This window comes from Salvia splendens, chromosome 21 (genome assembly GCF_004379255.2).
Source record: "Salvia splendens isolate huo1 chromosome 21, SspV2, whole genome shotgun sequence".
Lineage (NCBI taxonomy): Eukaryota > Viridiplantae > Streptophyta > Magnoliopsida > Lamiales > Lamiaceae > Salvia > Salvia splendens.
The window spans coordinates 17487422-17559510 of record NC_056052.1 but is presented as its reverse complement, the minus strand read 5'-3'; the positions used below and the strand labels follow the sequence as shown (position 1 = coordinate 17559510).

At 40.8% G+C, this 72089-nt stretch overlaps 4 protein-coding genes, 2 long non-coding RNA genes and 2 pseudogenes across 9 annotated transcripts; 3 read left to right on the top strand and 5 right to left on the bottom strand.

Annotated features, from left to right (window-relative positions):
- Positions 1-6523: 6523 nt before the first annotated feature.
- On the bottom strand, positions 6524-9413 carry LOC121783520. Its single transcript, XR_006046585.1, has 3 exons — positions 8282-9413; positions 8048-8153; positions 6524-6908 (listed from the first exon to the last, which is right to left on the bottom strand). It is a non-coding gene; the product is annotated as an uncharacterized LOC121783520 (long non-coding RNA).
- Positions 9414-9910: 497 nt separating this feature from the next.
- On the top strand, positions 9911-10842 carry LOC121784309 (annotated as a pseudogene).
- A 28037-nt stretch (positions 10843-38879) lies between these two features.
- LOC121784307 lies at positions 38880-40175 on the top strand. Its single transcript, XM_042182471.1, has 2 exons — positions 38880-39333; positions 39459-40175. The coding sequence occupies exons 1-2, from the start codon at positions 38880-38882 to the stop codon at positions 40082-40084; spliced, it is 1080 nt and encodes a 359-aa protein (XP_042038405.1). The 3' UTR covers positions 40085-40175.
- Positions 40176-40358: 183 nt separating this feature from the next.
- LOC121783612 lies at positions 40359-42559 on the bottom strand. 2 transcript variants are annotated; one of them, XR_006046605.1, is made up of 3 exons: positions 42449-42559; positions 40919-42106; positions 40359-40778 (listed from the first exon to the last, which is right to left on the bottom strand). It is a non-coding gene; the product is annotated as an uncharacterized LOC121783612 (long non-coding RNA). The 2 variants fall into 2 exon arrangements; XR_006046604.1 differs by having other exon boundaries at positions 40359-42106.
- Positions 42560-44826: 2267 nt separating this feature from the next.
- Positions 44827-48297, bottom strand: LOC121784306 (annotated as a pseudogene).
- Positions 48298-49041: 744 nt separating this feature from the next.
- On the top strand, positions 49042-51775 carry LOC121784305 (protein FAR1-RELATED SEQUENCE 5-like). Its single transcript, XM_042182470.1, has 4 exons — positions 49042-49087; positions 49407-50077; positions 50322-50731; positions 50821-51775. The coding sequence occupies exons 1-4, from the start codon at positions 49042-49044 to the stop codon at positions 51773-51775; spliced, it is 2082 nt and encodes a 693-aa protein (XP_042038404.1).
- A 1135-nt stretch (positions 51776-52910) lies between these two features.
- Positions 52911-56238, bottom strand: LOC121783403. Of its 3 annotated transcripts, none has more exons than XM_042181459.1 (8): positions 55344-56238; positions 55138-55266; positions 54836-54976; positions 54600-54760; positions 53973-54153; positions 53766-53888; positions 53538-53681; positions 52911-53448 (listed from the first exon to the last, which is right to left on the bottom strand). In XM_042181459.1, exons 1-5 carry the CDS (start codon positions 55863-55865, stop codon positions 54051-54053), a joined length of 1056 nt encoding a protein of 351 aa, XP_042037393.1. In that variant the 5' UTR covers positions 55866-56238; the 3' UTR covers positions 52911-53448; positions 53538-53681; positions 53766-53888; positions 53973-54050. The 3 variants fall into 3 exon arrangements, with proteins under 3 accessions (XP_042037393.1, XP_042037392.1, XP_042037394.1); XM_042181458.1 differs by having other exon boundaries at positions 54833-54976; positions 55344-56236; XM_042181460.1 differs by having other exon boundaries at positions 54833-54976; positions 55377-56236.
- Positions 56239-57477: 1239 nt separating this feature from the next.
- LOC121785485 (60S ribosomal protein L23a-1-like) lies at positions 57478-59185 on the bottom strand. The gene is made up of 3 exons (XM_042183930.1): positions 59070-59185; positions 58006-58369; positions 57478-57695 (listed from the first exon to the last, which is right to left on the bottom strand). The coding sequence occupies exons 1-3, from the start codon at positions 59083-59085 to the stop codon at positions 57611-57613; spliced, it is 465 nt and encodes a 154-aa protein (XP_042039864.1). The 5' UTR covers positions 59086-59185; the 3' UTR covers positions 57478-57610.
- Positions 59186-72089: the final 12904 nt, after the last annotated feature.

The following is a 72089-nucleotide window of genomic DNA, read 5'->3' as shown; positions in this document are numbered from 1 at the left end:
GGCGAAGCCACAGAAGAGAAGGAGAAATATGTGAAGAAAATGGTCGAAAACACTTGACCACACAAAAAAGATAAGAAGGAATAAGGGTGGCGAAGCCACAAGATGCTACTGACCAGTTGGAGACCAATATCAGAAAATGTCCAGCCGAAGACTCAAATGCACACCGTTCTCCCACATCAAAATAAGTAGTAGTTTTGAGCCTTAGGAACATCCACCCCAAACACTACAAACCAATAGCCATGTTACAAGTCTTAAAGACCTTCAGGAGCTGCACGTGAAATCCGAGTCCAAAGCATCCGTGGTTTAGCGCTATGACAGAATACAGTCCTAACATCCCCGGTGAGGAATGAGTGACTGAGAGAATCTGGTGTTAGGCAGCGAGTTTGGGTGATCTTGACGAGCAGATGTACTGACTGAGAAGGAAAATGGGGGCAACGGAAGTTCAAGGCGGTCTAAGGCCGGATTGCACCTGATCCCAAGGGGAGGGATGGTTGAAAATATAGCCCGATTAATGTGTTTAAGTGTTTCTTTTGTCTTTTATGTGTGTTTGTCTTTGTTTATGTGTTTTTCTTTGCGTCATAGTTTAGGGTAATAGAGTCGGTCAGGGGTGTAACCAGGCTAGAATTCGACTTATTTCTTTTTGTTTGTTCTTCACGCTAGAGGACAAGCATGTGGTAAGTGTGAGCAGTTTGATAAGTCGTATTCTAGGCCTTGATTACTGGTCAGTATAACGTGCATAATTAGAATATATCTGCAAAACAGTTGCTAAAGTGTGCAAGGAAAGTGTTCTAGTCAGTATGGAAAGGCTCGGACAGCTCAGGTGAAAAGGGCATCAGAATGTTTCTATACTGACCAGTACGCATGCCAAAAAAAAGGCTCGAGATGGAGAAGAAGGATTGCTGGGAAGATCAGCCACAAGTAAGGGCAAAAGGGTCATTTCGCGAAGAGAGTCTACCCTAAAAAATCAAGGGCAGGCCTCCCTATAAAAGGAAGCCACTTGGAGAGAGAACGGAGGATCGATAACCTTCACACTTAGTTAGAATTCTCTCTCGGTAGATCAGTTCCTACAGCCTCGTCCTTCATATTCTCGTTCCTCGTCACAGCCATGGTCACCTGAGTTCCATCAGTCTGCCGGAGACCCACCGTCCTTCGTTCCAGCCAGTTTGTTGCGTAGTGATAGCAGTTCCATCGCCCGGAGTGGCAAAACAATCTTTATTTGCTTTCTTAGTTAATCACACTTTGTTTTCTTACGTTGGATCAGTTATATTTTTTATATTTGCTTACTTTGAAGTCTTAGTTGTGATCCAAACGTTTTTATGATATGAAGTCGTTTTCGTGCATCGGAACCTGTTTGATTCTGTTTCTTTCTGCCTAGGTAGCGTAGATCTAGTTGTTACGGTAATTCCCAAGTGTTGCGAGCATGTTTTCATTTCCGAATTGATAGATCTGAGTTCATGAGTTTAGATAGCTGTTAGATTTTAGATCTGAAATGGTTAAGTGTGAAAGCCTAGTTTACGTGATTTCTGCCACCTTGCATGTCACCCAGTAAGCGTAATTTCAGTTTCGTTAGTTTAGTCTTTTGATTTGGAGTTTAGATTGTAGATCTGTTCTCGTGGAGTTGTTAACCTGAAATTCTCGTTCATGGAATCTGAGTTGTTTGATTTGTGTTCATACTTGTTGGAGAAGACAATGTCCACATCCAAATTTGGGACCACTCTTACTTTTTAGTTACTTTTTGCTTTTGTCCTTTACTTTTCTCTACTTTTTCTGCTGGTACCCTACAGATCTGTCAGCCTAGTCACCTAACTACCACTTTTCTCTGATACGCCGTTTCGCCTTTTATAGTAACCCCGTACCTCCCACATAATTTCTGAAACATAATGTTCCCTACTCTCACGTACACAGCTGCTTATCAATCATCTCTCATACCTCCTAGTCAGTATAGTACCACTATAATTTCCAGTCTAGTTAGAATCTCCACCCAAAGCGTGGTAGCTAACCAACCCTTCCAGAATATCACCACAATTACCAAAACACATCATCTCTGTGGGATTCGACCCTTACCTCCACTATACTAATCAGTAGAAGTGGGTTGAGGAATTTCTTTGATAGCCAGGTTCAGGCTTTGCCGGGGTTTCCATCCTAATCAGTAGGATACATCCTTGCTTTAACGACACCTGCACAAACCTGCACCTATCAGAATACAAACGGAATATTCTCAATGTGCAAAATAAAAGACTTAAGCTATGTAATACGGATAATGCTACTTATCTTTGGCATTGTAGACTTGGTCATATCAATGAGAAAATGATAGCTAGATTGCGAAAGTTAGACTATCTAAATTCATTTGATTTTGAATCATATGGTGCTTGTGAATTCTATCTCAAAGGAAAGATGACTAATAAGCCACTTTCTGGGAAAGGGGTGCGTGCTAATGATGTGCTAGAGTTGATCTACACAGATGTGTGCGGACCGTTTCCAACTCAAGCAAAAGGTGGTTATTCGTACTTCATTACTTTCACTGATGATTTGACAAGGTATGGATATGTGTATCTTATGAAACACAAATCTGAGGCCTTTGAGAAATTTAAAGAGTTTAAGTGTGAGGTTGAGAAACAACTTGGGAAAAGTATCAAAACTCTTCGATCAGATCGAGGAGGGGAATACTTGAGCCGAGAATTTCTTGATTACTTGAAATCGCATGGAATTCAGTCAGACTGGACACCTACTGGTACACCACAAATGAATGGAGTATCTGAAAGAAGAAACCGAACATTATTAGATATGGTTCGATCCATGATGAGTTTAGCTAGTCTTCTTTTATTTCTCTGGGGTCATACTTTACTAACGGCTATTTACATTCTAAATAGGTTCTTTCTAAATCAGTCGAGAAAACACCATATGAGTTATGGTGTGGCAAGAAAGCAAGTCTTAACCATATCCGGACCTGGGGTTGTCCAGCTTTTGTTAAGAAAATGATGACTGATAAATTGGAAACTAAAAGTGAGAAATGTTATTTTGTGGGATATCCTAAAGAAACTAAAGGGTACGATTTCTACTGTCCTGAAAATCACAAGGTGATAACATCAAGGAATGTGACGTTCCTTGAAGGCAGTTATGTCTGCAAGGAACAAGGTCAAAATACAGTAGATCTTGAAGAAATTCAAGAACCACAAGTTAACAATGACAAATTTGAGATAAGAAAATTTTATTATATAATGATAATATTGAAAACTGTACATGAATATAGAAAAAAAATATGGATATAGTAAGTTTGAAAAATAAAATCAATGTACATTTCCATGTTTTTAATAAATATGACCACAAATTAAATTAAATTATTTTTATTTTATTCATATAATGTAATATGTGCATTTATCTTATAATGTACCATTAACTAAGTAGAAACTTAGTAGAACAATGTAAGAGATTGAGCCACAAAAGTTGCAAGTCAACCAACGTTTAGTTTACTTTTACTAAAATAAAACATGGAAATTCAATTTTCTTGTAACAACATTATTGATTATGCGTTTAATTATTTAAATACCAATAGCTATTTAAAATCTTTTCAATTCATCATCTCTTCTAAAACCTTTTCACTTCTCTTCGTTACTACACGAACCCAAAAAATCTTTTCACTTCCAAAACCTTTTCATTTCTACTTCCCCAAAGATTATAATAATAATAATAATAATTAATATTGTAGAGGTTTGATTAGTAGTGGAGTACTACTATTTAACTTCAAATTTTTAAATAGGTAATCAATATATCTTCAAAAAAAACTTTATACTTCCACCTCTCAGTTTAATTTATTTTCAAAAACCTTTTCATTTCTACTTCTCATAATTATCTCAAAACTAAATAAAACCTTATTATTATTATTATTATTATTATTATTATTATTTATTAGCATTGTGATAATCATCTAAAAATGCAAAAAATTATCCTATTTTCTTATATTATTGTAAAAATGTATGAAAGTATATATGTTGCAATCATTTCATCACATACATTACCAATCTGCATAATCTCATCAAATGGCTTGAAATTAAAAAAACATTTTAATTCTATGAAAATATTAATTAACCGTTGAATTATAATTGCAGGAGCAAGTTTACATTGCAATAATTTAAGATTGCAATGGTGAGACACTTCCTAGTCGAGCTTCATTTCATTGCAATATAGTGACCCTATACACTAAAAATCCAAACCTTAAAACCTAAATCCTAAACCCTTAACTTTAAAATATACTCATTATGACCAATAAATGAGCCAAATATCAATAAAATTCTCCCTCCGCCCCAATTCAATTTTACTTTATTGATCACTAATTATATTTTGGGGGTTTTAGATCTGTATTCGATATCTTACATTTGGGTCGGCTTACTTGATCATCCTTACTGATAGAAGAGGTTTTTTACCTGAATCTTGGTTGTAAATCTGTTTATATGCTCATATCAAGAAAATGCAATATTAATTAAAAAAACATGATGACATTCTATTTTTTTTTTCCTAAACGTCAATTTTATAAATTAAAAATGAATTGGCACTCATTAATATTATTAATTGTCAATCAATCAACGATTCACCTATTAATTTCATGCATCTAATTTTATAACAGTTTTTAAATATCATATTTATTTTAAACGACTAAACTAACTCCTTAATAATTCTTTCAAGCCCATGATATATATCCAACTACAACAACTTTATAAAATAAATAATTTAATACAATTTGTTTATTAATTGTATTTATATATTAAATATACTATAAATTGAATACAAATTTCAATAACTTTAAAATAAAATACATTAAATATATTATTAACATTTAAAATTACATAACATATACCATAATACTAATACTATTAAAATAGCGAACATTATTATATAGTTTTATTCATAACATATACCACAATACTAATACTATTAAAATAGTGAACATTATTATATAGTTTTATTGTTCTTCTAAGATCTTGGATAATCACGAAAAATTGAAGATAAAAGATATAAAAATTTAATCTTATTTTACAATAATGTAGATATTAGCTAAAATCAAATGTGTACAAATAATTATACCACTATTATTTCATAAATATCTCCCTTCTCGCTAGTAATTATTTAGCCCAAAATAATGATGTCCAATTTACAGTTAGAGATGAAATCCTAAATCTAAAAAAAAATCGTCGTTTACTTCTATGTTTCCTCGCAAAAATTTTCTGCGTACTCACTTCATCAAGATGAAAGGTTCTAGTCCAACCTTTATTCGTTTTCGAATTGAACCAGGTACAGTTATCATGCTCTATTCGAAAAATACTATCACAAGGAGGAAATGAATGCAATTTTCAAAATTTAAAAAAAAACAAAGAGGACATGAATGCAATTTTCAAAATTTAAAAAGGAGTTTTGCGTTCTTTCTCCGCTGGTGCATTCTCATTTTAATGGTGCATTCCACCTGGTGGACCGCCGTCCCTCTTTGTCCGCCCTCCACGATTCCAGGATCTTCGGCACCACCCGGGGATTCTACCTATCAAAACGCACAATCTATTCCCTCCAATCACCGCTTCCCGATCAATTCGGCGATAGTGCGCCTTTTAAGCTGCTCGATCGATCTCATTTCAAGTCCTTCCATGCACCTTCCCAAAGCTCTACAGTTTCTTAGACATTGGAGGAAAAGAATTGGGGAAGGAATACAATATATGCAGATGATTTATATAGAACCAAAGCAATTTGGATTGGTGCAAATGAAAAGTTGTAGTGGCTTTAATAACTGAAATAATAATGCATGAGTTTCATTTGGCTCATCCTATAATTTGGTTCATTATGATTTTGCAATTGCTTATGGAGAGTGCCAAATCCTCCAATTATTATAGTTTATGGGATCGTTGTGTCTTTTGGCTTTCCATTTCTTTGTAACCCTATTAGCTATAACTTAATTGTGATTAAAAGTTATAATATGCATTTAAATTAACCACAATGGCATTTTTGTTAAGTAACGCCTCAACTTTTCTTAATTGCATTTACATCCCTTGTATAAAATTATTATTCAAAACATCCACTACTAGAAAAATGGTATTTTGTGGCACTTGAAAGTGTCAAGAGAAAATAATTATCATGGCACGTTGTCTTTAATGGCACTTTATGCAAGTGTCACCGTGGGTACACGTAGCAATAGGTTGTGTGTAAGGATAGACTCTTTGTTAATGCACGTAAAAGTGCCATGATGATGACGTCTTCTGGCACTTTAAAATGCGGTAAAATGCTATCTTAGACTACACTAATTTAGTTGATTAGAAATTTACAAAATACCGCCCATAAATAATTTTTATTACAATTCCACTCTATATTTCATATAATTTACATTTTACCCTACAAATTTTTATAATTTATATTTTCATCTTTGAATATTTAAAAATTACACTACTTTAATATATACTTTAAATTCTTTATATTAAATTTTTATATTCATATATATGTAATTACATTTTCACTTTCAACACAAAAAAAAACATATTAAACTATATAAATCATCAAACAAAATTTCATAAAGAACTCATGTCAAATTTGAATTAACATAAATCCAAACAAAATTTCATAAACTACTCATCCTAATAAAATGTCAATTTTGAATAACAGAAATCCCAAATACCTAATGGTCTTCCGACAAAACCTATGTGAACGCGCATACTCAACAATAATGTGTTGGCCATCTTCTACTCAAACAATATCGGCACTAAAAATTGTGAAGCCCCAATCTATCCAAAAGTGCATAGCACATTTGCAGACACATTGCTTGTTCTTCAAAATGACAACACATTCCTTGCTTAGCTGAGGTGGGATCATTGCACAGTACTTGTCCTTGTCCAACACTAATGCTAAAGGACCGTTGCTATCTCCAATACTCAAAGCTGCAATAATATTAACAAAATGAATTAATACATATATAACTCAATTGGCTACAGAGAGACGTACGATATAATTGATTATATAAGCCTATTTACCCAAGGACCTGCTGGCATTATTCAACACAATCTGCCACATACAAGTTAGCAAGACAGTACAATAACACATGCAAAGAATAAGTTAAATAAAATAATTAAGTAAAACAACAAATTATTATATACAGAAAAAATTTGTTGCATACTTTCTAATAAAATATATAACCAATTAATATGTGAACGGGTAATGTTCAAACAATACTATTCTAACTGCATTCTTCTCTATTACTATCCTGCACTGCCCTCGTTTATCAAGATACTAAGAATATGCACAATGGAAGCCCCAATCTCACATGGCTTCCATACACTAGAAAGTAATGTTACTAATTTAGCACAGAATAATAATTTAAGCAAAGAATAAATACATTAAGGTGGTGTTCAGTTTTCTAGATAGAATAATACTAGGATACAATTTATGATTCAGTTGGGAGATTATTTTAGTCATAGGGGGTTAGCTATGACTAATTATCTCATGATTATTCATCTATGATTGAATTGTGGGATTGAATCTCATGAACCAAACACACTGCAAATTTAATCCAGGATACAATCTTGCAAACCGAACAATCTCTAACTGTTTAGAAGTTATTCCTACACGACTATGTCCTATTTTATGGTTCATTGAGCTATTACATGGTCTCTCTGATCTAGTTATGATTCTTGACCCACATGGCCACACCAAATAGAGACCAATATTATTTGTAGATTTTCTTTACATTTTCCATGTTGTTAAATGATTAGCTCCAGATTATGCTAAATTACTACTAATTGATAAACTTATCAGAACTTAATAATGAGCCACTTATTAATCAAACACAAACCTTTCATGAAGGGTAAGAGTATTCAAATAGTCATTATTCAAATTAACTAGGAGTTCTCGTACATAATTAAAATTAATAACATAACATGAACATAGTCATAGTCAACAATGAGAAAACAATATGAAAGAATATTTCAACCACAGTCAGATTAATCAAACATAAAATAAGAATTCAAAACCACCCTGTCACCATAATACCTAAAAGAGTTCCTAAACAAAACTTACTAACCTTAGTTTGAAAATCATCTCAACATGAAGAGGTCTATCATCCTTGATAGGGTCTTTAAAATTTAGTTTCCTTCTTGACATTTCTCCTGAGTATGCAAAGTAATTAACTGCATATACATAGAGTAATTAAATATTTAGTCATTAAAAGCTTAAAGTTTGCCAACAAATGAAGGATATCAATTACGATAATCACTATTGTAAATGAAAATGATTTCCATCAAGAATAGGTGTTAACCTCAATATTGCAACCGCACCCTATTCCAAAAGAAATGAAAGCCTAATCAACACTAGTCTTCCATGTAGAACACAGTCAGCTATAGAAGCAATACAACTTCACTTGAACTAGGGAGTGGGTCAACAAAGAATTTTGCTTTGAAGATTCTCACTTGTTTTACCTACTATTAATAAAGTTCAATACAAATTTAGTCCAGCTTCAATAGATATAAACTAGAAGCTAGTAAATTCAGGCTAAGTGCGTGAGATAAACTATATACAATTAAAAGAGTAAAAAATCAAAGTACAAACCAAAAAGGCATCTTCGAGGGTAAGTTCTACAAACCTGGAGCACCATTAATATGTAAGCACAACCATGAAGAGTTCACCATCTACGGTATGCTAAACAAACTTCTAAAATTTCGGCAGAAATAATAGAAATAAGTAAAAGTAGATAATGTTAAAATTGAAAATAAAATGTAATTAGTTAGGTTGATTTGTTGGATTTTGCTCTTTTACTTAGCCTATATATAAGGCTCCTTATTGTAATTTGCTTGAATAACTTTCCAAAAATGTAGTCCATTAATGAAAACTCTCCCCTGTCGTTCTCTCTCTTCCTCAGGCATTTTCATCTTCATTTTTCCTTCATTCTCCTTCAATGGAGATTTATTCATCATCTTCTTCACTATTTTTCACAGATAACACCCATGTCCATCTAAGACTCACTGATATTGAAGAATTTAATTAAATTTAATAGATATCAATAAACTCCCACTCAAATTATGCGTGAATTTTCCCCTGCATTCTTAGATCTGGACAAAATTAATCAATGAATCCTAATTAAAAATGAAATTTCCTGCAACCACTTAACCGAGAAAATGCATAAACAAAGACGAACGGTAATTTTAAAAAATATATCCTCCGTAAATGAGATAATTCCTGAATCACATCACAAACACAGAACCTGGAATTTACCCGGAAGCCGCGAATTCTGAGAATTGTATTCTCCGTATTTCTCTGCAATTCTAATTTTAAATGAGAAATGAAACTATCGATGGACTTGGTAGTTTAATGGAAAGGAAATTATGATTGGGGGAGGTTTTGAAACCTATGAGGAATTTGAAGGTGAATCGTGAGGGAGGGAAATTGAAATATTGAAATAGTTTAAACCCACTATTGGTAGCACTTTTATTTTTTCTCGACACACTTACGATTTTAATATTTTTTATTTAAATATTATACAATTATTTTTTGTATTAGCTACCAAAGGAAGTGTCACTAAACATGTCTCATTATCGCACTTATTTTGAAATGCAGTTTTAGCGAATGCTACAAGTGTGGTAAAAAGCTAATGTATGGATATAGACTAAAGTCTCAATTTGGTCCTTTACATATTGCGTTTTTTTTTATTTTGGTCCAAAATATTATCTTTTGAATTATTTGGTTCCTCACATTTGAAATCGGATCACATTTGGTCCGTTTTGGACGGTTCCGTCAAATTTTGACGGTTTTAATTATCGGGTCACAAATCCGTCACTAATCCGTCACTAATTGGGAGAAACTGACTCGTCACTAATTCGTCACAAAACACACACACTCTCCCAAAAATCCCTCTCCATTTCTCCTCCCAAAAGAAAAATAAAAAGAAAAAATGGAAACCGTCGCATCTCCTACCTCCCTCAAACAAACCCACACTCCCAATTCCTCCCCAAAACCCGCCAAGAAGAGCTTCGTCGCCTCTCTCCGCTCCCCCTCCTTCAAAGAAGACACCTACTTCATCTCCCACCTCAAAAACTCCGAGCGCAAAGCCCTCAAAGAGCTCAAGGACAAGCTCACGGCCACCCACGGCGCCAATTCCATGTGGGGCATTCCCCTCCTAGGCACTGCCGACGACCGCGCCGACGTCATCCTCCTCAAATTCCTCCGCGCTAGGGATTTCAGGGTGCAGGACGCCCTCAACATGCTGGTGAAGTGCCTCAACTGGCGGAAGGAGTTCGGCGCTGACGCATTTTAGAGGAGGATTTGGGGCTCAAGGAGCTCGAAGGCTCCGTCGCGTATATGCACGGTTTCGACCGGTGCGGGCATCCTGTTTGTTATAATGCCTATGGGGTTTTCAAAGATAAGGAGATGTATGAGATAAGGAGAAATTGAAGAAGTTTTTGAGGTGGAGAGTCCAAATTCTCGAGCGATGGATTAAGCTTCTCCATTTCAAACTAGGCGGCGTGAATTCCATTATTCAAATCACAGATCTTAAAGATATGCCAAGAGAGAGCTCAGAGCTACTTCAAATCACATTCTCTCTCTATTTCAGGATAATTACCCCGAAATGGTTGTTAGAAAGGTGATGTGATGATTCATTCATTCTGATTCTTCAAACATAAAATGCACTCACCATACACAACATTCCCCTCCCCTTTCATCTTTTGTAATTGGAGTTCGAATTTGGTGGTGCAGATCTTTATAAACGTGTCGTGGTACTTCAGTTTGCTGTATTCAGTGATCAGTCTGTTTCTGACGCAACTAACCAAGAGCAAGTTCGTGATATCCAAGGAAGGAAATGCTGCTGAAACTCTTTACAAGTAAGAGTTTTTAATTTGTTTGTTTCTCTCTAGATTTGTGACGGATTAGTGACAGATTAATGACGGATTAGTGACAGATTTGTGACCCGGTAATTAAACCGTCAAAAATTTGACGGAGCCGTCCAAAATGGACCAAATGTGATCTGATTACAAATGTGAGGGACCGAATAATTCAAAAGATAATGTTTTGGACAAAAATAAAAAAAATGCAATATGTTAAAGACCAAATTGAGACTTTAGTCATGGATATATAATCTGTACTGACAGTTTTTAGAAAGTGCCATTAATTTAACGTAGTGAAAGGCTAATTTTATAATAGTGATCCCAAAACTCCACTTTTATATATGTATAGATTTCTTTCACAATATTTATAAATTGACGAAATTATCCCCTAACATTTTTTTACAATTTTAATATATTTTTACTCCAACAATATTTTCATCCAAATCACAGCAAAACACTACCGGTTGAAATTTGAAGTATTCCTCTCCTCTCATGCGCAGCCTTCTAATCTCTCCCTTTCTCCTTCGTATTGTTACTCCTCCTGTCGCCCCTTTTTTTTCTCTCGTTCTCTGTTCACGCAGTCATCGACGCGGCTGCTGCCTACCGTTAGCGACTGCCCACGGACCAGCCGGAGCATCCCGTCGCCAAGTTATCTTCTGGGCTCGATGCTGTTGCAGTTGCAGCCTTGCAGGTCTGAGACACCGTCCACCGCCGCCGTCTCCGGAGACTACTTAGCACCTCGGCACCCTAATTTCAAAAGCAATTGGTCACCTCCGTCTTCCCTCACTAGTCACTACATCTCCCATCCGCTCCTAAATTCAGAGAGCAAAAATCCGTCGCCTATCTCTTCTCACTCCCGATGCACAACCAAACGTTTCCACCGCTTGGTTCAGGCAACGTCATCGCCCCTCGCTGACAGCCGGTGTCGCCCTCTCGATGTTCAGTGTAATGCTATCAGATACGCGACTCAATCTTGTTATCACAACGAGATCGATTCCGGAACGAGAAGAACGAATACTTGATATGAAAATGAATAAGCAAAAAAACAATTCTTGGAGAGTCAATGGAAATCTTGTGTTTTATTTGTGTGGAAGATTACAAAACTCTTGGATGAAAAAATTCCCTTTCTTTTTCCACAGCTCGGCTCTATTTAACTAACACTTATCTAACAACTAGTTCAAACCTAACGGCTTTCATTTAAAGCTAGCTAACTAGTCGCATCCGACGACGTGCATCAGTTAATAACAACTGTCAACTCCGAACTCGTTTAAGTTCGGCCAACACCGAGCACCAACACCGAGCACTGAGCACCGAGCTCAACACCGAACATTGAGCTCGGTTAATCCCTGAGCACGACTACAAACTCGACCAATCACCGAGCATGATTGCAGTTCGTCAGATCACTGAACAGCATATCGGTCCCTAATCGCCGAACAGTATATTGGTAACCGAACTGAACTGATTGTGCAGTTTTGCCCCAATCCTCATAACAAATCTCCACCTTGGGACATAACTGGACAATCCATAGATTTCATCCATCTTCCACAATCACTCCAGCTGAATCAGATTCACCAAATCCATGCAATACTTCAACTTAAGTCCGGGCAACACCTTTGTTAGCATATCAGCTGCATTGTGCTCAGTAGCTACCTTTTCAATCTTCACTGAGCCCATTTCAACTTCATCCCTCACAAAATGAAGCTTAACATCCACATGCTTGCTCCTCTCATGGAATGTCTGATGTTTTGACAAACATATGGCACTATTTGAATCACATAATACAGTCACAGCTCCTTGATCAACTCCAAAATCCGAGCAGATTCCTTTCAGCCACATGCTCTCCTTTACGGCCTCAGCCATGGAAATATATTCTGCCTCAGTTGTTGAGAGTGCCACCACAGATTGCAAACTCGACTTCCAACTTACAGCAGCTCCATACATGCAGAAAACATAGCCGGATTGGGACTTCCTTGTGTCAATGTTAGTAGCAAAATCAGAATCACAATATCCCAATAGAGGCTGTGCATCAAAATTCTTACTTCCATCAAACAGTATGCCATAATCCTGAGTACCATTCAGATACCTTAGTATCCATTTTAAAGCATGCCAATGCTCCATACCTGGATCTGCCATGTATCTGCTCACAACACTTATGGCTTGGCTGATGTCTGGCCTTGTACACACCATGGTGTACATGATGCTTCCCACTATGTTTGCATATGGGATTTTATCCATCTCTCTTCTCTGACTATCATCTTTAGGGCACTGATTTACACTGAGCTTAAACTGCTGGCTCAGGGGCACACTCACTGGTTTGCTTTTATCCATCTGAAATTTCTTGATCACATTCCTGATGTAATCTTTCTGAGTTAGCCATATCCTTTTCTTGTCTCTATCCCTTATGATCTCCATTCCAAGGATCTTCTTTGCATCTCCAAGATCCTTCATATCAAATTCAGATTTCAGATCACCTTTCACTAACTCCACCTCTTCCTTATGCTCTGCAGAGATCAGCATATCATCTACATACAATAGTAGATATGCCACAGCAACTCCACCTCTTCTCTTGATGAAGACACAATGATCATACAAAGACTTCTCAAAACCGATCTTATGCATGAACTCATTGAACCTGAGATACCACTGTCTTGAACTTTGTTTTAGACCATACAAGCTTCTTTTCAGCAAACACACCTTTCCTTCATTTCCTGGTTGGACAAAACCAGGAGGCTGCTCCATGTAAATTTTCTCTTCGAGCTCTCCATGAAGAAAGGCTGTTTTGACATCGAGTTGCTGCAATTCCCAATTTCTCTGAGCAACAATGGCAAGTAGAATCCTGATGGAGCTATGCTTTACCACAGGGGAGAATATTTCATTATAATCTACTCCCTCCTTTTGTGTAAAGCCTTTGGCCACCAACCTGGCTTTAAATCTGATTTGATTGTTGTTGAAGGCCTCAATTTTCTTCTTAAAAATCCATTTACAACCAACTGTTTTCTGATCAGTTGGCCTCAACACCAAAATCCATGTGTGATTTTTGTACAAGCTATCAATCTCCTCCTGCATGGCTAATAGCCACTGATCCTTCTCCGGACTCCTTATTGCTTCCTTATAATTTGAAGGCTCATGATAGTCCATCTCCTCAGCTATGGCCAGTGCATAGTGCATCATATCAAAATCCTGAAATCTGGAAGGGAGCTTGATCCTTCTTCTGGTTCTGTCTCTTGCAACCAGTCTCTGTGGAGTCTTGATGTTACTTTCATGTTCAGAGGATCCACCAACACTGGTTTCTTGTGAATTTCTCACAGTATCTGGTGGACTTCTTACAGCATCAGATGAGGATTCCCTCTGACCCTCCACCTCAAACTCAACAGTCTGAACTTGCTTCATGAAGAAAGGCATTTCAGATTCCCTGAAAATAACATCCCTACTGATGACAACCTTCTTATTCCCTTCCTCACAGCACCATAATCTGTAACCTTTAACTCCAACCTGATAGCCTATCATCACACATCTGAGAGCCCTTGGTTCCAGCTTTCCTTGTTTGATGTGAGCATATGCTCTACACCCAAATGGTCTTAATTTTGAATAGTCTCCATAAGATCCATACCATCTACTATCCGGAGTCTGATTTTCAATGGCAGCAGAGGGGCATTTGTTGATTAAAACAACAGCTGTGGAGGCTGCTTCTGCCCAAAATGGTTTTGACATTCCAGATGCTATCAACATGCATCTTACCCTTTCAAGAATGGTTCTATTTATTCTCTCGGCGACCCCATTTTGTTGTGGGTTGTGAGGCACCGTTCTATGCCTTTTAATTCCTTTTCTCTTGCAAAACTCATCAAACTCATGGGACAAAAATTCCAGCCCATTGTCAGTTCTTAGGCATCTCAAAGGCTTCCCCTTTTCTAGCTCAACTGCAGTACACCACTCCTGAAATTTCTTGAAGGTCTCTGACTTTTCTTTCATGATCATTATCCAAACCTTTCTTGAAAAATCATCAACAAATGATAAGAAATACCTGCCTCCTCCAATGCTATTTACTGGTGCAGGGCCCCATATGTCACTGTGAACATATTGGAGAGGTTGTGTTGAGTTATGTTTGCCCACTCCATATGGCAGCTTCTTGTTTTTGCCAAGAATGCATTCTTCACACGATCCAATGGCTCTTTGTATCTCTGAATCAGCCATCTGAATAATGCCTTGCTTTACCAGCTGCATCAGCCCAGTGTCCCCCACATGGCCCAGCCTAGCATGCCAATTGATGGTCTTTTGTGTGTTGTTAGCTGTTCCAGCAACTGCCTCAGCTTTCAGATAATAGAGCACATTGTTTCTGACAGCCTTCATGATCATTTGGCCATCCTTTTTGACAAGCATCTCTCCACCAAAGAGAGTCAATTCGTAGCCATTCTTCTCAAGAAGACCCAAGGATATAAGATTCCTTTTAATGGATGGGATGTATCTCACATCAGTGAGAGTTCTGAAAATTCCATTGTCCATCCTCAAACATATGCTCCCAACACCCCTTACATCACACACATGGTCATCTCCCAGCAACACCGAGCCTTCAGATTCCTTTAAATCTTGGAACCAGTCGAGATTGGAGGACATATGGAAACTGCAGCCTGAGTCCATGATCCATAGCCTTGATAATGGGCTATCCTCCACCACATTGAGAGCTCTTGCCTCTTCAATTTCCTCAGTGATAGCTGCTGTACCATCTCCTTTGTGATTTTCAGATTGCTTTTTCTTCCAAGCAAAACAATTTTGCTTGATGTGTCCTGGTTTCTTACACCAGAAGCAGCTTCTAGATTCCTTTTGATCTCCTTCCTTAGATGATCTTGGCTTCCACTTGTCAGATGGGGGTTTCTTGAATTTGAATTGTTTCTTTGAAGTTGCCTTCACATTGAGGCTTTCAGCAGCTTGATCGATTGGCTTGCTGACACATTTCTGCATTGCCTTCAGCTTTAATGCAGAAAATACCTCCTCCAAAGTCACTTTCGAATCCCTTCCAAGAAGTATTGAGTCTTTGAATTGCTCAAAACTCTGAGGCAGAGCATTCAATAACATCAAAGCTTTATCCTCATCTTTCATGGGATCATCCACACCCTCAAGATCATCTATATACTTTCGAAAATCTTCCAGCTGATCCGCCAGATTCTTGGAGTCAGAAAATCTAAAGTTGAACAATCTTTGCTTGAGATGCAACCTATTGGAGATTGACTTCTCCATATATATTTTCTCCAATTTCTCCCACACTCCCGCGGCATCATCCTCTTTCTGAACCTCCCTCAAGACTCTATCGCTGAGGCACAAGACAATCGAGCTATACGCCTTGTATTCCAGTTCTTGACATTTCGCCGCATCCATCCCTTGAATCTCTTTCTTGTCCGTCTTGGATTTCACATAATCCCAGACGCCTTGCTGCATCAGAACAGCTCTCATCTTCAATCTCCACAGGCCGAAATCATTTTCGCCGGTGAATTTCTCAACGTCGAACTTTGCGGTAGACATTGTTGAATTCGTCGTCCTTCTTCGATTCCCACAGACGGCGCCAATTTGTAATGCTATCAGATACGCGACTCAATCTTGTTATCACAACGAGATCGATTCCGGAACGAGAAGAACGAATACTTGATATGAAAATGAATAAGCAAAAAAACAATTCTTGGAGAGTCAATGGAAATCTTGTGTTTTATTTGTGTGGAAGATTACAAAACTCTTGGATGAAAAAATTCCCTTTCTTTTTCCACAGCTCGGCTCTATTTAACTAACACTTATCTAACAACTAGTTCAAACCTAACGGCTTTCATTTAAAGCTAACTAACTAGTCGCATCCGACGACGTGCATCAGTTAATAACAACTGTCAACTCCGAACTCGTTTAAGTTCGGCCAACACCGAGCACCAACACCGAGCACTGAGCACCGAGCTCAACACCGAACATTGAGCTCGGTTAATCCCTGAGCACGACTACAAACTCGACCAATCACCGAGCATGATTGCAGTTCGTCAGATCACTGAACAGCATATCGGTCCCTAATCGCCGAACAGTATATTGGTAACCGAACTGAACTGATTGTGCAGTTTTGCCCCAATCCTCATAACATTCAGCGCCGCCAGCCCCTCTCAAATTCGAGACGACACAGCATCGTCGCTGCTCAAACTCCCTCGCCAGCCACCGGGCTTCGTCGTCACAGCGTATCTTCTGCTGTCCGGAGCTCCTCAAGCCTGAAATCAGTCAGCTTAGGGTTCATGTTCTCGTCAAGTAGGACATTCTCGAGCTTCAGGATTCGTGGATTATGCGTTTGGAGGCGGCGGTGTTTCGCCGTGATTTGGGTGAAAACATAATAGGAGTATTATAATTGCGGTGAAAATATGAGGGCTAATTTCGTCAATTTGTAAATATTATGAAAGCAATAATAAATAAAAAGAAGATAAAATTGATAAATATTCAAAACCCCAATTTCAAAAAATTCGTATGCCGCGATCCCATATTTAAAAATGGTCAGCGAATTTAATCCTTAATTTCGAAAGGCCTGCGAATTGAGACCGAAATCTCTCGACTGAGCGACGGGTGAGCGCTTCTCTCGTTTTTCGAAAGAGATCACATCATCCATTATATAATACATTTCTTAGTACACCATTAAAAAGTTGACAAGTAGATCTCAATCCATAGAAAGAAAAGTTATTTCCAAAATCTCCCCAACCTAAGTAAAGAAATTAAAACTTTATACGAAATATAAAAATCGTTTAGTTAAATCAATTTCAGATAATTATACTCAAATTTAATAGAATAAAATAAATAATGTCAAATTTACTATCTTGGATTTTGTATTTTTATCCTAATACTATTTCAGTTAATTATGCTCAGTTTTAATAAAAAAAAATGGGGAAAGTTTAAAAATCACCCAAAATGCAAATATTCATGATCTAAATGCAGGACTTATGATTAACTTGCTTATTTATTTATTCACGTTTTTTAAACACTTCTCATTCTATACCATTGTAAAATATATATTTGCATATTAAAATATTTTATTAATACGTACTATAATTCAAACTTTAGTAATTATTTTCTTATTAATATATTTTAATTGATGTTTTCAACCATTTAGGAATTAGTGTGCAAATTTACTTTTCATTATTTTACGTAATCCTTGATTTATAAATGGAGTTCCTATTTTCATAATTGAATTATATAGTATTGTTGAATATTTTGCACACCTTTATATCCTTTTAGATACTTATAGTAGTACTAGTATTAGTATAAAATCCAATTATAAATATAAAAATTATATATATAAGTGAAATTACCTATAATAATTAATTATGGTCATTCTTCCTAAAAGAAAAGAATTAAGTAAAAATAATTATAATTAAATTATAAAAAGTCCAATTACACAAATTACAAATTTCTTTAATAATGTATTTTAGAATTTAAAAGAATATGGATTTAATAAGATGTAAATAAAGAAAAAAAAACCTTGCGTTTAGTTCATGAATTTTAGAAAAGGAGATGGTTGTGGTGTTTTTCAAGATACAATACAAAAAATATTTATACTTTTAAATTGATATAGAGCAATTTGAGAAGATAAATTTTAAAAGGAAAGAAGATTAGTGAATTAAATATATTGAAAATAACTTTTTTTTCTATAGAATGAGATTCACTTGTCAATTTTTTAATGGTGTATTAGAAAATATATTATATAATGGATGTGGTGATCCCTTACGTCAATCTATGATTTAAAATTTTAACTTTTGCCTGATTGAAAATACCCCACATTATCGATAAAAAAATGTCACTAAATTGTTCACATCCTACTAGTATGATTTAAGCCAGAATCCGTTTTTAAAATATTCCGTAATATATTAGGCAATAACAAAACAATATATAAATTATTATAGAAAATAACATGCTGCTGATAAGGAATTGGGTGACTGATGTTGAACGGCACGAAATGATATATTGGTGTTTGGAATGCAGCATTCAATTTAGTCATCATTTTTTTGCACGGCTCCGTAATTCTACTTTGTTTCATTGAGAAGGGGATATGGATCATTAGAATACGGAAACTCATAATTATTGTGTCTATTATATTTATATTTCTTCAAATTTTTACTACAAAGTTAAATGTTATACGTATTTTATTGTCAAATGAACATCTATGTCGTGTAAAAGCAAATGCGGTCCGTTTAAAACTATTAAATCTTGTCCCATATCGATTTAATGATGATCCTAGCTCATCTATATAAGTACGGATAACCATCTCCTTTATAATGCCTTTTAAGGGGTGAGTGACTCATTTCTAATACTAACATTTGTGGTAATCATATTTTGGAAAATAAAATTTTTTAACTTAATATCTCTATGCATAATACTTTTATTTTTATTTTCATGATTATATTTTACATTTTGATAAATACAATTGAATGCTATTTTGATTTTTGACATTTGAAGAGTGATAAAGTAATTAACGATAAAAGACAATCTCCCTCGAATTATGGAAATTGAATTTAACTTAATATCCCCATCCAAAAAAATTTACATATTTGATTCCACAATATTGATATATGGAACTATGATATATGGGATTTAAAAATATTTAACCATTTTGACTCTATTTTTCGGTAATTATTTTGGTTGATAACAATTAGTTAATCGACTTTGGTCCAAGATTCACACATATTCCCTCCATTCAACGCAACGATAGTTGGTCATGCGGATAGAAATCCATGTGTTCCATCTTAAAACTAACTGGTGATAAGAGAAGAGACACATGAGACTTATATAGTGGATTAAGCTCCTTGTGTACACAAATGTGGGATATTATTATATTCATTTTTATGTTTCAATTGTCAACCCCTTCAAGGTGAATCTTGGAGGGGTTGGACTTTTTTATGATCGATTGGACAATCGGCCCAATTTTTTTTGATCGGTTTGACCACTGGCCCAAATTTTCAGCCCAGTTATACTGCTGGGTCAGTCATTTTTTTCGGTTTCAGCCCAGATATGCTGTTGAGTCAGTTAAATATGACCCACAGTCGGCGACCCGCTCTGATACCATGATAAATGAGGACTTGGCTTAGGTTGATCCTCTCCCCCTGACTGGTTTCTCCCCTGGCTAGGCATAGGGTTTGGTAGCCAATTTAGTAGGTCACTAGTAGGACTGTTGTTCGGCTGAAGCCCCCCCTGACCACTAGATTGACTGTAGAAGTATTCCCCTTCGACAAAGTCACAATTCATAGTTGTGTGCATGCGATTTGTGGTTGGATCATAGCACCTATAGCACCTACACCCTTTCTAAATTTTCAGACCTTCTAGCCATACATTATCCATAACTGAATCATTTACCTCAGGAATCGAAGAAGGGGTTGATGGCTGAGCAATGTCACCTAACTCCACGTCCTGTTCTATGGGACTTAACTGCCCGGCGGTACCACTACTTTCCTCTGTTGCACTGACGTCTGTGACAGGACTTGGCTTAGGTTGATCCTCTCCCCCTGACTGGTTTCTTCCCTGGCTAGGCATAGGGTTTGGTAGCCAATTTAGTACGTCACTAGTGGGACTGTTGTCCAGCTGAAGCTCCCCCTGGCCACTAGATTGGCTGTAGAAGTATTCCCCTTCCACAAAGTCACAATTCATAGTTGTGCGCATGCGATTTGTGGTTGGATCATAGCACCTATACCCTTTCTGATTTTTCCCATATCCTAAGAAGACACATTTGAGGGCACACGGTGAAAACTTAGTACGTTCATGTTTAGGGATATGGACGAAGACCGAGCAGCCAAAGATTCTAGGTTCAAGAGAAAGAGATGATGGTAACTCAAAATGCTTGGAGAAAATGTCTAAGGGAGTTTTGAATTGGAGGATTCCAGTGGGTAGGCGGTTCATAAGGTAGATTGCGGTGGCTACGGCTTCAGGCCAGAAGGCTTTGGGTATTTTTGATTCGATTAAGAGGGCTCTGGTGATTTCAAGGATATATCTGTTTTTCCTTTCTGCTACCCCGTTATGTTCTGGGGTGTAGGCACATGATGTTTGGTGTACTATCCCAAATTCTCGAAAAAAGTCTTGCATTTTTCCATTCACAAATTCCCCCCCCCCTAATTATCTGACCTAAGGATTTGAATTTTTTGGTTGTACTGGGTTTGGATAAGAGTATAGAATTCTGTGAATTTTTCGAAAACTTCAAACTTATTTTTCAAAAAATATGCCCAAGTCATACGAGAGTAATCATCCACAAACAACACGAAATAACGAAAACCCTGTCCCCCAGTAACGGGTGCAGGACCCCACACATCAGAGTGAATCAAAGCAAACGGTTTTTTCATTCTAGTATTGTTCAACTTAAAGGAGTGTCTATGGCTTTTGGCCAGTAAACAAGTTTCACAATGAAAAGATTGCATAGTAGTAACTAACTTAGGATAAAGTAAATGAAGATATCCCATGGATGGATGTCCTAACCGACGATGCCAAAGCCAAGCCTGTCTGTCTGTCAGTCAATGAGTCAGCATCGCAGTACTCTGTTGGGCTATCTCATCCACATAGTACAGTCCGCTTCGTTCAGTGCCACGCCCAACTATCGTCCCCGTCTTGATATCATGTGGCAAATAAAATTTTGGTTGCATTAGTAATTTGCAGTTCAGTTCTTTAGTCACATGACTAATGGACAACAGTTTATGTGATCATGACGGAACATAAAGACAGTTGGACAGGCGTAAAGTAGGGAAATGTTAATCGTTCCCGCTCATCAGACGTGCGCTAGGTCTCCACTGGCGGTTTGGACATAGGATTTTTGGGATCTTGAAATGTTTAAGAAATTCGAGGCATCAAACGACATTGTGTCAGTGTCTCCGCAATCAAATATCCATTGGGTGTCTTTGGTATGTGTCTGGGAGGTAGAAGAACATGCTAGGGATTTAAAAGAGTTTCTGCAGGGAATGGGTGATTGAATTTTGGGTTGTTTTGGTAATTGGGGTGCAATTTGTAATGTTTTGGCTGTGTTGGGGTTATTTTGAGAGTTGAGAAATTTTCTGGGTGGATTTTGGGATTTATCAAAGTTCTGGGGTACATTCTGATATGTTTGGGGTAAATGGGGTTGTTTTCAGAATTTATGATTTTCTGTGGGTGGTATATGGGATTCTGAGAGGAGTTGGGGTGGTTTATGGAATATAGGGTTTTTTGGTGGGTGAAAGTTGGATTTCGGGGTTTGGGGGTGATTTGATATGGAACCCCTCTCCCCCTCGAAAACCCTAGCCGTTTGGAATTCACTCTCCCCCTCAGAAACCCTAGCCGCCTGGGAGACCCTCGCGCCGCCTGCCTCCCTTCCGATTTGCATCTCGGCTTCCACCGTCTGACCGAGCATACCTTCCAACCGATACCGATGCCCTCGCCCCTGTTTCGTCGGTGCTTCCCTTGGCTCTGTCCCCTTCGATTTTGGTTGACGGAGGCGCGATGCTGCCCGCCGGAGGAGTTTCGGTGTAGGTAGCCTGCTCTCCGACAGCCACGGATGCCCGGCCTGAGTTTCCTCCTCGGTTTGCATTCCTGTTAGCCCTTGACTTCTTCATCTCCTCCCACCACTCCGGATACTCGTGTATCAAGAAACAGGTATCCTTGGTGTGTTTCTTTCCCCTGCAATGTGTGCATACGAGTTTACTTTTGTCGCCATCCCTCCGGTTGGCTTGAAATTTGGGAGGGAGGGTGTTGTTGCTTCTGTTTCTGTCGAACGAGGGTGCGCTAAGGCCTATTCCAATTCCGGAATCCTTGGCCTCGGTCTTGGATGACCGGATGCCGGCGTTGACCGCCTCTCTCCTGACCATTCCGTATGCGGTTCTTACTGACGGGAGGGGTTCTTTGTTCAAGATTTCCCTCTTGACGGTGTCATACCGATCGTCGAGAGCCCATAAAAATTGGTAAACTCTATGCCTCTGGACGATTTGATTGTATCTCTCTATGCTTGAGGGGGTGTCGAATGGGTTTGGGTCACGACTGTCTATGGACAGCCATAGATCCTGGAATCTCCGCCATAATACCTCTAATGTCATTCCTCCATGTTTCATTCCATACGCTTGTCTGTGCAGGTTCGATACTTGGAACGGATCTGCGCCGCTTCCGTAGTAGTGGCCAGACTGTCCCATAGATCTCTGGTCGTCTTGTACTGTGAAACTTCATTCACGAGACTAGCCTCGATGTTGTTTATGATCCAATTAAAACAACAATGATCTCGTTGCTGCCAAGTTGGGTAAGTTGGATCGGTGATCGACGGAGGGTCTGAAACTCCAGTAATGTGAGACGCCAAACCCTTCCCGCCGATTGCTCGCTCCATCAGATTCACCCAGAGGGGGTAGTTGTCCCCGTCCAGTTTGGTTTTCAGGCTGATATCGCCTAATGACTCCGCATCATCCGCATCAGTTCTGCGAATTGTGTGGCTGACAGATTTATGGGGCTATTATTGACGGTAGTCATGGTGGTTTCGGTTGGGTCAGATTCTGACATTGTTGGTTTCGGTTTTTGCAGGTCTATAAAGGTCGGGAAAGGTATTTTCCGAGACAATGATGATATTTTTCTGAGTCCCAAGCAAGAACAACCTGTTCTGATACCATCTTAACGATGGTAATTGAAAGAGCAGGTTTGTGTCAGGTGTCGTGTCGAGCACAGGATGTATCCTACTGATCAGGATGGAACCCAAGCTATGCCTGAACCTGGTATCAATAATTCCTCAACCCACTTCAACTGACCAGTATAGTGGACGTAAGGGTCGAATCCCACAGAGATGAATGCTCTTTGGGAATTGTGGTGAAATTCTGGAAAGATTTGGTTAGCTACCACGCTTTGGGTTGAGACTTTATCTAGGCTGGAATTTAAGATGTTACTCTACTGACTAGGAGGCGGGGAGAAAGATGGTTGACATGTGGCTGTGTACGTGGAAAGTGGGGAGCATAGGTTTCAGGAAATATATGGAATGTACGAGTTTACTATAAAAGGATAAACGGAATATCAGAGGAAGAGAGGTAGTTAGGTGACTAGGCCTACAGATCTGAAAAGTGACAGCTGAAAAGTAAAGGACAAAAGTAAAAAGTGGTTAAAAAGCAAAACTGGTCCAAAAGTTGGATGGAGATGTTATCTTCTTCAACATGAATCAAATCAGATCAGTGAATCCAGAATTATCACCATAGAAACACAGATTAACAACTTTATGAACACAGATCTACAATTAAAATCTCAAATCAAAAGATCAAATACCGAAACTGCAACTAAACTTACTGGGTGACATGCAAGGTGGAAGAAACTTCGTAAACTAGGCTTTCACATTTATCAATTTCAGATCTAAAATCTACCAGCAAACTGAACTCGAGAACTCAGATCTATCAATTCGAAAATGGAAACATGCTCGCAACAACTAGAAATTACCGTAACTACTGGATTTAAGCTATCTAGGCAGAAAAGAACGAGATCAAACAAGAACCGATGCACAAAAACAACTTCATATCATAGAAACGTTTGGATCACAACTAAGACTGCAAAGTAAGCAAATATTGAAAGTGCAACAAATCCAACGTAAGAAAACAAAGTGCAATTAACTAAGAAAGCAAATAAAGATTGTTTGCCACTCCGGGCGATGAAACTATTAACACTACGAAACACGCTGACTGGAACGAAAGGATGTGGAACTCCGGCGAACTGATGAGCTTCAGGTGACCATGGCTGTCGGCGAGGAACGAGAATATGAAGGATAATGGTGAAGGATTGATCTACCGAAGAGAGATTGCTAACTAAGCATAGGAGTTGATGAACTAGTCGATGATGATTCTCTCTCCAAGTGGCTTCCTTTTATAGGGAGGCCTCCCTTGATTTTTAGGGTAGACTTCAAACATGAAATGACTCTTTTTCCCCCTTGCTTGCGGCTGATCTTCCCAGCTATCCTTCTTCTCCATCTCGAGCCTTTTTGGCATGCATACTGGTCAGGATAGCAACATCCTGACGCCCTTCTCACCTGAATTCTCCTAACATTCCCATACTAGCTAGAACACTTCCCTGCACACTTTAGCAACTGTTTTGCAGATATATTCCAATTATGCATATTATACTGACCAGTAACCAAGCCTAGAATACGACTTATCAAACTGCTCACACTTACCACATGCTTGTCCTCAAGCGTGAAGTACAACAAAAGAAGTAAGTCGAATTCTAGCTTGGTTACTCCCCTGACCGACTCTATCCTAACATAGACCCTAAACTATGGCGCAAAGAAAAAACACATAAGCACGGACACATACACATAAACAGAACTAAAGACACTTAAATACATTAACACAACTCAATTGGGCTATATTTTCAACCATCTCTCCCCTTGGGCTCAGGTGCAATCCGGCCTTAGACAGCCTTGAATTTCCGCCGCCCCCCCTTTTTCTTCCCAGTCAGTACATCCACTTGTCAAGATCATCCCACACTCGCGGCTTAACACTAGATTCTCTCAGTCACTCACTCCTCACTGGGGATGTTAGGGCTGTATTCTCTCATAGCGCTGAACCACAGATGCTTCGGACTTAGATCTCACGTGCGGCTATTGAAGGTCTTTTAGGCTTGTAACGGGGCTATTGGGTTATAGTGTTTGGGGTGGTTGTTCCTAAGGCTCTAAGGTTCAAAAACCATTACTTTATTCTGATGCGGGGGAACTGTGTGCGCTCAGGCTTTCGGCTGCCACTTCTGTTTGGCTGGACTTTTTCCAAAGTTGCTTCCCAACTGGTCAGTAGCGTCTTGTGGCTTCGTCTTGCGGGGAAGAGTGATGTGCATGTGGTCAAGTGTTTTCGACCATTTTCTTCACATTTTTCTTCTTTACTTCTTATTATTTTTGGTCCTGGAATGACTTCCTGGTTGATTTTCTCCATGCTTCTCAATTCTTTTCGCTCCAGTTGGTTTCTTTATTGTATGTCCTTCTAGCCAATTGCCTCCTTGTCTTATGCCTTGCACACACACAATTCCAGGGGCTAGGGGTTATATCTGGGTATATATGGCTAGAAAGTGGTGTTCTAAGGGTTGGAAAATGTATATATATATATATATATATATATATATATATATATATATATATATATATATATATATATATATATATATATTTGGGGGAGTGTTCCTACTGCCTTCAGTGTTGCTACACGCGGTCACTTTACCCTAGGCACCTTGTGGCAGCCACTCTTTTCTTTTCTGAATTAGTGGAAAGTGGTTCCACTTTAGGCTTTTGACTCAAATTTTAAGAGGGCTTTTGTGTTTTGGCTCTAAGTGTGGGCTTTTCTCTCATATTCGCATCATCTATACTGACTAAGAGATACTAAGGGGGGGTGGTTTCCATTTTCCAGCATGTCCTATCTCCCTCAATTCCCCTCACCGTCAGTTCGAGACATTTGAGTTTTAATCCCAATCAAATAAAAAAAATATACCTAGACACTACACAAACACTTAAATACAAATAACACATATGTACAGATGTCATACTGGCCAGTGCATTCCCCCCTCCCACTTCACACGTGTCTGCCCTCAGATGAGGCTGTGAAGTGGAAAAAGGTAATGGCCAGTATGGCTGACACACAGACATACCAAAACACAACAAGGCATACTTATACTAAAAACTTCTCACACTTAGACTATATAATAGGCTAAGTGGGAGAGTTTAAAATCTAAACAGAAACCATCAAACCTAAACATATATATACAACAAACTCCTCACACTTAGACTATATAATAGGCTAAATGTGAGTTGACATGCATATGAAAAAGAAAACAGATAAGACAAACACATGCGCCAAAAATGGCAAACCCTTTACTTCTCACACTTAGACTATTGCGTAGACTAAGTGTTATGAAAAGGGTTTGCTCACATACTACACAGATTATACTACCTGAAAACACAGCAAAACACAATTAAAATACGAAAAACTAAAAACTGAAAATAAAAAGAAAACTAACTGGTCAGTATGGTTGGTCACTTGTTCGTCCTGCTCCTTCGCGGGGCAAGATGTGGTACAGGGGGTTCTTTCGGTTGTTCCTCCTCATTCTCGGACTGCTTGTTCCCAGATTCTGCCGACTCTTCGGCATCTCCTTCCTCTTATTTCTTTTCTTCTGTCTCGGTCCCCATGGGTTCATCATCCTGGCCTCCATGGCCACTCGGTCCAGCTTCACGGACCAACTTCCCGGTCGCCAGTTCTTTCAGGATTCCTTCCATCACAGTTGCCAAAAGGCTTAACTCCGCTCTTGCTTTCCTATTATCATCGGCTAACTCTGCCACTGCTTTTTCCAACCTCTCCTGCCTCTGCTCCTGCGCTGGTGTTCCCTGGGCTGCCGTCGCTCTCCCGGCTGGTATAGCTTCTTCCCCCATCGCGTAGAAACGAGGTATGCCCTGCCTCATGTAAACGGTGTTCGTTCGGACGAACAAAGGTGTATCAAAGAGGCCAGGAGGGTCGACCATCGTCAAGGGGGATAAGTCCTCTCCCTCCGAGATAGCTATGTTGTTCCTGACAAATACTCCCAATATATGGCAGAGGGAGAGGTTCCTCGCTAGGTGGGTGGCGATGAGGTGACACTGGTACGCGGTCCAGAAGCCCAGGTGCACTGTCCTTCCGCGCTTAGCGCTCCAGAGAAGGTACAGTTCGGTCATTGAAGTTCGGACGGTGGAATTTGATTGCCCCAACAAATTAAAATCCAGGTAAAGCTGTACAAGACGCAGAATCGTGTTGTTGAAATAGACGGAGCGGGAGATAGTGGACTGGAACTGCCCTGCATCAGGGTGAGTAAGTTCCTCCCAGGCTTCCTGGGGCTCAAATTCCACATGTCTGCGGGGAATTCCCCGCTCCCTAATTCTCCACTCAGGCCCTATGGCCTCCTCCAAACTGCACATTCCCAGACGCACGGTCCACTCAATCAAGCTCATCCGTATCTCTCCGCCAAACAGCCTAAAACTGATACATTCCTCATATAGATCAGTGGTGACCTTAAACCTAAAGGTCGTGAAAAACTCCTTCGCTAATCTAACCGGGACACTCGGATCTCCATTCTCCAACAACCACTCAAAACCCAACGCACGCAAATAGGCCAGAAACGACTCACGAGCATCCAACTCATCCAAGGAAGGGAAATGGAGTACCTTTCCACATTTAACCTGTTTGCTCTTGTCATCCTTGGTGCCGAAAGCATCTTGGAGCTTTTTGGAGTCGAAAAGTTTCATCTCCTCCACTAACTCGTCCGTGAGTTCCACTGCCCATCTTCTGAATCGGAGTATCTCCGCAGGAGGATGTAATAGCTCCCGATGATCGCCTGGGAGTTGTTGCTCCTTGTACTCCTCATCCTCCATGGATGTATCGCTATTTGATTCGGATTCATCGCTGGCAGTGTAATCGTTATCGCTCGACTCTCTGCGGTTTGGTGGGATTCTCTGAGTGGCTTCAGTTATGACTACGCCAGTATTGAATGTGCGCTGCCTCTTGCCTCGGTGTTGGAGAGACCGCTTCGGTTTCTATTGCAGTATCCTCTAGGTCAGTAGCAGGTAAAGACTCATCCCCAGGTTTTGTAGAAGTGGTCCTCTCCTCTTCTCTCAAGATCTCCACGGGATCTGCCTCCGTGTTTGGCTTTGCCTTACTAGCTGCCCACTTTCCTAAGCATCGTTGAGATACCCTTTGCGGCTTTGGCCGACTAGCCTCAGGTTCGCCCTTTAACACCAACTTCCTCTTGACGGCCTTCGGTTTCGTCACCTGAGGTGCCACTGGGTTGGGTACTTCTGGTCTTTCTTCTGTTTCTTCTGCTTCCACATGCACATCACTCTTCCCCGCCTCTGTCTGGGGGTTCACTGACTCTGGCTCTCTCTCTCCTGCCCTGCCTTCTTCATCTTCTCCTACTTCCCTAGATGTGAGGTTCAGATCCTCAACCATCATGGCAGTATCATCTTCCCTCTGGTTTACTCCATCCAAAATCGCCTGAAATTCGTCATCCGTCATTAGGTCTTGTTTCTTGGCCGTTTCATTTAAATCTATCTCTTCCCTCGCCGTTCCTTGAGAAACGGTTCCCGCCACCGACGTTTTCTCTGGTTCATCGTCTCCCTGTAGGCTCCCATGTTCCCTGCTTTTTCTCGCTTCACGTTCATCTAAGTCGGAATCGTAATGGGCAGATATGGGGTCAACCTCCATCGAATCACTTTGTTGTGGAGTTTGGGAGGGTTCCGAAGATTCTGGCGGTACGGTTACTGATGGAGATTTTCTTTCTGGTGGAATTTTGGCGGAAATCGGAATGGAAACAGTTGGTTGTGCCATGGATTGCACATTCAGTTCAGATGGGGCTCCTCCGGTCATACTCCTTTTTCCCCCCATTTGACTAAAACCGGCCAGCGCCGCCGCCCAATCTCTGTTAGGGTCCTGCAGTCGAAGGAATTCCGCCATTGCATCCAAGGAAACCGTTGTTGGCGCCTGAGGAGTCGGTTCCAGTGGTTGTGGGCTTGGCGGCCGTTCATCCCGCGGCGGTGGTGATTTTGGAGTTTCTTCCCTGCGGGTTGAAGTGGGTTTGATTTTTGTTGCCCATGCTTTCTTTCCCATGGCTTAGACCTGTGATTTCTTGGGTGAATGTGGGTGGTGGTTTTTGTGGAGTGATGGTAGAAAATTGCAGAGAGAAATGGAAAAATTGAGGGTTTGTGAAATGAAAAATGGGAGAGACGGTTCAGTTATGGGGTGGAAAAAGGGTAGTTGGGGTTTGTAACCGGTGATAGGCGGTTCTAGGTTGGCTTTGGTTAGTGTGAGGGACGGTTTAGCTAGCGGTCTCCTGATTGGATGTCGCCCGTCCTTTCACTGCACCAGGCGCCTCTTTTCAGTCGCTGCCCGCCTGCAAAGCTGCAACAAGCCCCAAATTCAAATTCTGCCCTATAATGATTTCCCCCTATATTTTCCTAGAGTAGAAACAAAGTAAAAAGGACACTTAAATAAATTGGGGAGTTTCACCAAAATGGTATTCTGATGGTCAGTACGTACTCCCAATTAACATTTGAGGTCCAAAAAAAATATTTTTGGGTTTTCTTAAATTAACTAGCATGCAAAGGTTCGAATTAATTAACTACCACATATGTACCATATTTACATCTTCCTTAGGAAAATTGGAATTCTACTTTGCCAGCATATGTACATTACGCTAAAGGAGTTAGCTCAGTAGAATCCCAATCCCTATCCTACCGGTTAGTATGATACCTGAGTATGTGGTTGCAGTGGGATCTCATCCACTACAGCCACATCACTGTTGTCCCTAAATACCTTCAGCCTATGCCCATTCACAATAAAAGGTTTAGAGTTAGGAAGACTCCCTGAAATCTCCACTGCTCCATTAGAACGGAGTGCGGTGATGACATAAGGCCCTGTCCATTTCGACTTGAGTTTTCCAGGCATGAACTTTAACCTCGACTAGAAGAGTAGTACTTTCTGCCCAACATGAAGATCCTTGGTCCTCAGATTCCTGTCATGCCACAATTTGGTTCGCTCTTTGTACCACATGGCTGAATCAAACGACTCCAATCTGAGTTCCTCTAACTCCTGCAGCTGCAGCTTCCTTTCCTCTTCACAGGCTGTAGCATCCATATTCACTTGATGTACTGCCCAGTATGCTCGGTGCTCAATTCCCACTGGTAAGTGGCACATCACGATTCGGTACGGGGACATTCCTATGGGGGGTTTGTAGGCTGTGCGATATGCCCATAGAGCATCCTCTAACCTCATACTCCAGTCCTTCCTGGAAGGATTGACGGTCTTCTCCAGAATCTTCTTTATCTCTCGGTTAGATATCTCTGTCTGCCCGTTCGCTTGCGGGTGGTAGGGGCTTGATAGTCTGTGATGCATACCGTACTTCTTCATCAAGGCTTCGATGGTGCGGTTACAGAAGTGGGTGCCTTGATCAGATATTATGGCCCTTGGTACTCCGAATCGACTGAAAATGTTACTTTTGAGGAATTTGGCTACCTCCCTTGCTTCACACGTGCTCGTCGCCTTGGCCTCTACCCATTTGGAGACGTAGTCAACTGCAACTAAGATATATAAGTTCCCATACGACGAGGGAAAAGGCCCCATGCAATCCGTCCCCCATACGTCGAACAACTCACAAACAATGATTGGGACTTGCGGCATTTCGTCTCGCGCGGATATTCCACCGGTCAGTTGACAACGCTCACAACTTCTACAAAACTCGTAGACATCTTTGTTGAGGGTTGGCCAATAAAATCCGCTATACAGAATCTTTCTCGCCGTCTTCTTGGGACCGAAATGTCCTCCACATGCCAGAGAGTGGCAATGCATCAATACGTCCCTCTGCTCCCAGTCAGGAACGCATCTTCTTATCACTTGATCGGCTCCTGCCCTCCAAAGATACGGGTCGTCCCAAAAGTAGTATTTCGACTCACTCTTGATCTTCATTCTTTGAGCTTTGGTGACGTTCGGCACTTCTGGAAGCTCCCCTGAAACGAGTTAGTTGGCTAGGTCCGCATACCATGGCTCCTCACCTACTCTTTCCTTTCCTCTTTCTGTCACATCCTGGCCAGTAAGCTTCATCACTTCTTCCTAGTCAATTTTTCTGGCGGCGAAAATAACTTCACACAAGTGTTCTTCCGGGAATCGATCTCTCACCTCCTCGCTATTTCCATCCTGCACTATCCTGCTCAAATGATCCACAACCTTATTCTCAACCCCTTTCTTGTCTTCCACCTTCCAATCGAACTCTTGTAACAAGAGTACCCATCGGATTAAGCGGGGTTTGGATTCCTTCTTGGTAACCAGGTACTTAATAGCTGCATGGTCAGTATAAACGATGACCCTTGACCCCAACAAGTACTGCCGAAACTTCTCGAATGAATAAACCACGGCTAGCATCTCCTTCTCCGTGGTATCATAATTCCTTTGAGCTTGATTCAATGTCTTAGATGCATAAAAGATCACATACCTTTTTCCCTCGATCTTCTGACCCAGAACCGCTCCTACTACATAATCGCTGGCATCACACATCACTTTGAACGGATGATCCCAGTCAGGAGCCCGGATAATCGGTGCGGATATCAGCTTTTCCTTGAGCAAGTTGAAAGCAGCCTTGCATTGATCATCAAAATTGAATTCTACTTCGTTTTGGAGAAGTCTGGTGAGGGGTTGGGCAATTTTGGCGAAGTCTTTAATGAATCGGCGATAAAATCCCGCATGCCCCAGAAAACCCCTTATTTCCTTCTAGTCAGTAGGAAAAGGTAGTTTGGAAATGATGTCCACTTTGGCTTGATCCACCTGGATATCCCTCTCTGACACCACATGCCCTAGGACGATGCCCTCTGTGACCATGAAATGACATTTCTCAAAATTCAAGACTAGGCTCTTCGCTCGACACCTCTCCAAGACTACATCCAAATGACGAAGGCATGAGTCGAAAGAGTCTCCGTAGACTGTGAAGTCATCCATGAATATTTCTATACACTCCTCAATTAGATCAGAAAATATGCTCATCATGCATCGCTGAAATGTTCCCGGAGCGTTGCAAAGTCCGAACGGCATGCGTCTGTACGCATAGGTTCCAAACGGGCAGGTGAAGGTAGTTTTATCCTGGTCTTCAGGATTCACGTAAATCTGAAAATACCCGTTGTACCCATCCAAAAAACAAAAGTACTTCTTCCCAGTCAGTCGCTCCAACATCTGATCGATGAACGGTAGGGGAAAGTGGTCTTTTCTGGTCGCGGCGTTCAGCTTGCGGTAGTCTATGCACATCCGCCAACCAGTGACTAGCCTTGTCGGTATCAGCTCATTCCTCTCATTTTGAACCACTTGAATCCCGGACTTCCGCACAGGGCTGACCCACTCGCTATCGGGCACCGAATAGATAATCCCTAATGACAACAACTTCAAGATTTCCTTCAATATTTCCTCCCGCATGTTGGGATTCACCTTTCTCTGCGAGTCTCGATGTGCCTTCGCCCCTTCTTCTAGCCTAATATGATGCATGCAGACGTTAGGGCTTATTCCCACCAATTCTGTAAGGCTCCATCCAATTTCTTTCATGTTCCTGCCTAGAACAGTCAGTAACCTTGCTTCTTGCTCCTTTGTCAGGCTACTGCTTATTATCACCGGATATAAGTTTTCCTCCCCAAGAAAGGCATACTTCAGGGTTGCTGGCAACTTCTTCAATTCAACTTATGGGGGAAGTGTGTTTGCTGGGAGAGGGTTTCTTGCAGCATCCCCTTCCTTTTCGAATTTTCCCTCTGAGAGTTCATCTGTACTGACTGGTAGCTTAGCCCCTGCTGCTCCAATAAATTCTAATTTCTAGCAGAAGTCCTTAATAGCACCTTCTATCTCTTCATCAGTTAACCCTTGGCTACTGATCAGGTCACACCATGCAGCTGCCTCTACATCAGTCTGCCCATATACATCCAATGCTTGTAGCTTTTCCTGCAATAATTCAGTCTCAAGAAAATCTTAGACTAGATGGTCAATTACATCCATATAGCATAGATTTTCAGAATCGATAGGCTTTTCCATGGCCTCATTGATATCAAAGGTAAACTTTTTCTCCATGAAAATCAATACAAATTGTTCCCTCAGCCATATCTACAATCGTCTTTGCTGTCCTAAGAAATGGTCTTCCTAACAAAATAACGCTAGACTCCCTAGCTTCAGACTCACCCATCTTGATCACTTAAAAGTCAGCAGGATAAGTAAAATCATGTATTCTCACCAACACATTCTCTAACACTCCCTCAGGACTTATACACGACCTATCAGCCAGTTGGATTAATACCCTAGTGCTAGATAACTTTACTCCCTTCAGCCGATTATAAACTGACAATGGCATAACATTTATAGAAGCTCCCAGATCACACATTGCATGCTCGATTTTTACATCTCCTATAGTTATAGGCAGAGTGAACATACCTGGGTCTGCTCTCTTGGGTGGTAGCTTTTCTTGCACAATTGCTGACGCTATCCCTTCCACCACGATCTTCCCATCCTTCTGGGCTTTCCCGGCTATAAATTCTTTGATAAATTTTCCAAGCGGGGGTAGCTTCACGGCTTGGAGGAATGGTATGGTGACATCCAGCTTCCCAAAAATTGACATGTAATCCATTGGGTTTTCCTTCTTCCTCTTGGTCACGAAACGATAAGGGAATGGCTTTTTCCCTTACTCTTCTTCGACCAGCTCCCCGACAGCCTTCCCGGAGTCTTTCTCGGGCACATTCTGGGCTGGAGTTTCCTTCGTCAGTTCTTTTTCCTTAGATGAGTCCACCTTGGGCTGCCTGCTTCAGGTTTCACTGTTCCTCGACGGTTATTCACTCAAGAAAAATGGATCTTGCATTTGGGGTAGAGGTTTGTGTAGCTCCTCTTCCGAGACAACGTCTCTCAGTAATGTTGCTCCACTTGATTCCCCACTGGACTTCTTTGGTTTGGGCCCCTCATAGGAGGTACCGGACCGCAATGTCACCTTGCTCATGTTTGCTTTCTCAGGCACATGGACTGTAGACGGGAGTTTCCCTGAATTCCCCTTTAACTCACCCATCGAACTTGCCAGCTGGGCCAACTGCCTATTCATCATATCAATGTTCGCTTTATACTCCTTCTGGGCATTCTGTATCCCCTGCACTACTTCATTATTGGACTGCAACTCACCCTTGATGCCGTGCTGCGAAGCAAGAAATTCTCCCATCATGTCCTCCATAGATCTCCTCGACCTGTTAGGATATTGGGACTGATTTGGTCCTTGGTGATGGTTATACTGGGGGTTTTGGTTGGGTTGGTAATTTTGGAAGTTTTGCTAGTTCTGGTTAGATGGGTAGTGGTTATACTGGCCAGGAGGGTTGTCTTGGTCTTGGTGATATTGGTTCTGGTTTTGGTTTTGGAACTGGTTTTGGTTCTGCTGATGTTGTGGACCCTGATTAGGCTGATTCTGGTAAATTTGAAAGTTTCTCTGGTGGGGTGGTATATAAACAGGGTTCAGGTTCTGGTTTTGTTAGTTCTGGTTATGGGTTTGTTGGTTCCTTCCTGACCAGTTGGCTTGGTGGTCAGGATTTGCTGGGCCACGGTTGGGATTCTGGTTCGGGTGGGGGTTGTATTGGTTCTGACCTTGACCTTGGCTCTGATTTTGGTTCTCGTCTCCCCATCGAAAGTTCGGATGGTCCCTCCATGGTGCGTCCCGCTGCCTTCCCTGGATCCAATTCCCATTAGAATTATAGTACCCCGCAGCATTGACTTGCTCCATATTGACAAAATCATTAGGCTGATCATAGCCTGGTCCTTGATTTCCCTGCTCTGTACCCTTGTAGTTCCTAGTTGGGGAAGTGGGTGGTGCGTTCTTCTCGATCGCGCTAAGGAGTGTCTTCTTCAATTCGCCCATTTTCAAATCCATCTTCTGCTCTAACTTGTGCTCCTGGTCATTAGACAAGGCACTAGCAATCCTTTCTCTGCTGTAACCATCTCTTGAATTGTCGTACTCCTTCTTTGCACTCAATAACTTCCCTAGGACTCTTTTAGCTTCACTGACCCTTAACTGCGTGAAACTTCCTCCTGACGAGGAGTTTGCTAGGTCCTTTGTTTCCTTGTTCATCCCCTCATAAAAGGTATGATGTATTTCTATATCGGCCATACGATGATTCGGGCATGCATCCAAGAGGCTCATATATTTCGCCCAATAGTCACTCAAGGGTTTATCGTACCCTTGTTTCACACTAGTGATCTCTCTCTTCAGCGCGCTCGTCTTTGATGACGGCAAGAATTCCCCTAAGAATGCCGACTTGAAATCTGCCCAACTCTCAATGGAATTGGGGGGCAGTCGCATGAACCAGGTGTTAGCCTCCCCTTTTAGAACGAACGGCAAAGCCTTCAATCTATAGTCATCCTCGGTCGCCCCTGCTGGCCTTCTCTGTGCCCTACAATTCTTACAGAACTCATGGAGGAATTCGTAAGGGCCTTCATAGCTCTTTCCTCAGTACGTGAGCAGGATTGCTATAACATGGGGCTTCACATCACAGGCTGTCTGCCCCGGGGTGACTACTATAGCTTGCGGTGGTTCTCCTTCGGTATGCGCATTCAGCGTTCCGATCTCTGGATCGTCATCATCGTGGTCAGCCATTCTCCTTGGATTGCCTTCCAACTGTAGCCTTGGATTGTCTGGTATTCCTCCTTCTATGGTGTCTTGTTCTTCGTCACTACTCGAACCTAAATCAGAAAAAGCTGTCGACAGGCCGGATCGAGTGGTTACGAGTATAGATCCTCGCTGAAGTATCTTCGGTCTCCACTGGTCAGGAGCCGAACTGCTTCTCATAAACTGAAATAAAAAGAAATAGAAAAATTATCCACAATATGTACGCCAAAGTCTCACACACAACAACAGTTAATAACGCCATTCAACCCCGGCAACGGCGCCATTTGAAAGAGCAGGTTTGTGTCAGGTGTCGTGTCGAGCACAGGATGTATCCTACTGATCAGGATGGAACCCCAGCTATGCCTGAACCTGGTATCAATAATTCCTCAACCCACTTCAACTGACTAGTATAGTGGACGTAAGGGTCGAATCCCACAGAGATGAATGTGCTTTGGGAATTGTGGTGAAATTCTGGAAAGGTTTGGTTAGCTACCACGCTTTGGGTTGAGACTTTATCTAGGCTGGAATTTAAGATGTTACTCTACTGACTAGGAGGCGGGGAGAAAGATGGTTGACATGTGGCTGTGTACGTGGAAAGTGGGGAGCATAGGTTTCAGGAAATATATGGAAAGTACGAGTTTACTATAAAAGGCTACACGGAATATCAGAGGAAGAGAGATAGTTAGGTGACTAGGCCTACAGATCTGAAAAGTGACAGCTGAAAAGTAAAGGACAAAAGTAAAAAAGTGGTTAAAAAGCAAAAGTGGTCCAAAAGTTGGATGAAGATGTTATCTTCTTCAACATGAATCAAATCAGATCAGCGAATCCAGAATTATCACCATAGAAACACAGATTAACAATTTCATGAACACAGATCTACAATTAAAACCTCAAATCAAAAGATCAAATACCGAAACTGCAACTAAACTTACTGGGTGACATGCAAGGTGGCAGAAACTACGTAAACTAGGCTTTCACATTTATCCATTTCAGATCTAAAATCTACCAGCAAACTGAACTCAAGAACTCAGATCTATCAATTCGGAAATGGAAACATGCTCGCAACAACTAGAAATTACCGTAACTACTGGATTTAAGCTATCTAGGCAGAAAAGAACGAGATCAAACAAGAACCGATGCACAAAAACAACTCCATATCATAGAAACGTTTGGATCACAACTAAGACTGCAAAATAAGCAAATATTGAAAGTGCAACAAATCCAACGTAAGAAAACAAAGTGCGATTAACTAAGAAAGCAAATAAAGATTGTTTGCCACTCCGGGCGATGAAACTGTTAACACTACGAAACACGCTGACTGGAACGAAAGGATGTGGAACTCCGGCGAACTGATAAGCTTCAGGTGACCATGGCTGTCGGCGAGGAACGAGAATATGAAGGATAATGCTGAAGGATTGATCTACCGAAGAGAGATTGCTAACTAAGCATAGGAGTTGATGAACTAGTCGATGATGATTCTCTCTCCAAGTGGCTTCCTTTTATAGGGAGGCCTCCCTTGATTTTTAGGGTAGACTTCAAACATGAAATGACTCTTTTGCCCCCTTGCTTGCGGCTGATCTTCCCAGCTATCCTTCTTCTCCATCTCGAGCCTTTTTGGCATGCATACTGGTCAGGATAGCAACATCCTGACGTCTTTCTCACCTGAATTCTCCTAACATTCCCATACTGGCTAGAACACTTCCCTGCACACTTTAGCAACTGTTTTGCAGATATATTCCAATTATGCACATTATACTGACCAGTAACCAAGGCCTAGAACACAACTTATCAGTAATCAAGAGAGGCGGAACTCGTATTGATCGACATTGGGAATACAGATAATTGGGAGTAGAAGGTGTCGTATATTGCTTGATTGTACAATGATTTACAGCCCCAATTATATAGGGAGAATTATTAGCTATCTATGGAAAATATATCAGTCTATTCTAGGCAATAATATTCATTATTATTCTTTACATAATTCCAATTATTCGCTCAATCTTTCCTCCTTGTTATAGGAGTTGATTTATAATTTCCTCCTTCATATATTTTCATATATATGATATAAATATATGAAGTTAATTTTTAAAAAAAAAATCCCACAAACTGTTTGACGATGAGGGGCCAATTGCAATATTAATGCTACCTAGGGATGTCAATGTAGCCCGTAACCCGTGGGCTGGCCCGAATAGCCCGCCAAATTTATAGGGTTAGGGTTGGAAATTTCTAGCCCGATAAAATCAAAACCCGATTAGCCCGCACCCGATTAACCCGCAACCCATTAGGGCCGGACCCGAAAACCCGATGGGCTGGCCCGAAAACCCGATAAAGTTTCTATTATTCTATTTTTTTTACTCCTAATTCGACATTTTATTGATTAATTTTAACTAAAAAATAACTTTCAATTTTATATTATATATACAAATTATATATTGAATTTTTATTAATATAATAATTGATAAATAAATTAAAAACTTCAAATTCACAAGAAAAATATTTAAATTTCTAAAACATGCATTAAAATTCTACGAAATATCTGAAATATTAGTATTTGATCATGTTTATGATTGAGTTTAAGCATATATCTCAAATATATCATAATTAAATGTTTTACATTGCATGAATATTAGTAATTTTAATAATTATTTATTGGGTTGATCGCATGTTAATATTATCGGTAGCAACCCGATTAACCCGCTGGGCTAGCCCGAAACCCGAGCTTTTAGGGTTAGGGCTGAGCTTTTATAACCCGAAATAAATCACAACCCGATTAGCCCGCACCCGATTGACCCGCAACCCGAGTAGGGTTGGCCCGAAACCCGACGGGCCAGCCCGATTGACATCCCTAATGCTACCCTTCTTGTCTTCACATCAACCACTTTTATTTAGATTAAATTCAACTGATCATTACAAAAATTTATGTCGGAGAAGAAGAAAGATAGCATGCCAAGAGCTTGGTTCTCGTTGAACAGCTGCAAATCCAACTCCTCCGACGTCCACGATCCGGACACGAAGAAGAAGCCGTGGTCGATCCTCCCCAAGAGAAGCAGGCGCTCCGGCTGCTCGAGGTCCATCGCGAACCTCAAAGACGTGATCCACGGCAGCAAGAGGCATCCCGAGCCGCCTCCCCCCGCTTGCAGCCCTCGCTCTATCGGCAGCAGCGAGTTCCTCAACCCGATAACCCACCATGTCGTCTTCTCCACTTCCAAACACGACCTTAAATTCTCCGGTTTCTCTCAAGACACCCGTAATAATAGAATCACATCGCAAACACGAAACGACGAAGCTGCTGGCACTGCAACCTGCCACAAATGCGACCAACAATTCCTCGAGTGGGAGTCTCTCGAATCCCACCACCTCTCCACCCATGCTGGTACAATTATTTATCAGCCCTTTATCGCTTTAATTCGTTATTTTTTAAAAAATATCATGGTCTCAATCATTAACCATTTTTTCCTGCCAGACCAATTTTCTGACAGTTTCGTTTTGCGAATGCAGTGACGGAGCTAGTGGAAGGCAACTCCTCACGAAAGGTAGTCGAAATCATTTGCAGATCGACCAAATCTGAGCCGAGCCGCAGTGTTAGAATCCAGAGGGTTTTAAAAGTCCACAACATGCCAAAAACCTTATGCAGATTTGAGGACTACAGAGAGATGGTAAAGATCAAAGCAAGCAGACTCCAAAAAAAACACCCTCGTTGCTTGGCGGACGGCAACGAGCTCCTCCGATTCTACGGAACCCACGCGGCCTGCGCCCTTGGCGTCGGCTCCTCGGCCCTCTGCGTCTCTGACAAATGCAGCGTGTGCCGCATCATCCGGCACGGCTTCTCCGCGAAAAGGGAGATGAGAAATGGAGTGGGCGTTTTCACAACTTCGACTAGCGGAAGGGCTTTTGAGTCGATAGAGGACGATGTGGACGATCCGTCCCTTAGGAAGGCGTTGATCGTGTGCAGGGTGATCGCCGGGAGGGTGCACCGCCCTCTCGACAACGTGCTAGACATTGTTGGGCAGACCGGGTTCGATTCGCTGGCCGGGAAGGTGGGCTTGTATTCCAATGTTGAGGAGCTTTACTTGCTTAACCCCAAAGCTCTGCTTCCTTGCTTTGTGGTCATTTGTAAAACTTGAGGGACTTTGGTCTGGTGTTTAGGTTAGTTTCTATATGATTAATTGTGTCACAATTTTAATGATGTTTTGTAGAATTCAATCCTTAGGAGCATTGCATTTTTGTTCAAACTAACAACATTAGCAACAAATAAACATCAATTAACTGTTCATCAACATATGGAAATTCTGAAATAGAAGATGGTACCAAATTGAAATTTGAAAACAAAACAGAGGATGCATTAGTAGCATTTTTGTGAACTAGAAGAAGAAAGAAGTAGTGATTGAAATGAATAAATGTGAAAGATGGAGGAATGTTTTGACTTGCTTAGTTTAAAATACGATCCAAATAAAAGTTGCTCTGCACAATAAATAAAGTGGGGGCTAGTTGACAGTAATGAATCATAGTGTAAGTTCAAAATGTAGAACAAGAATCGAGACAATAGCAGCTCATATTGTACTGGCAGTTTTATATTTGTCACGACATTTCCCATTTGATTTCTTGTGTTTGTGCAACTCACTTTTTTCTGATGCCCTCTTCTCCATGCCTCTAACTTTCATGCTGAGTTTTATTTTATCATTTGGAGCTATATCACAACTTTCTTTAAGGGGAACATGCTTTCTTACCCACCAAGTGTGTCACATGTTTCTTAGCTGTATATAGTAACACTGTAATTGTAGCCTGGTAAATTTCATTGGTTGAGGAGAATCAATTCTTCTGCAAAGCAATATTAAAACATGGGCTATAAATGGAGAGGTAGATCATAACTATGTATATTTGGTTAAGAAAATTTGAAATAAGCATATTTGAATGTGAATGGCATAAATGGTGATTTGGACTCTTCACAGGGTGTCAACCTGCTACACTTCTCTCTCAAGAAGTTTTTGTCTATTGAAAAATTCAACACCAAAAATTGACAGAAAAGCCTTCTTCTAATGGCCTTTGTCATCTGATGCACTCTGCAATCCAGGAAAAAAAAGAGAAGATGAATAATAATGACAGTTAATGGTTTAATCTGTTTGTGAAACTGGAGTTTGGGTAGACTAAATCAATCTGCAATATCTTGGACCTTATGACATGATTTTTAAGTGGCACAATGAAACAGTTACCAGCATCTACTGTAGGTAAATTTGTTCACGATGGGGTGAGACGAGCATGGTTCGTGAGCTGAGTGAGCTACTACAACCACGATGCAAGTCGTGGATCCCTGTTCATGTCATAGTTAGTCTATTCATGCTACTATCAAGTTACATATATTTATTAGAGCAGCCCCTGACTAAGCATCATCCACAAAACATTTCTGTTTTATAACTATGAGTTAATAGTTCTTTGAATAGGTACAAAATCTTAAAACATTTTTATAAGATTGAATTCCACTATGTGCATTTTTGTAAGAATTATACTACAAAACCTGCATAACACCTATATAAAATCTTGCTAGCTAAAAAGAAGCCAAATCTTCAATCATGCACCTAAGAGAAAAGAGAGTAGAAGAACACCTCCCAACAAACCTAGCTGAAAATCTCCAAATACTACACTGTGACTAGGCAGCAGCATACACCAATGCATATTTTTTTAAGGTAAATTAGTTCAATGATCATCTTAAACTGCTGCTTCTTATGCAAAACCTATGTTTAACCTTTTGTGACTTACTTAATTGACTAACAGCATCTTCACTGCATGATATTTGAGAAATTACTGAAAGAGATGTAGCCATTCACATCGAGAGGTTACCACACGCTAAAGAATCCCTCATATTAAAATTAGGAAAGGAGCAAAAAGTGTGTTCTTTGAATGTAAGTTAAAAGAATAAATTGAGGAGTACAAATTGTAGATCTAGATTGTTAGTTGTTACATAGCTGGGGATAGATCGAACGGATAATACAGAACCTGGTCTCCTAAGAGGCAGTAGCTAATTCTGTTGGTTTCTCCTTTTCTTTAGCCACTCTCTTCCACTGTCAATAATCTCTCCCGTCTTTATAAGGTAGCGTATGCGTTTACCATCATCAAGGGTTTTATGGCCTACCCTACTCCCATCGTTTAAGCTGTTTGTGAGATTTTTATGTAGTTAGCAAGGAACTTTAGTTGCAAATTTGCAGATACATTCAGATTTGGGGAATCCTCTGAGATGTGTCACACTGAAAAATGTCGAAACAGCAAGCAAGCGAATAGCAAACAACAAGATCATTTTTAAAACTAATCATGACACCAAAAAAGAACGAACGTAATACTTCAGGTTATGATAAATATGCAAGTAATGCACTGGGAGACTATAACAAACATATCTTACAATGGCACAGGAGAAAATTTATAGATACATTAGATTGACGAAGCTAAGTCAGGTACATTTCTTCCCTACTAGGAGCAACAAATGACGAGAAACGCACCTTGGCGATAATTGAACTCAGCTGCTCTGGTAGCATAACCTGCAATCAGAAGCACGAATTATTAAAAAAAATAAAGATGCACCGAGCTTTCACGGCTTCTGGAATATAAAAGGAAACCTCACACATTTCACCAAAAACAACTCCTCAAGTTTACAAATATATATATATTATATATATATATATATAGGGGAGTGATCAAGATATAACTAATCTTAAGTGTATAACTAGAGAACAAATCTCAGCCACACATCTTAATACTCCAAATTAATCTTATGGCTTACATAATCTTGCAGATTTTTATAAAAAATAATAGCCAAAGGGCATTTTCGGAATTCAACGCTGATCTCTCCCAAATTCAAAGCGCGATTTCTAACAAATTCTGTATTTCACGGCGAATCAGACAATTCTAGAGGCTTTCACCGCCGATCTCTTTCATGACTATTTTATTTATTGATTGAGCTGATTTTGAGTTTGTTTAATGGTTTTTAGGTTGGATTTTCATCTGGTGCAGCTATTCTTTGCTTGCTTGCCGTCGTTGGGTACCACGTTTATTCATCTAATCTAAATAGCATCTATTCGAATTGATCGGCGAACTCCGACATGGAGAGTCTGGCTGAGCCGCCAAGGTAGCGGTGTGTTGCTGCCACTGAAGTTAAGGAAATGAGAATCGATTAGAGAAGAAGACTTTGTAAATATAAGTGAATTTTGTTATGGTTTTTTTTTTCCTATAAATCTTTTGGTTAGATTCATTGTAAGATAAAGAAGAATAGATGTATATTAATATGAGCACAGTATGTGTTTGATGAAATGTCACAGTGAGTTCATTATTTGTTACTCAACATATCAATATTGCTATTTACTTCACTCTTGTTTACAAAACACATCACTCTTATTCTCATTTTACTTCACTCTTGTTCACAAAACACTTCACTCTTGTTCAGAAAACACTTCACTCTTGTTCACAAAACACATCACTCTTATTCTGATTTTACTTCACTCTTGTTCACAAAACACATCACTCTTCGCCACAAGAGTGATGTGTCATTTATTGGGTTAGATTGAGGCTGAAGCATGAATGGGCACTGCGATTGTAGTTTGGTGAACATTAGGATAATTTGTTTGCTAAGTTAGTAAATTTCTGGTTGTTCCTATGTATATATAAATATTAGTAAAAATATTCGAACTTATTGGCAGAATTCAGAATACATGTTTCTGGATGCAGTAGGTATTGTTCACAAATAGGTATATGGCTGGTGTAATTGTCAAATGCAGAAATTGTCAAATTGAAGTGGATTTTGAATACTTCACTCTTGTTTACAAAACACATCACTCTTGTTCACAAAACACATCACTCTTACTCAGATTTTACTTCACTCTTGTTCACAAAACACATCACTCTTACTCATATTTTACTTCACTCTTGTTCACAAAACACATCACTATTACTCAGATTTTACTTCACTCTTGTTCACAAAACACATCACTCTTACTCAGATTTTACTTCACTCTTGTTTACAAAACACATCACTCTTAGCATGATTTTACTTCATTCTTGTTCACAAAGCACATCACTCTTACTCAGATTTTACTTCACTCTTATTCACAAAACACATCACTCTTGTTTACAAAACACATCACTCTTAGCATAATTTTATTTCATTGTTGTTAACAAAACACATCACTCTTACTGTGATTTCACTTCACTCTTATTCACAAAACACATCACTCTTATTCTAATTTTACTTCACTCTTGTTCACAAAACACATCACTCTTATTATGATTTTACTTCAGTATTGTTCACAAAACACATCACTTTTACTGTGATTTTACTTCACTCTTGTTCACAAAATACATCACTCTTATTCTGATTTTACTTCACTCTTGTTCACAAAACACATCACTATTAGCATGATTTTACTTCACTCTTGTTTACAAAACACATCACTCTTATTATGATTTTACTTCACTTTTGTTTACAAAACACATCACTCTTATTATGATTTTACTTCACTTTTGTTTATAAAACACATCACTCTTAGCATGATTTTACTTCACTCTTGTTTACAAAATACATCACTAATAACAAAATAAATCTAAGAATTTGAATTTCGGATTTCATGTGGATTTTGTTCATAAACGAATTCTAGAATCTGACGTGGATTTTATTACTTGAATGTGAGACAATAGCGGTGGTAAAAAGAAGGAGTGATACAAAAAAGAAATGAATAGATAAAGAAAGATGATACTATCTTCAACCGTTAAACTAATAACAAAAACACTGTCTGCGTTCCCTCTCAAAACCAAAAACCAAATGATAACACTAAATCCAGCAACCTCAAATTTGCTCAATTTCAATCAATTTCACCAATTTTCACCACTAACCCTCAGGCATCTCCTTCCAATCCAATCTCGAACCGTAAATGCTGCGGTGCAGAGCAGCAGAGTTAGTAACATCTGCAGAATCGACTGCCGGAAATCCAGATACGGATCGTCCGATTCCTTCGTCCAACAGCATGCTCCCCTCCACCTCCTCCGGCGAGTGGCCGGAGATCTCCTCTGACCTTCATCCGGAGCTGAAACAAGTGAATTTCTATAATAGAGAAGAGGAGAAGAGAGAATGCTAGGTTGAAGACGCTCGTTTGCAATTGAATTCAATTTTTCGAACTACCCTGATTTTGGAGTTAATTCAATTGGTATGCAATGACCATAATACCCCTGCATTTTATTATAGAGTAAATTTGTGATTAAAGGAACCAATATCTCCTTAAATTCAAATCCCTTGATTTTTTTGATCTTGTGGCTATTATTTGTTCTCTAGTTATTTGGTTAAGAGGTGTTTGCCATAGATCACTACTCTATATATATATATATATATATATATATATATATATATATATAGGGTAGTGATCAAGATATAACTAATTTTAAGTGTATAACTAGAGAACAAATCTCAGCCACACATCTTAATGGAACAAATATTATTTATTTTAATAATATAAAATAGGCCAAGGGTATTTTTGGAAATTACATTATGAAATTCATTAGCTCATACGCGATTCGTTTTCTTCCAGATTGAGATTGTTGATGTTCTGCTCCAGAACAGAAAAAACGAGCTACTGAGATCGTTCTTTTTTATCTTCTCCGAGGCGCCGAAGTGGAGGCGTTTCACGACGGTGATCACGCTTTGGAGCCATTATTCTGTAGCTAATAAGGGAGGAATTAAATGAGCAAGGAATGAAAATGGATAGAAATTTTGCTGCGATGCAATGGAGGAGAAGATGAACTAGTTCATGATGTCCCACCAATCGCGTCACATTGACGATGCTGCGGCAGAGATTTGATACTTATTATAAACTAGAGATTTGATTTGATACTAATAGAAAACTAATTACAAACTCGCTCCTATGTGTTTTTTTGCTTCGGGCTTTGGCTGTGTTAAACTAAATACTTATAGGTTTATCTATTAAATTTTCATTATCTTCTTGGCTATTGTTATTGATTTGATGGTATAACTGAAAATAGATTACGATATTGTTGTATTAGGCTGCTGTAAAATTAAAAAATCAATATGTGAAATAATACACAAAATTTTGATGATTTTGCTTCACTGTTGTTAACAAAACACATCACTATTAGCATGATTTTACTTCACTCTTGTTAACAAAACACATCACTCTTACTGTGATTTTACTTCACTCTTGTTTACAAAACACATCACTCTTATTCTGATTTTACTTCATTCTTGTTCACAAAACACATCACTCTTATTTTGATTTCACTTCACTCTTGTTCACAAAACACATCACTCTTATTTTGATTTTACTTCACTCTTATTCTGATTTTACTTCACTCTTGTTCACAAAACACATCACTCTTACTCTGATTTTACTTCACTCTTGTTCACAAAACACATCACTCTTACTCTGATTTTACTTCACTCTTGTTCACAAAACACATCACTCTTATTCTGATTTTACTTCACTCTTATTCTAATTTTACTTCACTCTTGTTCACAAAACACATCACTCTTATTCTGATTTTACTTCACTCTTGTTCACAAAACACATCACTCTTACTCTGATTTTACTTCACTCTTGTTCACAAAACACATCACGCTTATTTTGATTTTACTGTTCACAAAAGAGTGAAGTAAAATCACATCCACAAGTACCCTTCCTTATTCATTCTGCAAATTACTTGCTTTTTACAGAGAGGATGAGCAACCAAAGATTTGAGCCTCAAAACATTATACAAGCAATATAAGCACTGCCAAACTTCACATTTTATCAATTCATCAACACAACTTAGCCACGTATGAGATAATCCCCTTCTTTCTGAAGCATTTACAGTACAGTACAACATCCTCGGTGGCCTTCTTCCTGATGGCGGCGGCGGAGAGGTCCTGGTGGCAGTACTCGGGGACGCAGTCGGGGAAGTTGAGGCGGGCGGTGGGGCCGCGGAGGAGGAGACGGCGGTGTCGTATGCGCGGGCGGTGGCGACGTGGGAGGAGTAGGAGCCCAGCCAGATTCTGGAGCGCTTGTTGGGCTCCCTGATCTCCGCCACCCATTCCCCCCACTTGCGCATCTGAATCCCGCGGTATGGCTTCTTCTCCGCCGCCTGCTTCCGCTTGCTCAGATTCTCGGAGCTCAACGAAGAATTCGTTCTCAAACGAATTGAATTTGTGAATTTGCCAATGACATTATTTTGGCTGCAATGACAATTATACCCCCGCCTTGTTATTGTGGAGTAAATTTGTGATTGAGGGAATTAATTTCTCCTTAAATTAGAAAATTACATGTATTAATACTAGCCCTTGATTTTCTTGATCTTGTGGCTATGATTTGTTCTCTAGTTATATGGTTAAGAGGTGTTTGCCATAGATCATGACCCTATATATATATATATATATATATATATATATATATATATATATATATATATATATATATATATATATATATATATATATATATATATATAGGATTGTGATCAAGATAGAACCATTCTTAAACGTAGAACAAATGTCAAACGGAGGTCGTTAGATCTTTTAATCCAATGGTGTTGATTTGCACAACAACTTCCCATTACAACCAAAACTATTATTAATGGGTGAATGCAGATAAGTGAAAAAATAAAGCATGCATGGACTCTTCTTCGTTTCATTCATTCTTGCATCAACATGTGAGTTTTTTCACATGTTGAGTCCGGAATGTCGTGAAAACATAGTCTAATATGTATGATTTTTAATCTTGACCGTCATTTTTTCCTCATCCAATGAATAAAATATGTAGAGTTCTAGGTTCTACACTTAAGAATGGTTCTATATATATATATATATATATATAGGGATGTATTCTTTTCCTTTTTCTATATTTCATCATTTTTCCTTCTTAATCTCTACCGTCAATTACATCCATCCGATGGATGCAAAATTTCGCTGATCGCATTAAATTATAATCAATTAAAAATCCAAAAAGGGCAGAATTGGTAAATACTTATTTGGCAGTTATGGAAATTCCATGATTCTCTCCTTGGAAGATATTGCCGTTTGTTGTTCTCATCTCACGTAGAAGAAGGAAGGGTTTTACTCAGGCGTATAGGTTTTTTTATTCCGATTATTAGCAGCAAGGTTTCAATTCTCACAATTCTCAATTTTGACGTTAATCAATCGTCGGTATTTCAAGCTTGTTTACTTGGTGTTGTAGCAACCGTTTTTGTTCTTAATAATGGAAGAAGGTAATTCCGAATTAGCCTTATTTTGTTTATGTTTCAGATGTTTCACTACCAGTTGTAGCAGTCTGATTATTTGATAGTTAATCAGCAAGTAATTCGTGTATTGTGTTGTCATGGTATAACATGATCGCTTGCTGTGATTTTTTAAGACTATATACGCGTAATATAGAAAAGCAATGTTCAGGATAGAGTAATTAATCAGCGACGAATTTGAAACCTTCCTTGAGGGTTTCGCTCTCGGCATATCTACGGTATTAGGGTAAAACGATGCATGTAATGCACATATTGATCACGCATAATGAATATTTCTGCCTATATAATGCATAATTCGTGAGCGGCAATGTATACAGTCTAAATTTTTGGTCTGTGTTTCGATGTTTGGCGCACGTTTCTTTTTTCCCCTATGGGGTTAGGGTATAGTACGTAAACATTAATAACAACGTTTAAGAGTAGTTTGTGTTTGACCTATAAATAAATCACGTAAGTTTCCAATGTACATAGTATACTGAATAAAGTTCGTACAAATAATGCACCAACTGAATATGCGTAATGGATTATATTGTTTGTATAATGCATAATATCTTATTTGCAATGTGTATGTTGTACGAATTAAGATAGGACCGCTAGTATGTCTCGTTTCTCTAGGGCCTAATTATCGGTTATTAGTTTTGTTTTGTGGCACACGTTTCTTGTTTTCCCTAAGGGTTTAATAATCCTAGGGGCTAGGGTATAGTACGTAAACATTAATAACGTTGAAAAATAGTTTGTGTTTGACCTATAAATAAATCACGTAAGTTTCCAATGTACATAGTATACTGAATAAATTTCGTACAAATAATGCACCAAATGAATATGCGTAATGGACTATATTGTCTGTATAATGCTTAATATCTTATTTGCAATGTGTATGTTGTACGAATTAATATAGGACCGTTATTATGTCTCGTTTCTCTAGGGCTTAAATATCGGTGATTAGTTTTGATTTTTGGCACACGTTTCTTGTTTCCCATAAGGGTTTAATAATCCTAGGGGCTAGGGTGTAGTACGTAAACATTAATAACAACGTTTGACAATAGTTTGTGTTTGACCTATAAATAAACCACGTAATTGTCCGATTTAAATATTTGACAGATTAAATTTATGAAAATCGTGCATTAATTATCAGCTTACTACATTGCAAAGTTGTACTTTTATGCTGACCCCCTTTTTCCAAATTCTGTACAGTGGTTGTTGTACCTGAATGTTCTCCCGAGCTGAAGCCTGTTCTAGGTCAGAAATTCCAATCCTTGGAATTCGCTTTCACTTTTTACGATGTATATGCCCGCACAGTTGGCTTTGAAACGCGCAAACAAGCTATGAGGAAGGTTGATGATGCCACGACCTGGTATCAAGTTGTATGCAATAGGGAAGGAAGGAAGAAGGGTGATGAAGATGACCAGTTGAATGTCCGTTCTGGTTTCACTATCAAGCGTAGGAAGTTATCTAAGCGGTGTGGTTGTACGACTAGTATATCGTTCAGGTGTTTCTCGGAAGATTGCTTGTCAGGTTGCATAATTCAGGAGTTCAACGAGATTTATAACCATCACATGGTTGAGACGGAACATCAGCAATTCATGTCAAGTAATCGCAAGTTGGATGATGTACATCATAAATTCATCCTCGACTGTTCCAGGGCTAATATAGGCCCCACGCTTACATTTAAGGTACTGAAGGAAATTCTTGGTGGGTTTGACCTAGTTGGTTGCACTGTTGGGGATATCAGGAATGCCTCACGGGACATCAAAGCATATGCACAAGGATTTAATGTACAAATGGTGTTGGATGATATGGCTAAGAAGATAGAGATGTCTGAGGTGTTCACCTATCACTATGAAGTTAACGAATCTGACCAGTTGGTTGCTCTGTTTTGGTGCGACGGTTTGATGACGAGGAATTACCACATGTTTGGTGATATTGTGTCCTTCGACTCCACATAAAACACAAACAGGTTGAAACTGACTAATGTGTTTTGTACGTTATAGTGCATTTATCTGTTCTATACTGCGTGCATTATTACTGTGTGTCAATGCATTACGCAATACCGTAGTTGCATTATGATCTGTTTACATTTCTGATGCCACGTTAACATGATGTATGCAGGTACTGCATGATCTCACTCCTTTCACTGGAAAGGATAATCATGGTAGTCCTGTGACATTTGCGGCCGGGTTGGTGTGCAGCGAGAAAACAGGGGCATTTGCTTGGTTGTTCAGACATTTTGTAGATTGTATGGGTGTAGCACCCAGGATGATTGTGACCGATCAAGATTTGGGTATGAGATCAGCGATTGAAGAGGTCCTAGTCGGCACACGTCACCGTTGGTGTATGTGGCATATAATGCATAAGTTGGCTGTCAAGGTACCAAACAGATTGTTGCGGGACGATGATTTCAAAAAGGAATTTAACGTTTGTGTCTGGTCAGACCTAGTAGAGCCGGACGAATTCGAGGAGGAGTGGAATAGATTGGTCGAACATCATAAGCTAGAGAACATCGACTGGTTCAACACATTGTATGCGTATAGGAAGTACTGGATACCGGCGTACTTTAGGGATTTTCCTATGGGATCGATGATTAGGACTACGTCCATATCTGAATCAGAGAAAGTTTCTACAAAAATTTTCTGAAGCCCCGAGCTAACATAGCTAAATTCTACTTGAATTTCAATCACGCCATAGAATTCCAGCGGAACAGTAGAACAGCTTTGGACTACCACGATGCCACTGCCATACCCATACTAGCAACTACTCTGCTGTTCGAGAAACATGCTTCCACGTTGTTTACCGACAGTATGTTCAAGAAAATACAAGAAGAAATTGTGGAGGGTAATGACAGATGTCGTGTGCTGGGTTTTATGTCCGGAGAAACGGTTGACACATACAACCTTGGGGATAGCAAGCGCAATACATATGTTGTCCGTCATGAGAAGTCTGATGATACTTACTCGTGCGAATGCAAACTATTTGGGAGGCATGGTTATTTGTGCAGCCATATATTTTTCTTGTTTCGGAACAATGAGGTGAAAAAAATCCCGGATAAATACTGTGAAAGCCGATGGATGAAGACTCCCTTAGCCAAGGTTGTACATGGGGAGTTTCAGGATCCCCTGCTTACCAATTCCTCCGTTGACGATAGGCAAACTGTGTCTAAGCAGACGATTTTGATGTTTTATGGGTTTCTTAGACGATTTGATACTGACATCGAGGTGTTACGTGCATTCGTAGGTGGCGTCGAAGAACTTGGTCACTCTCTTCAAACTGGTACTCCGTCAACCTCAGCCGCTGAGAAGAGGCGTATGGTAGAGGAGTTTTATGGAATGGTAAGGCCTGAATCTGTTGAGGTTCATCCTTCGGATGTCGTGAAGACGAAGGGTCACGCAAGCAGCTCGGCGAGCCGTCTGATTTCAAAGAGAGAAAAGGCTATAAAGGATGCGACAATGCCTCTTAGACGGTGTAAGGCGTGCGATGAATTGGGTCATCACGACTCCAGAAACTGTCCCGTCCTTAAAGAGATGAATACGGAGACAGATGCGCGGAAGGGGAAAAATCCAGCTTGACTCAGGTTTTTTAAACAAAATAACACTATTCTTTTTTTTTGGATCCTATTTTTCTTATTAGTTAAATGGCTGTAATAGAAATCCAAGTTTTACAAGCATCTTTAGTACATGTTTTTTGTTTATGAGTGGATTTTATGTCGGTCACTTACTATGTTTATAAGCATTAGTTTCACAAAATCTCTCATTCCCGAGAGGCCGTTTATACATGTTATTCCCACAACAGTCAAAATAATGACCATTTGTCCGTGCATAATGCAATATTGTTATCAAATAATGCATATATTGTTTTCCTATATCTATATCGCCTTTACCAATACTTTGCATTACATAACACAGGGAATGAATATTTTTTATTTGATTTGTGCTGACAGTGGTGGCTATTTAAATTAATACCCCAAATGCAAGTTAACGTCAGAAACTAATTCATCCATGATACTTACCACAAAACCAATTCACCCTAATACATACAAAAAGTTTAATAATGCATAATCTATTGCAAATAATGCCATTATATAAAGATATGATGCACATCATTTTGAGTCGAATTTTGTATATAGCTTAATAAACTTCGTGTATAATATATAAGTGCATTATTTGGTGTAGAAATTGCATTATGTACAATGCATTATACATTATGTAGTTTACATTAAACATTATGATAGTTTAGCGTAAACCTATATAGACAATTAACATAATGCACACTAATTTTTAATTTGATACGTGCTGATAGTGGTAGCAATATAATTTAATATCCCAAACTCAAATTAGCGAAATAAACTATACAATTTCATCCATGTTACTTACCACAAAACCAATTCAACCAAAAACACACCCAAATTTTAATAATGCATAATCTATTACAAATAATGCCTTTATATGCATATATGATGCACGGCATTTTGAGTCGAGTTCTGTAGATGGCTTACCATAGTTAGTGTATAATATATAGATGCATTATTTGGTGTAGACAATGAATTATGGACAATGATTTGTACATTATACGGCTTAGGTTAAGCAATATGAGAGTTAATCGTAAACCTATATACATAAATAACATAATACAAAAATTTATTGCAAAATAATGTCAACCGCGTTTAGAATAAATCCCATCTTAACAAACGTCATGCACAAACTGTTCGGCTGAAAGTTCGTAAGTTCACATTCATAAGCATATTCTCAAAAAACATTGTGCAGTATAATCAAGATTATAAAAAGTTCTAAATAAGTTAAGTTATAAAGTGCAAAGCCACCCTAGCAATCAATCAAATTAGTAGGCTCCATCAACCTATATCTGAAACCATCGCTCACTACAACCCATAATTCTCGACCCACTGTTCGAAATTGAACTTGGCAGGTCTATCCCTCCAACACTTCGTTGCCTTAGTTTGGTTTGCGGCACCTCGGGTGTTGTGCGGACATGTAAGTAGTGTCCTTACAAACTTGATTCTAAACATTTCTAGGCTCTTTGTTCCCTTTGCGGTCAGCCCTCAATCCCAACCCTTCTCTTTCTCTCCAAAGTATGTTTCCATGTGGCGCATGATGTACACACCATTCTCCAGTGTCACCACGTTGTTCCTCCACGGCATTGTCACTACATGCATAGTGCAGCTTCGTATCAGATTGGTCATTCTTGATTCGTGACACTTATCCATTGCATCCGCCATGAACTTTCGCTACAATAAATGTCAACAGTGTACCACATCAACATAATATTAATTTTATGTAGTATGATCAAAATAAACAGAGTAGTCGCAGTATGTACCAACATAGAGGGTGTTTTCCCATATTTGTCATTGAACGATACGTGAGGTTCTGCCAGGGTGTGGTCAATTATATTCATCTTACCATCCGGCACATCAAAACATACCACGTATTGATGTCTCTCACCCCAAATTGGGAAGAAGAACTACACAATGAAGAGAACATTAAATGGTCTTGAATGTTGTACTATACAATTGATTCGCAGACACAAGTTCAAAATCATACTAACCATATCGTGCTTCTCCCACTGGATGTATCCCGCTGCAAGTGCTTCCTCGAAAAGGATGGTCCAGAAGGAAACAAATTGCCTATCTTCATCCCATCCTGAAGGTGTGTCTAGCAATGACTGTGCCTGCATTGTTGGTTTGTAATTCATGTGGTTACGCTGCTGTTGAACATCCATTTGGTAATTAGCATACATAAAAGAGTCACTCACACATGTCCTTGTGGAGAAAAATAGTCTGGATGCAGTTTCCGGTGCCTTCAGCTTCTCCATGTTATTCAAGTAAGAGCACTATGTGTCTATAATTACCGGGTTGACAGCCTTGAAAGGTGCCAACGAAAGGAACTCACTTTGCACGGTTTGTTTGTAGTTGTCCGCGTACACAATCGCATCCCTGCATATCAATATTACACATAATTTAAACAACAGGGTACATAATGCTTTGTCAAATCCAATTACTGAAATTATGTATTCCCCTTTAAATTAATTTGGGTTTAGACAGAATATGACTCAACTTGCTAAATATACTCTAAATGCATAATATACTTCTAATAATGTTTGATTACAGATAAGTAATGCAATTCTAATTAAATTAGTAAACATATCTAATGTTGAATGATTTGCTTCGCAAATAAAGACAACGATGCTACAATTGCGTACAAATAATGCAGTAACTAACTCAAATAATGCATATAAAGACTTTAGCATCTACATGATGCAGTAACTGCAACTATACTACTTAAATATACTGCTTATCATCTATCTAATAATGACTGATTTTGTTAACCAACTAAGAGATTAAGCCTATTTAAATCCAAAAGCACAACAAAAAAAGCAAACCAGATATTCTCATGCGTCTCAGTCGTGCTAAGAGCCCAGAAATATAGTTCCTTGTCATTGCTGTTAGCCTTTGTTGTTATTCTTACAGCCCGTTCATTAAAAGGTGAGCGCAAAGCCGAACTTGCTTTTTTCACCCGAGCTGTTTCTATGTTCGTCACCCCCTGCACACAGATATTATTCGAAACTCATTCAGTAATCGTAATCAACAAAATGTATATGTTTTACTCTCATACCACGATTCCAGCACCCTCTGTCTGGACCTCCTTCAACTTTCCTTTCCCACGCACAACGGCAGCAAGTATAGGCACCTCCCCACAGATCGCACCAGTCCCTTCCCCACCGATGATAATCCCCGTCTGCTTAGGCTGGGGATGTTTCTGTTTGCACTAAGCCAAGTTATGATTGCGACAACAACATACAATTACAGGTTTTGGACAAGTCAAAACAAAGAATGCAAATCACGTAACAAATAATGCATAATGTATATTCACACAAAATAATCAATGTACAATGCACTGGATTTATAGTTTGTGCTCACCTTGGCTCTCTTTTGTGCCCCCTCTACATTCTGTTTTGCCTTCGCTGCCCTTGTTCTACCCACCTTAGCAATTCCACCTTTCGTAATCTCCCTTGGCTTGTGTACCATCTCCCTTACTCCACCAGTCTCCTACGCAATACAACCATCAATTAAATGTAATCAAAACAGTCAAAACATGTGAGCGCATAAATGTTTTGGTTCTTAACCGATGCTCTAGCGTGGATACACACGCCACCAACCATCTCCATGTGTGTTGCTGCAACTGATGTGAGCACATCAGTTGGGACTTCAAGTCCCGCAACATCACCTACTGGAGGAGACATGGCCGCGCCTCCCTGATACTCTTCATTTACCGGCTGATCCACATCCAGGGCAAAACTTGCTCGGCCATCAGGTTTGGGAGCTTGAACTCCTCCAATGCTCACGCATGCCTCCTGGGTTTGTTGTGTGCCAAACGGGTCAGGGCATTCAAATCCGTCTAAAACAAAAGATGGCCTTTTAAAGCTTGTTGTTATGGTCTTCTTTTTGTCGTACGCCGCCATCATTTTCTCCATCTCATCAATCCATTCCGGACTGTACTCCTCTTCGTCCTCCCTTGCTTGGGTCAATGTTGTTGTTATTTCGTCAACTCCAACCTCCTCTTCCTCAGGAATCCCCAACAATTTTCGGCCAATTTGACTCCCCACGCGGAAACAACCTTCGTCAAGGAGCTCCACAGGGATACTCATGAAATCATCGACCCACGTCGAGATTGCGTGGCCCAGCAAAGCGCTCGAACCAACGAACTTGTCTCTAAGCCGCTTCACTTTGTGGAGTCCTGTAGAGGAGCCTTCTCCCTCAGCCACCGTTGCTCGCCTTCGAATCTCCTCGTCCGCCACCAATCTCTCCTTGTCTACAAGTGGGAGGTGGAGACGCGTTGTCCGAGGAAGGAAGTGGTGCCGAGATTGAGCGAGGTGAATGAACTCTGAAGAGCGGCCATTGTCGAAGAACAGGGCAGTGAATTGGAGAGAGGGATAAAGATTAGAGATAGGGAAGGAAACGAGATAATATTCGAGAATCCGTTTCTAATTCTAATTCATTTTGCTATCCTAACAAGAACAATGTTTAGGATAAGCTTTAGTTAAGTTCTTTGATAAATAATAGGGTTAATAGTTATTTAACTAGTGAAGTAAAGTTAAATTGTTGCCTTTTCTATACCTTTTAAATTGAAATATTAAATTATGAAGTTTTAGTTTTTCTTAATTCTCTTATCTTTTAAGAATATTCAAAATCTCTCAAATTAACAGGAGCAGCACAGTTGGCAACGGATGGGCAGATCTTGCTGCAATGAGCCTAGGTTCAAATCTCACTGCTGTCGTGTAGTTGCTTTCATCCCTCACTCACAAGTGTGAGACCTTGGGAGATGGCCTTCTGGCAACCAGTGGGTTAAGGTCTTCCCCTTAACGGGCTACTGCGTACCATGATTGAATCCTCTCACATGATGTCGGGCTGGAGTGAGGGAGCCGCCTTGATGTAGAAAGAAAAATTGATTGAAGTATTGTTAGTGAAAAATAAAGTTCATCTTATTAGAAAGAGAGTTAAGGTCTTCCCCTTAACGGGCTACTGTGTACCCTGATTGAATCCTCTCACATGATGTCGGGTTGGAGTGAGGGGGCCGCCTTGACGTAGAAAGAAAAATTGATTGAAATATTGTTAGTGAAAAATAAAGTTCATCTTATTAGAAAGAAAAAGATTTGAAAGGGATTATTTTTGGGGGCTGCCCAAAATTGAAAAAGAAATTATTTTTACCGACGAAGGGACTATAAAATTAAGTTAGGCTGGATATATGCTTTAGTAGCATCTAACATTATTTATTACTCCTAGTAATTAATTATTCTATCTTAAGACCAGGCCGCAATTTGCTTTCCACATGGATGAATGTGAAATGCATATAAAAAGCCTTTCAAGAACACAACTTTTTTTAGAGACACAACAAAAAATAACAATAATAATACTCCAAGTCCTTATAAAAGTGGCTGAAATGTGAAAGACATAGTTTTTTTTAGTGGAACAATAGAAAATAAAAATATTAATACTCCATGTCCTTATAAAAGTGAGTTTCGACAATTTTGTAATACTAACTACCTTTAATATTCCACCTACTACGGAATAGAAATAGATCAATCACTCACATATAAAAGAATTTAGTAAATAAATAACTACTAGAAGTTCAAAATTCAGTCAGACTTCATTCTAGTCTATAAGAAATGCATAAATGACATTGGGCAAACCCAAAATGAAGGATGTGACTGAAAATTATGCATTTTAAAGGCAAGCAATCAAAGAGCACAAAATTTGGACTTTGATCAAAGGTCTAATAACATAACTAGAACGGTAACAAAGGAAATGTAATCACGCATCTTTACAAACTTCTGGGAATGACCAGTCTCAAAAACAAAGAGCACAAATAGCAACATAAAGGAGGCCAACATCTTTAGATGATTCCGATTTTGTTGGCAACATCCAAAGCATCGTAGTCTGGCGTCAACCTCACATACGCCTTCTTCGTACCATCGGGCCTGAAACAAATAAGCTTAGTAGGATTAGAGGGCAGTAGAAATGGTATAAGACATGTACAAGACACACAATCAAGGTCAAATATCATGCCAAACAATTTCATTTTGCAATCAAAATCATCTGGTTTTGAAAGTTCCATATTGGAAGAGCAACATGTGGATAAAATCAAGAAATTTTACATGACTGGCAAATAATTATTCAGAAACAAATTGCAAGCAGAATTTCATCAAATAATAACAATAGTGAAAAAAAAAGTGAAGGAAAGCCATATATCAGTTCAGGATGTATAAAGCAGGCTGGGATATGATATACCTGATGAGTGTGTTGACCTTCTTGGTCTGAATGTCGTACATCTTCTTGACGGCGTTCTTGATCTTCTTCTTGTCGGCACGGATGTCGACGATGAAAACAAGGGTATTGTTGTCCTCGATTTTTTTCATAGCTGATTCGGTGGTCAAGGGATATTTGAGGATCTGGTAGTGATCAAGCTTGTTGCGAGGGGCAGCGCTGATGCGAGGATACTTGGGATTTCTTGCCTTGGTCAATGTTTTAGGCCGGTAGAAAGTGACCTTAGTGCGCATCTTCTTGACCTTCTTCTTGAAGGCGCTGGGTGATTTTACAGCCTTGGCTGCCTTCAAGGCCTGAGTCTTTGCATCTGATTTCTTCGTAGCATCAGCTGCATATCATTTAAGAACAGAATAGAAATGCAAAGGGGTGAGAACTTTTTAACATAATGTCATTGCATAGAATGATAATAACAAATAAAAGGAAGCTAACACATTCAATTCCACACTATCTGCATAATGCTATATGAAAGTGTGAAGAAATCAATCACCAAATCAAATGGAATGATAATAACAAATAAAAGGAAGCTAACACATTCAATTCCACGCTATCTTCATAATACTATATGAAAGTGTGAAGAAATCATCACCAAATCAAATGGAATGATAATAACAAATTAAAGGAAGATAACACATTCAATTCCACACTATCTGCACAATATAAGAAAGTATGAAGAAATCAATCACCAAATCAAATGGAAATTGATTTTAAACTAATTCCCAAGTATGACGGTCACCACAATGAATCGTTTACGACTTCTAATAAACTCAACATTTTATCAGTGGCTAAACATCCTTCATATACTGCAGAGTTTTGCTTAAAAATCATAAAAATAAATCTCAAGCAACAAGTAATAATGGCTGTAGATCAGCTTATTAAATTAATAGGAAACAACATCGTTATTTTGCTATCCTGATTCCAAATTTTGCATTTACTAGTTTAAAACAAATTGGTACCATTCAAATCAACAAAAACTACGATCTACAAATAATAAACAACGAATTGTAGAGATTAAAAGACGAATTGCACACCTTTCGCTGGAGCCATTTCTAAACGCTGCTGCTGGTGGTGGTGGCTGTGGAGGAGAGTGGCGTTCTAGGGTTTTGGAGGAGAACGGCATCCAGTTTATAGGGCTTTTTAGGATTGGAATATGTTGAGGTCAGGCCTATTGAAATATACAAGTCCGGCCCAAATAATTAATGGTCCCGATGAGCTACAAAACGCGTCAATCGGGCCAGTCCGCTTTGGATTTGGATCAATCCACTAGTATAGTGAAGAAAATGTAAAAAAAATAAAAAATAATACTAACAAGTATAACTCTGAATCAAAATAGTTGCTATTACACATCAATAATAACAACTTGCATCCACAGCCTCATTTCTATTACACATCATATAAATCATATATCATCACATAATTCATGTAATGTCACATAGCAGTTTGACGTCATAACCTCATATAATTCATACTCCCTCCGTCCATAAAAAATAGAACACATTGTGAATGACATGAGTTTTAATATGGAATATGTCAAGTAAGAGAGAAGGGAAAGAAGTAAGAGATAAGAAGTGTTAGTGGAATGTGGGGTCCATATTATTAGTAGTGTTTAATTGTGTTAGGTAGCAACTCTTGATCTATTTTTCATTGACAACCAAAAATGACAAATGTGATCTATTTTTCATAGATGGGGGGATATAATTCTTGAGTGGGAAGGAGAGAGTGTCTATCTATATTAACTTGTAGTATAATACTCTTTACTGCAGTGTTATGATGTCCTAGGTTAATTTGCATAAGACGTAAGTTCATTCTATATAATGTCCCACTCTCTCCGTCCCACGATAGTAAAGTCATGTTCCTTTTTGCACCCTTTCAAGATAGTTTAATCATTTTTTTTGGCAAAAACTTTATTATCTTTTTCACGAAAAGATATACACCAACTAAAGTGGGACAGATAAAGTAAAATATTTAAGTGTATTTCTGAATTTGCAATGTCATTTTCTGATACAGAGAGGTTCTGTATCGGACGCCGGCGACGGGAGAGACCAAGGAGGGGGTTCGTTCGCTGAGTCTTCTCCGTCGAACAGCAGCCAACGCCTAGGGTTTTCTCACGTGGAAGATGATAACTTGCGAAGAAAGAAATATACGCTAAAATAAGGGTAAATTCTGATATATTGATTCTTGAGGTTTCAATGTACAGAATCCCTATTTATAATTCTACGGACCCTAGGTTTGGTTCGACTCGATCATTCCGGGAAAGAACCAACAAGAAAACCCGAAACGGAGCTTATAATACGCTCGACCTAATAAGTTTAAAAAGATAATCCAACAAAATAACTAATAAAAATAATAAAAGCTATAATAACTATAATTAGCATGAAACAAAATCGCCAAGCCAATCTGGCTTCTTCGACAGCCTCAAAGACCTTCTCGGCTCTTTCTCCGTCCTGTCAGCTTCCTCCGTGCTGGTCGTTGATGCGTTGTCCCTCCACTCCGGCAGGTCTGAGGCATGCTCGGCTGTGATATCCGTATCAACTCCCCCCCTGATAAGAAGCTCCTTGTCCTCAAGGAGGGACGGAAAATGGCGAGCTATAACTTCCCGCGGCTCCCAAGTCGTTGCCGCATCCTCGTCGGTAGACCATTTAACCAACACCTGCTCCACCGGGCTGCCATTCCGCAAGGCGATAGGACCTTCCAAAACCTCCACCGGGCAGACAACCGAACGGTCTCCCACAAACTCCCGAGGCAGAGCTGCAGTAACATCTGATGAGCCACCCTCAACAAAGGGTCGAAGCAAGCTCACATGGAACACATCATGAATTTTTGATCCCGGCGGCAGCTCCAGCCGATAAGCGACCTGACCAATCCTCTCGGTGACGATGAACGGCCCATAGTAACGGCGGGCTAGTTTAGCGGACATAGGCTTCGCTACTGAGTGCTGTCGATATTGTTGTAACTTGAGAAGAACCTTATCACCAATCCCAAATTCCACGTCACGCCTGTGTTTATTCGCCGTATCACGCATCCGTTGCTGAGCTCGGGTCAAACTCTTCTTCAATTCGACCAACAAGGCCGATCGTTGAGCAATCAACTCCGCTGCAGTCGGTTCATCCCGAATCCTCCCAGCAGAAGGTTGTACCGCGACGAGAGCAGGTGGCTCGCGACCATATAGTGCCCGAAAGGGTGAAGTGCCGATGCTCTCGTTGTGAAAACAATTAAGAGCCAGTTCTGCCCAAGGGAGAAAATTTGCCCATTTCGTAGGGCGATCTGCGACAAAGGCGCGTAAGTATTGTTCCAAGCCACTGTTTCGTACCTCCGTTTGACCATCAGACTGAGGGTGATATGCGGTAGAATAATGGAGCTTTGTGCCACTCAAGCGGAGCAAGTCCTTCCAAACATCCCCCAAGAAAATGGGGTCACGATCAGAGACTAGCGTCTTAGGAAAACCGTGATGCTTGACCACCGTCTCTACAAATAAACGGGCAACTCTGAGGGCATCAAAACGGGCCGGGAGCGGGGCGAAATGTGCATACTTCGATAGACGATCTACCACCACCATTATAGTAGTGTATCCCTTTGACACCGGTAACCCGACAATGAAATCCATAGATATGTCCTCCCAAACTTGCGTCGGTATAGGCAAAGGCTGTAGGAGGCCCGCCGGCTTCTGTGTCGAGTATTTCGTCGTCTGACAGGTAATACAAGAAGCCACAAATGCCTTCACATCGCGCCTCATATGCGGCCAATGAAAAAAACCGTTCAAGCGGCGAAGAGTACGCTCGAACCCGGGGTGTCCAGCCTGCGGCGTGCTATGATGTTCGTACATCAAAGCCTCGCGGTGCGAAGAGTCCCTGCTTACAACAATTCGGCGACCCCAATATATCAAGCCGTCTGCCACGGAATACTTGGGGTGTGTCGTACCATCCGTTATCTGCCTGTGTAAGAGACACAAATCTGGTAGCACCGATGATTCCTCCTTCAGCAAGTGAATAATATCGGGGATAGGCTGGGTGAGAGCCGTCAACAGCGCCGCCTCGGTCCCCACATCCTCATCCCTACGCGATAGCGCGTCCGCCACCCGATTGGCTACCCCAGCTTTATATTCAATCGAGAACTTATAGCCCATCAACTTCCGCACATAGAGGTGTTGTTCCGGAGTCTGGATGACTTGCTGTAGGAGCTCCCTCAAGCTTTTCTGATCAGTTCGGATGACAAACTCACGGTCCAACAAGTACTACCGCCATTTCTGAACCGCCTCAACGATAGCGTAGAGTTCCTTGTGATACGTGGAGGCACTACGGCGGCGCGGTCCCAGTTTCTTGCTGAAAAAAGCGAGAGGGTGGCCGTCTTGCATTAGAACTGCCCCAACACCAAAATCAGAAGCATCCGTCTCCAAATAAAATGTCTTCGAAAAATCCGGTTGTCGGAGGACAGGTGCCGCAGTCATGGCCCGCTTCAACTCCTCAAAACTCCTAGTCGCTGCCGTGGACCAATCAAAGGAGTCCTTCCTAAGTAAATCGGTCAGTGGCGCCGCAATTACCGCGTAATGGGCGACAAATCTTCGGTAATAGCCTGTCAGACCCAGAAATCCCCGTAGCTGCTTCACGTTTATCGGCGGAGGCCATGCTTGCATGGCATCGATCTTTGTGGGGTCGGCCATGAGGTACCCCTCGCTGATCAAGTGACCCAAATAATCAATCTTCATGCTGCAGAAGGAACACTTAGATAATTTCACAAAGAAACGGTGGGTCTCCAAAATCGACAGCACCCGATCGAGATGATCACCGTGGGCTTCCAAGGTAGGGCTATAAACCAAAATATCATCGAAGAAAACGATCACCGATTTCCGCAAGAGGGGCTGGAAAATATAGTTCATTGCCGACTGAAAGGTTGACGTGGCGTTCGTCAAACCAAAAGGCATGACCAGAAACTCAAAGTGCCCATCATGTGTCCGGAAAGCCGTCTTGTAAGTGTCAGAGTCATGCATACGAATCTGGTGGTACCCCGAACGGAGATCCAACTTGGTGAAGAAACGAGCCTCGCCCAACTCATCAAACAACTCGTCGGCCGTCGGAATCGGAAAGTGGTCCGGAACAGTGGCTTTATTTAAAGCTCTATAGTCAATGCAAAAGTGAAATGTTCCGTCCTTTTTTCGGACCAATAACACCGGGGAAGAGAACGAACTTTGACTGCGTTGAATAACGCCCTGATCCAGCATCTCCCGAACCTGCCTCTCGATCTCATTCTTCTGGAAATATGGATATCGATAAGGCCTCACGTTCACGGGCTTGGAGCTAGGGAGAAGGTGGATCCTGTGATCAAATTGACGGACCGGAGGCAGACCACTGGGCATCTGAAAGACTGCCGAGTGCTTGGCAAGGATGATGTCGATGGGTGGCGGTAGGTCCGCAGGCAACTCAACAATGGCCGGGGGTGTTTCGTTAGCCGCCGCCGGGTCCATCGGAATCAACTCATACAGCTCGAAGAGTGAGGCGTGTGAAATCAAGGAAGCAAGGGACGCCAGGGAAACCTGTGAGGGCGGTCGATTAGAACCGTGGAGGACGACCAACTTATCAACGCGTATGAACTCCATCGACTTTGTTATAAAATCGGTGGTCACCCGGCCCAAGGACTCCAAACACTCCATACCCAGGATAACATCATGGCCATGCACCAGAAGGACGTGCAAGTCGATTGAAAACGGCGTATCTTGCATCATCAGGCAGGTCGCCTTGCACATGTGTGAGCAAAGTAGTGATTCCCCATTCCCAACGTAGACCCGAAACGGTCGTACGACGGTAAGTAGAAGTCGAAGCCTCTCCGCAATCCGGGGATGTAGGAAATCGTGCGAGCTGCCCGTATCCACCAAAACTGAAACGGCCTCGGAGCCGATCATACCCGACAGCATGAGCGATTTGGATCGACGCTGTCCTCCAATAGTCAATAAATGCGACAAATCAGCAGTAACTACCTCATCCGGCGGGTGTTCCTCCGACGACTCAGTAGGGTCATCCTCATCATCCGGGACACCCATGTAAGCGAGGAACCTGTGCTTGCAGACGTGCCCCGTCACCCATTTCTCGGGGCAGAAAAAACAGAGGCCCAGTCTCCGACGTTCGGCCTTATCCGCAGCCGAAAGCCGAATGATTGGCGTGGACCCAGAGTCCTGATGGCGTGGCACTGCCGTGGTTGGGTTGGGGACCGCAGCCGGCGATGCCTGGCTAACTGGTCCAACGGGGGAAGACACAACAGGGGGTCTAGTGTTCCGTTGCTGCCACTGTCGTCGAGGATAACTGGACTGAGGTTGAGCCAGATCCGGTCTGCAGGCTGCTAACTAAGTCGCTATAGCGAAGGCCGCGGCCAAGCTTGCCGGCTGGTGAAGAAGGACCTCGTCCTGGATCGGCTGTTTCAACCCGACAACATACAAATCAAGTAACACGTGGTCAGGTACACCAACAACTTTAGTTTGCAATTTTTCAAAGGCCAATTGATATTCTGAAACAGTACCTGTCTGTTGGAGTTTCTTGAGGAGGCCAACGTGACTCACGTAACACTGTGGGTCAAATCGACGACGTACATCATCCAAAAATTCGTACCAAGTCACAAATTCATGACTAGCGCAATAATTCCATATCCAATCCGCTACCCTCGGCTCGAAGAGCATGACCACATAGTGTAAATGGTGTGCCTCCGGTGTACCGACGTGATCAAAATAGAATTGGATACCCCGAATCCAATTGTTTACCTCCGTGCCATCGAACCTCGGCGGCTCCAACTTGACCCTCGGTCTGGCGTTGTCTGGAGGAGCACCCCCTGGATGTTCATTCTGTCTCGGTGGGCCCCAACAGGAGGATGCGCTGACGATCGAGGGTTGTGGCAAGGGCTGGCGATCGAACTGCCGCTGATCCGGCAGATGTGGCCGCCACGGTTGCGCGACAAAACGCGGAAGTTACCCAGATTGGTGGGGGAAGCTCCCTGCCGCAGGGACCCCGAAGGACAGATTCTCTGGATGGCGCGACGACCCAAGGGATTGAAGAAACCCAGCGGAGATGGCTGACATAGCATAGGTCGCGGTGTGTATGGCTGGTGACGGTGACGGGGTAAACGTGAACATAGGTGAAAGGTCCTAAGGTGCGTAAGTGTCGTTCAAGCAAGGATATATCCTACTGATCATGATAGAAATCCTAACTAACCTAGACCTTGGTTTCAAAGATTCCTCAACCCACTTCTACTGATCAGTATAGTGGTGGTAAGGGTCGAATCCCACAGAGATGGTGCGTTCTTAAACTACCGCGGTGACAATCGGAAGATTTGGTTAGCTACCACGCTGGGTTGAGTTTCTACCTAGGCTGGAACTTAAAGGAGGTGTTCTACTGGTCAGACGGTAAGGAAAACATTTGGAATGTAACTGTGTACGTGGAATGGGGGGACAATTTTGTAACAGAAAATATTTGGAAGGTACGGGTTTCTATTTCGGGCTAAACAGAATATTCAGAGTGTAGTGGAAGTTTTGTGACTGGGCTGACAAGGCTTAACTAAAAGTGAAGGACAAAAGCAAAAGCATCTTGAAAAGTAAGTGGTCCCCTCCAATTGGAATAGACATCATCTTCTTCAACAAACACTTCCAAAATTCAGATAACAATTCCAGATTCAACACGGAAAAACTCAGATTAACAACTCACAAACACAGATCCAAAACTAAGAAATCAAATCCGAAATCAAACACTGAAACTGGACTATTGCATACTGGTCAACATGAAAGAACGATTCAGAAATTAAAACTAAGCTTTGCATGCAACGACCTACTTTCCGATCAAACAGTACTTGTTTATCTATCCTAAAGAAATTTGTTACGTAAACGGAATTGAGAGAATCAGCACTTTAAACACCGAGAAACTTTAGATCTAAGCTAACTAGGCAAGGGAATAAAGAAACACCACAATAAACGAAACGGAAATCAACTTCATAGCATAAACACGTTCGGATCTTCAACAAAGTATTTCAAAAGCAGAAAATATCCAAAGGTAAACAAGATCCAACGTAAGGAAAGCGAGAAATTTAAAACTACGAAAGCAATGTAAAAGTGTTTTGCCACTCCGGACGATGAGACTCTAAACTACGATCTTGCTAGCTGGAATGGACGATGACTGGAATTCTGGGAACATCTGAACGTCAAGTGATCATGGCTACGGCGAGGCAAGAAGCGGGACACGGCTGAAAGACTGAAGCTACCGAGAGAACTTTCTACCTAAAGATGGTGTGTTGAATGAGTGAATGTTGTATCGTCTCTCCCTTTTCTCTCCAATTTGGCTTCCTTTTATAGGGAGGCTACCCTTGATTTTAGGGTAAATCCTCGTTGCAATTTGACTTCTTTGCCCTTAATTGTGGGTAATACGTCCCAGCTATCCGTCTTCTCCATCTCAAGCCGTTTTAGCACGAATACTGATCAGTATGAGATCATGCTGGCGCCTTCTTCACCTGAACATTCCGAAACTTCCCTACTGGCTAGAATGCTTAACCTGCACACTTTAAACAACTGTTTTGCAAATATAATCAATTAAGCACATCATACTGACCCGTAACCAAGGCCTAGAATACGACTTATCAAACTGCTCACACTTACCACAGGCTTGTCCTCAAGCGTGAAGAACAAACAAAGAAAAGAATAAGTCGAATTCTAGCCTGGTTACTCCCCTGACCGACTCTACCTAACTTAGACTCTAAACTATGACGCAAAGAAAAACACAAACAAACACAGAGAAACATAAACACATAAAAGACTGAAACACATAGATCGGGCTATATTTTCAACCATCCCTCCCCTCTGGATCAGGTGCAATCCGGCCTTAGACAGCCTTGAACTTCTGCCGCCCCCCTTTTCTCTTCCAGTCAGTATATTTGTTTGTCAAGATCGCCCACACTCTTGGCCCAACACTAGGTTCGCTCAGTCGCTCATACCTCACCAGGAATGTCAGGACTGCATTCTCTCATTATGCTCACCACAATTGCTTCGGACTTAGATTCCACGAGCGGCAACTGAAGGACTTATAGGCTTGTAACGGGGCTGTTGGCTTGTAATGTTTTCGGTGGATGTTCCTAAGGCTCTAAGGTTCAAAAATTTCTATTTTTATTTATGCGGGGGAACTGTGTATGTTAGGCTTCTGATCAGTTGCTTTCTTTAGTTGGCGCTTCTGGCTTTGATCTCCACTGGTCAGTAGCATCTTGTGGCTTCGCCACCCTTATTCCTTCATTCATCTCTTTTTTGTGGTCAAATCTTTTTGACCATTTTCTTCATTTTCTCGGTTCCCTTTTTTTTCTTTTTTTCGTTCCTTCGTGGCTTCGCCACCCTTATTCCTTCTTCTCTTTTTTTGGACTGGGAATGACTCCCTGGTCGATTTTCTTCTAACTTTTTCGCCCAGCTGGTTTCTGCTTTTCCGCACTTCTTCCTGGCCAGTAAGCTCCATTGTTTCATGCCTTACACAGTCCCAGTCGGTTGGGGTGTTTATCTGGGTATATAAAAGGTTAAGAAGAAAGGGTTCTAAAGGTGGTTCTTTTTTTTTTTTTTTTTTTTTTTTTTTTTTTTTTAACGAGGGGGGGTTCCTACTGCCTTCAGTATTTGCTACCCGTGATCACTTCACCCTAGGCGAATTGTGGCAGCCTCTCTCTTTTTTTTTTTTTTTTTCAATATATGTGGAAAGTGGTTCCACTTTAAGGCTTATAACTCGCATTTTTAGAGGGCTTTCGTGTTTGGCTCTAAGTATGGGCTTTTCTCTCATACTCACCTCATCTATCCTGACTAGGAGGTACTAACGGGGATGGTTTAGGTTTTCCAGCATGTCCTATCTCCCTCAATTCCCCTCACCTTCAGCTCAAGACGGTTGAGTTTTAAGCCCAATCACAAACAACATAAAACTAGACCTAACAAAACAAAACAAAAGCACAAACACAAAGACTACACATATATACATACATCTTACTGGCCATTGCGTCCCCCCTCTCACTTCACAAGTGTCTGCCCTCAGATAAGGCTGTGAAGTGGAAAAGGTAATGGCCAGTACGATGGCACACAGACAACAAACAGCAAAACTAAAACAAAAACTTCTCACACTTAGACTATGGAATAGGCTAAGTGAGAGAGGTTTTATCACCTATACAGAGATCAACAAAACATAACCACAAACACATATATACAAACTCCTCACACTTAGACCATGCAATGGGCTAAGTGTGAGCTAACATGCATGCGACATAGAAAATAAAACAAACAAAACAAAGAAAACATGCTCCAAAGAAACAAACCCTTAACTTCTCACACTTAGACTATGGAATAGGCTAAGTGTTTTGAAGTGGGGTTTGCGCACAAACACAAATTATAATACCTAAACAAAACCAACTTATAACAACAATACGAAAAGTTAAAAGAAAAACTGAAACTTAAAAAGAAAAACTAACTTGGTCAGTAGGGGGGGGTCTATCGGAGTCTCCTGCTCCTTCGTGGGGCAGGTGGTGCAGGTCGTTCTATCGGTTGGTCCTCCGGTTGGTCTGTCTCCATTCCAGCTTGGTGCTCATCATCCTTTGCCGGCTCCTCGGCAGTTGCCAGCACCTCGGCTTTCTCTTCCTCTTGCTCCTTCACTACGGTCTCTGGAACTTGTGGTTCAACATCCTGGCCAGCATGGCCGCTTGTTCCTGTATCTTGTTCTTTCTTCCGGCTGGTCACTTCTTCCAACAACACATCTATCACGGATGCCATCCGGCCCATCTCCGTGATCAATCGATGATTTTCCTCTCCCAAAGTAGTCACTAACGTCTCCATAGCGTCTTGCTTTTGAGCCAATGTCTCCTGCTCTGCAGATCTCTCCAACATCCTTTCCATCACTGCCGCTAGCTTGACCATCTCTGCTTTCAATTGCTTATTCTCCTCTCTAACTTCATCCATTTCCTTCTCCATTCTGGCTTGACGCTGTTCCTGGTCCGATGCCAATCCGATCATGTCTGCCCTTATCTGCCTGCTTCCCTCCGCTATCTTCTCCATAGCTTTTTCCATCCCCTCTTGTCTCTGGTCGTGTGCCGGTGCTTCATGAGCTGCTGCCAACCGAGCAGTGGGTGTAGCTTCCTCTCCCATCGCGTAGAAGTGTGGCACGCCTTGCCTCATGTATACCGCATTCGTCCGGACGAATAGGGGGGTATCAAACAATCCTGGGGCGTCCACCATCGCCAAGGGGGTTAAGTCTTCGTCCTCTGAAATGGTGACATTGTTTCTCACAAGATTCCCAATATATGGCAGAGGGAAATATTCCGTGCTGGGTGGGTAGCGATGAGGTTACATGTGTATGCAGTCCAGAACCCTAAGTGCAACTTCTTGCCTCTCTTGGCACACCACATAAGATACAATTCCGTCATCGATGTCCGGACTGCCGAATTCGACTGTCCTAAAAGGTTGTAACCCAAGAAGAGTTGAACCAGGCGTAGATTAGGATCGTTGAGATGGATAGATCGGGAGATAGTGGACTGAAACTGTCCTGCCCCGGGGTGAGTAAGCTCTTCCCAAGCTACCTGGAGCTCAAAGTCCACATGCCTGCGGGGAATCCCCCGCTCCCTATCTCTCCACTCGGGCCCTATGGCCTCCTCCAAACTGCATATCCCTAGCCTAACAGTCCATTCAATCAAATTCATCCTAATCTCTCCTCCAAATACTCTGAAACTGATGCACTCTACATCCAAATCCGTTGTGACCTTGAATCGAAAGGTCGCGAAAAATTCCTTGGCCAAATCGACCGGAACATTCAAATTCTCATTCCTTAACAGCCATTCAAAACCCAATTCGTGGAAAAGGGCGAGAAACGATTCCCTAACCTTCAATTCATCTAACGAGGGGAGATGAATTACCTTCCACACTTAACCTTCTTGCCTTTTGCGTTCTTGGTGCGATAGATGGATTGGAGCTCCTTGGAGTCAAAAAATTGCATCCCCTCCACCACGTCATCTGTGAGCTCCACCGTCCAACGCTTATATCGGAGTGGTTCTGCAGGTGGATGCAATAGTTCCCGATGATCGTTAGGGAGTTGCTGCTCCTTGTACTCCTCATCTTCCATGGTCGTATCGCTATCGGATTCAGATTCTTCACTGATCTCATATTCACTGTCACTCTGTGTTTGCCGGTTTGATGGGGTCCTCTGGTCAGCCTCAGTGATCACGATGCTTGTGTTCACGGTACGCGTTTTTTTGGTACTCGGCTTGTTCTTCACAACGGCTTTTCCTTTCCTTTTTCTTTCTCGCTGATATTGTGCTTCTTCCTCCTGAGCAGTAGGCTGTGCAGGTTCACCCCCTGCCTTCGTTGGAGTGGCTTGTTCTTCCTCGCTCTCGATCTCTACTGGGTTCTCAGCCGTGTTTGTCTTGGCCTTGCTGGCTGCCCTTTTGCCCAGGCATCGCTGAGATACCCGCGTCTTCAGGACCAATTGCCGCTTCACTGGGTGGGGTTTTAAGACGGGAGGCGCCACAGTTTCCGGCACTTGAGTGTCTACGGTTGGTCTCCCATCCTCTACTTGCATTCGATCATCCCCTGCTTCCACTTGGGTATCAACTGGCTCTGCCCCTTTTTCTTCACTCTGTTCTTCCCTCTCCTCTTCCCCTACTGACTGGGATGCCTTATCCTTCGGTATGGGTTCTGTAAAAGCTTGTTCATCCTCTCCTACTGCCCTCGATGCGAGGTCTAGACCCTCAGCCATTAGAGCAGTATCTTCCCTGCGATTCACCTCCTCCACTATTGATTCAAATTCCGTTTCCGTCATGAGGCCGCGCTTTTGGGCCGACTTATTCAGGTCGATCTCCTCCCTAATTACTTCTTGGTGAACCGCTTCCACTTCTGGCGTCTCCTCAATTCCTTCTCCCCCTTCCTGGTCTTGTTGCTCCCTTCTCAGCCTTTCCGCTCTTTCTTCCTCATCAGAGGCATAATAAGCCGCAATGGCCTCGAGATCCTCAAGTTCGGCTTCCTGGGTCGTCGGAAAAAATTCTTCCGTCTCTGTCATTTCGGCTTCAGTTGGGGGGTTGCTTTCTTGGGGAATCATCGACGGAATCGGCAATGTAGATGAAATAGGGGTCAAGGGTTGCGTAGTGGTTACTGGCATGGTTGCCGCATGAGTTGCTCCGGCTCCGCTCCCTTGCCCTCTACCTTGGTTAAAATACTCTAACTCCGCTGCCCAATTCCTATTCGGATCCTGCAATCGGAGAAACTCCGTCATTGCATCCAGAGAGACCATCGGCGGGGCTTGTTGTGTTGGCGCGGGACGTTGTGGGTTTAGTGGTGGTGGTATTTCGAGGTTTCTTTCCTCACTGACCTTCTTTGAGGGCGGTTTTGATTTTGGTAGCAAATGCTTTCTTCCCCATGGCTGAAATTAGGGCTTGTAAACAGTGGAATTTGGTCTTGATATCTGGGAGAAAATGGAAGAAAATGAGGGTTGTGATTTACGCTTTCTTGAGAGAGTATGGGATAATATCTCTTGAGAAAGGGAATTTGAAAATGAGGGCTTGTGAGGGATAAAGTTTGGGACGGTCGTTTAATTTAGGCGAGAGATAGCAGTTGCAGGTGGTTGCAACCGGCTATAGGGAGTTGCCGGTCGCGACGCTTGGACGGAAGGCGGTTAGGAATGCTGGCCCCTGATTGGCTATCGCGTCTACTCTCTCTGCTCCACGCCACTCCAGCCGCTGCCACCCTGCAAAAGCTGCATAAGTCTTAATTCAAAATTTCGTCTTTTCTCGATACCTACCTAATAAGGGAAATAATTCAAATGGGCTCTTAAATTAGAATTGAAATAGCACCAAATAGGTAGTCTCTTGGTCAATGTGTACTCCAAATTAAATTTAAGGCCCGAAAATATTTTTTGGACTTTCTTAGGAATTATCTGACATGCTAAGACTAATTACGTATTTACAATATTTACACCTTTCTTGGGTAATTTGGAATCCTACTTGGCCAGTATACGCAGAAAATTATCAAAAAGGAACTAGCCATGTGGAATTCCAAATTCCCATCTTACTGATCAGTATGAAACCGATGT

Bases quoted from the DNA above. Each gene is read 5' to 3' on its own strand.
- LOC121784307 (XM_042182471.1), top strand. From the start codon at position 38,880: ATGTCGGAGAAGAAGAAAGATAGCATGCCAAGAGCTTGGTTCTCGTTG. The intron at 39,334-39,458 runs GTACAATTATTT...TTGCGAATGCAG, and splicing joins CCACCTCTCCACCCATGCTG to TGACGGAGCTAGTGGAAGGC.
- LOC121783403 (XM_042181458.1), bottom strand. From the start codon at position 55,865: ATGAGTATCCCTGTGGAGCTCCTTGACGAAGGTTGTTTCCGCGTGGGG. The intron at 54,977-55,137 runs GTGAGCACAAAC...TAGTGCAAACAG, and splicing joins GGGCACAAAAGAGAGCCAAG to AAACATCCCCAGCCTAAGCA. The intron at 54,154-54,599 runs GTTTGCTTTTTT...ATTGATATGCAG, and splicing joins GAGACGCATGAGAATATCTG to GGATGCGATTGTGTACGCGG.
- LOC121785485 (XM_042183930.1), bottom strand. The intron at 57,696-58,005 runs GTATATCATATC...TATTTGTTTCAG, and splicing joins AAGGTCAACACACTCATCAG to GCCCGATGGTACGAAGAAGG.
- LOC121784305 (XM_042182470.1), top strand. From the start codon at position 49,042: ATGGACTATATTGTCTGTATAATGCTTAATATCTTATTTGCAATGT. The intron at 49,088-49,406 runs GTATGTTGTACG...AATTCTGTACAG, and splicing joins TAATATCTTATTTGCAATGT to TGGTTGTTGTACCTGAATGT. The intron at 50,732-50,820 runs GTATGCGTATAG...TATCTGAATCAG, and splicing joins ATCGACTGGTTCAACACATT to AGAAAGTTTCTACAAAAATT.